The sequence below is a fragment of the Triticum urartu genome, chromosome 7A (assembly GCF_056163025.1).
Source record: "Triticum urartu cultivar PI428250 chromosome 7A, HENAU_Tu73, whole genome shotgun sequence".
Classification (NCBI taxonomy): Eukaryota; Viridiplantae; Streptophyta; class Magnoliopsida; order Poales; family Poaceae; genus Triticum; species Triticum urartu.
In genome coordinates this window covers 173,056,515-173,128,603 of record NC_141879.1, presented here as the reverse complement: position 1 = coordinate 173,128,603, position 72,089 = coordinate 173,056,515, and the positions used below count along the sequence as shown (strand labels likewise).

Genomic DNA, 72,089 nt, shown 5'->3' with positions numbered 1-72,089 from the left:
CCTGCCTCGCCGCCGCCCTCCTCCTGCTCGCGCTCCGGCTGCCGGCCCCCGCCGTCGCCGGCCGCCCCCTCGTCGCCCGCGACCGCAAGCCCGCCCCGTCCGAGGCCGCGGCCACCGCCAGGTGGCTCGCCGCGCAGAACACCTGGGGCGTCCTCAGGTTTCCCCGCCAAATACCACCCCCCTTCTCTCTCTGATCCCTGTTTGGTAACCGGGTTCTTTAGCAGCACGCGGTTTAATCGAATTGGTTATCGCTAGTTCAGAATTGTTCTTGGGTAGCATATCCACTGAACCGCAATTGAAGTACGAGTATTAGTTAGTAATTTGCTCGAAGACTAGTTTGCGAAATTGTTGCGGTACTTTGGAGAATTGGAGTCCTTTGTTTTTCTGCGAGTCCTTTGTACACGTCTGCGATAATGATTTAGCAGTCAGGTATCACACACCCGAGTGCCCAACTAACTCAATTACTTCAGAGTAGAATTTGGCTATATAAAATAATGACTCGGAGTTCACCGAGACTATGCTAAGTTGCAACATACCAGCTAGGTTTCGATGTTTGTTATGCTGAGTTCAGTATATATAACTGTCCATCTCTTGGTTTTTAGTTTTTACAAACAACTAGCTTGAACCACATGCTCTGCTGGGAAGTAATGAAAATAGCTCCAATCATGTGAGAACTCAATCTCCATAGTCCATACTATAAACTGATGGTCATAACTCACAGTGAATCGACTCTGAAATAAGAAAACCACGGACAAATAAGTAGCTAACAAACAGTGCAACTGTAAGTGTAGAATCACATTACATGTTTAGAACAACCCAAAGCTGGAGATCATGGCAAGATAATTCCACTTGCTCATAGGTTATTTTCGGTGGAGGGGAAGGCGGATTGCAACCGGAACATCACCGCCATCTCCAGTATGTGTAGAGGGAAAGAGATCTTAGAACTGGAATTTAGCAGACTTGTTTGGTTCTTGCTATGATTATGATACTTCAATCTCGCATTATTAGTGTCTATTTGACTGGGGCACTCACTAATGCTTTGTCGTTTTCTTTTCAGCACAATATCAAGTGATCTAAGTGGCGCTCCATTTGGGTAATTCCTAATTCTTGCACTTTGGCTAATCACCAATGCTTTGTCTTAGAGTCTTTACTGATTGCTGATTCAGTTCCATGCTTATTCTGCACACAGCAATGTAGTTTCATATAGTGATGGGGTACCAGGTGAGAGCCATGGAATTCCCTACTTTTATCTGACTACTCTGGATCCCACTGCAAGAGATGCATTGGAGGATGAAAGGACGTCCTTTACCCTTAGTGAGTTCCCTCTTGGCACTTGTGGGAAGGTTGATCCTGAAAACCCAACATGTGCAAAACTTACTCTTACTGGAAAGGTAATAACAACATACATCCATCATAAGATGATTGTTCACTTTCTTTATTTCCCTGCTGCATATATTTGCTTAACTTTGGCATGAATTTCAATGCTCTATTTCTGGTTTCTATCTTCAAATCTAGTACTAGGCTTGTTGTAACTATGGAATCATCATTATCCTTGTGCTTTCTCACGTTTACAGTCCCGGGTCCTAATTTTACTCCTCATAAGTATATCCATAGACACTTCTTTGTTGCCACTGCCAGTTAGTGATTCTAATGCTTTTGTATTTTTCTCATGGTTTGGTAGAAAGAAGGGGTATAGTGGGGAACTTGACCATATTTGGAAGTAGCAACCTCAAAGCATCGTAGTGACAACTTGGTGCTGTTAGCCTCCATAGTTGTGACAAACAAAAAATTGTATTGGGTCTATCTGTTCTAATGCCTAAACATTTTTTCTTGAGCCTGGCAAGCTATGCCTCTTAAAATATCTGTCATGATGAGAAAAAAAAAGACAAGTTCATCATGATGTGAGATCAAGCACTGAAGCACAAGAGATGTACAGCTTTCTGTAATCCCTCCTAAAATGCACATCTATAGAATGTGACTGTATGTTTGGGAGACCAGATACCACTATGATGTGCAATTCTTAAAAATAATTGTAATTGCAACCTGAAGTAACATTTACTGTTCTTGCAGTTGAAGGTGGTTGACCATAAGTCACCTGAAGCGGATTTGGCCAAAGCTGCGCTTTTCAGCAAACACCCTGAAATGGAGGGTAAAGATATATTTACCGTTTCCTTGTATATATGGCCAATATAAGTTAGTAAGGTGTTTTTACTATCTAAACATACATGTATTGTTGTTTGGCAGGTTGGCCAAAGAACCACCACTTCGAGATCTTTAAACTGGAAATCGAAAACATATTCTTGATCGACTGGTTTGGGGGTCCTAAACCTATATCTCCTTCACAGTATCTTGATTATGGAAGGTGAGTTACACGAAACCTTTCAAATCTGAGTTTCACGACATATATACACATAGTATGTTGTAGTGCCAATCTATATGTAGATCCCCATTTTGAACAGTTCCTTAACATACATTTGATTTATGCAGGGACCAGGGCTCTGTGATGTTCTTGTGAGTGCGGAATGCTGCTGAAATCCATATCCTTAGCATGTTTGGGTATGCTTTCTGAAAGACGTCAAAACTGTACATACTGTAATGACATACGGGATTAAATAAACACATAATATCGCCTTTGTTGACATTTATGTCCTCACCGCGGAGCCCAAGAACCGCTGTTCTTGCCACAGCCGGCTTATGGTTTGGGCATAGTGGCACAGGATGCCGTACCGTGACCGTTTGAAAGCGTCGTTGTAGTAGGTATTCTCAAGGGTACCAAATGGGACAGGGTTACGGTGCACTGGTGGTATTTTGTTGTGGCACTGCAAAGCAACATTTATTCCGCAATATAGTAAATAGTATTGTCACATGTTGCACCAACCACCAAGAGATGGTGTATGAAATGGAGTTTTGATGAGGTAATCAAGTCCCATTCTTGCTGATGGAAGCATGTATTGCGACGTTAGTTCGTACTCTATTAGATTCTTTTACTAGAATAATAGCGCATCGTTCTATGGAAGAGGTAATTTACACAAAGTCTTCGTTCCGATCCTTCTGGCACGCGCCAACGTGTTGAATTGTTCGAGCTGAGTTGTACTCCCTCCGTCCGAAAATACTTGTCATCAAAATGAACAAAAGGACTTTTTGTTCATTTTGATGACAAGTATTTTCGGACGGAGGGAGTACTACTGAAATAGAATACCTTTAGTTGACCTTGGACCGGTTTCTGTTGTTCTTTCTTGCAACTAGGCGCTGTTTATTGCCAGAACTAAACCAGATTTTTCTCTGCTGTACGACCTGCAACTTGTGTTCAAAAAATGCTTTTCTCAATTCAAAAGGATTTTTTGTTTGCGAGAAAAAACGGTTGCGAGTCCGACTTGAACGCAGCTTGATCGCTGAGCAGCAAATGCGAATTTCGTTACACAGTTTGAAAGTAAAGTGATGGTGTTCTGGATCTTATAACACAAGTGTGTTTGGTCAGCAAAGCATCAGGCGGTAACATGAGCCAAACGCTCAACCAATCTTTGTCCCAGGAAAAGCAGCCGAAATCAGCTCATGGAGAGTGAATTAGGGAGTGATTAAATGTACTTCCTCTGTTCGGAATTACTTGTCGTAAAAATGGATGTATCTAGATGTATTTTAGTTCTAGATATATCCATATTCAAGATAAATAATTTCGAACGGAGGGAGTAGTAAGTACTAATACAGAAGCTAAGATAGGCACCAATGACAGAGAAACACAACCGTAAAGAACGTCGGAGGCTGACGGGAAAAAAATGCCAATGTGACATTTGTGTCACGAACCCACACGACAGTTTGACAAATTGTTTGCATACTAGTTTCTTCTTTAATCACAATTACAATCACAGATGGGATCATCAACGCCTGCGTAGATCCAATCAAATTACACTTCAATTCCACCAAAGAATTCACCGGAGCAGGTAGATACACGAATGGCGAATGCAGTTTGTTCCAAACACTTGAATAAACAAGAGCAGAGAAGTATACTGTAAAAAAAATGAGAGAGAGGAGAGAAGCGTGGGTAGAGCGGAGACTTTTGACTTTGTCAGAACTGGGTCGTGTTCGACCCGGACGGCCCGGCGTAGTTGCTCCGGTGGTGCGGCGGCCGCCGGAGCGACACCATCCCCTCCGACACCACGCTCGCGTCGTCCCACTCCCTCCCGAGTATCCCGGAGGCCGTCAGCGCCACCTCGTCGTCCTCCCCGCGCATCGCCCGGAGCGTGCGCCGCGCCATGTCCCGCCCGACCCCGCCGTCGCTCTCGGCCACCGGCATCAGCGCCGCCTCGACGCCCGCCGCGCGCGCGAGCCCGCGGAACCTCAGGCTGCCCCGGCTCATCCCGTACAATGCCGATATGCAGTACTCCTCCTCCGCGCTGCCCGGCGCGGCCGAGCCGCTGCGCATGATCCCCACGATGGCCGCCACCGCGCCGCCGTCCATCAGGGCGGCCCTCCCTTCCGGGCACCCGGCGAGGTTCGCCAGGATCATCACAGCGAGCTTCCGCAGCGCCGCGGCGTCGGCGTCGGCTTCGTTCCCGCGGTCCCGCGCCTCCGCCGTGGCCAGCAGCGTCCGCACCACCCCCGGCGTGCGCGCGATCTTGGACCGGTTCATCCCGGCGAGCGAGACGTGGTACAGCGCCATGCCGGCCTCGCGGCGCGCGCGGTGGCCGGCCCCGCCGCTCGAGAACAGCTCCAGCAGTGGCGGGATCGCGCCCAGCACGCCGATGGCCGCGCGGTTCTCGTCCTCCACCGCGAGGCTGTAGATCGCGCCGGCGGCGTGGTCGCGCGCCTCCGGGTGGCCGACCCGGAGCACGTCGACGAGCGGCGACACCGCTCCGGACCGCACGATCCGTACCTTGTTCTCCGCCTCGAGCGACAGGTTCACCATGGCCGCGGCCGCGTTGACCTGGATGCCGGCGTCAGCGGACAGCAGCATCGGCCGGAGCGCGGCGAGCAGCCGCGGCGTGCAGAGCTGCGTCCGCATCTCTTTGCTCTCCCGCGTCGCCTGCCGCAGAGAGGCCATCGTCGCCTTCTGCTCCGCGGGGCTGGCGCCGTCCGCGCCGAGCACGGCCATGATCTCCTCCTCCAGCGGCTTCGGCTCCTGTACGAAGTCGTCGCGGGCGCTGTAGTCGACGCTGTAGCGGTTTCTTGTCCGGACGGAGGAGGGCTGTGGCTGCGGGGCCGGCTCGTAGTTCACCTGCGACCTCTGCTCCTGGCGCGGCGGCATGAGGCGGCGGACGATGTCGCCGGCGGTGTCGAGGGAGAGAGGGGAAGGGTGGGGCAGGCCGAGGCGCTCGCACCAGTTGAGGATGGCGGAGCGGAGCGCGACGTTGGGGATGAGCACGAGGGGAGACGACGGGAGGCCGGCGACGGCGGGCGGGTAGAAGGCCAGCGCGGCGCAGGCCTGGATGCAGGCGCGCTCGATGGTCTGGCCCGGCGGCACGATGACGGGGTCCGCCATGAGCGTGCCGGAGATGGGGCAGAGGAACTCCGCCGGCGGGTCCACCGTGGTCGTGAACGATGAGGACGGCGACGAGGACGCGGAGGACGCCGGTGAGGAGGCCGCGAATGGCCTCCACCGCAGCCGGGCGGTGCCCATGGACTCGGCCGTGTTGGTGTTTTTCCTTGTGACGACCAGACGATACGTTGGCTTTTTGCGATGGCTATAGCGACCACTGGAGTTGTCGCCCGCCGTCCTTTCTACCGGAGAGGCGCTATTGGTGGTGACCGGTGATTCTTAAGCCGGAAATTTTATTTACATCTCATATGAGGTTTTCCAAGCAAGGCCTAAAACATTCAACCCACCAAAAAATACCCTAGACTAATTCTTTTTACCTTCCAACAGAAATCCAAAATGCGAACCAACTGTGATTGGTTGGTTAGAGGGACAGTGGTATCGCAGCCCATCAGGCTTAAGTCTTGGTGCTCGCATTATTCCTGGGTTTATTTCAGGATTCCTGGTGATGCGCTTTCAGTGGGAGGAGACGTTTCCGTCGACGACGATGCGGCTACAGTGACTTCGTAAATCTCAAGATGATATGTCGGCTCAGTCTCTCAAAATGTGCTGATAGGGGTAGGATGTGCGTGTGTGCGTTCATATGTATGAGTGTATGTGCGTATGTATGAGCGCTTGCGTCTGTACTGTGTTAAAAAAACAGAAACCCAAAACATTCACTATTACATTCATGAAAAAAATCTTTGGAAAAATATTAAGATATATTTAACCAAATTCCTTGGAAACTATAAAAATGTGACATCCAAGTGCCTGCCTCCTAGGGTCGACCGTCTTCATCCTCCCAGACAGGCTGATGGCGTCCAACCCAGGTCGCCGCCCAAGCCTTGCCGGACCGCCACCGCTCCACACAGATGCACACCCCCAGCTTGTTCACGCCTCCCTTCTTCCTTGGTCTAGCCGCCGCAAGTACCGCCTGCCCCTGCAGATGCCTTTCATGGCGGACACCATGCCCAACAAGTGCTCGGACAAATGTCATAGACAATTTCTTTTTACTTTTTTCTTAGTCTGGAGCAAACATGATGGATTCGAACACAAATTTCTTCTACACCGAGTTTATGGATTTGTCCTCAACAGATGAGGATGATTATGAGGATGAAATAATGATGATGCAATCGTTTATTAAAGATGCGAAACATGCAGAGGAGCATGTTCTCAATTCCAAGAGATCAATCAAGGGACATCAAGTGTTGAATCTGAATAAGACATGAGGGCATATGATGCTGATGGAAGACTACTTTGTTCCCAATGCAGTATTCAACCATATTTCCACCTTCGATTCCGGATGTGCAAAACTATGTTTGATCGGCTCTACAATGTTGTTCGGGCCTTAATGACTATTTCATGTGGAAGAAGTGTGTTGTTGGAATCATTGGATTCTCTAGTTACCAGAATTGCACCGCAATCTTCATCAAGACCATCTCTAAACAAATGGGTGAGAAAAGATCTCACTTTTCCCAATGACAAGAAGGATCTAGAAAGAATGTCGAGAGGGCATTTGAAGAGTTCCAAGCCTGTACTGTGGCTATTCGAGGACCTGCAAAACTATAAGATGCATAGACATTGTGGGAGGTGATGACAGCTTGTGTGGTCTTACACAACATGATTGTGAAGGATGGGGGTGAGAGAGTTTGCCATAGTCTGAAATTTGAGCACACGAGTGATCCTATCTAACTTCCAAAGCAGAATCTGATGAAATTTGAGGATTTTATCCAAATGGCATCAAAAGATTCACCATCGAGGAGATAATCTAGTTGAAATCTGTGGGCATTCCAAGAGGAGAACTAAAAAATGTGTCAAAATAAGTTGAATTCAAATTTGAATTATTTATTGCAAAACTTCTTGTTTGAATTGTAATATTTATATTTGAATTATTGTTGCATTGAAATATTTGTGCAACATGATTATGGATGAAGGATGCTAATTATTTTTAATTACTTTGAGTACTTCGGATATAGAAGAAAAAAAAGGTGTGGCCATTTGGTGCATAGGGTTGGATGGCCGCCCCCTAAACGTTGTCCACGCACACAACCGGACATGTCCGCGAACATTTTGTGTGTCCATTTTGAAGAATCACATTTCTTTATTCCAATAACTGCAATGCGGGCTCATGGGAATTCAGATGTTTAGACTGACCCATGAACTTTTGATGCACGGTGTTGGTGGGTAGTGTCCAGACCACACGATCTGCATGTTTAGGGCCTGTTTGGGACTGCCCCACTCACCAAAATTCAGCTTTGCTATGAAAAAAAATGCAAGCTAAACGGGATAGCTCCACGACGTTTCTCTCCAAAAAAAGAGAATTTGAGGTACAACTTCCTGTTTTCGGTGAAGCTCTTCGCGTGCACGCGCCCGGGGGGGGGGGGGTTGCTTGAAAACTCTGATTTCAATGGGTCCTTGTGGAGTTGCGGTGAGATTACCATAACTTTCACCAGTAAGTGGATACTTATTCGTTTTATTTCCTACCTCACGCAACCAACCAAAAATTCCCCACCAAAATTTTCATTCTTGAAGCTAGAGCTAGCTGAAAGCCAAACATGATAAATTGTTGTTCGATGAAGTTGCAACTCCGTGGTGAAACTGCTTTCAAAATGAATTTGATGGAATGAAGTTGATTTTGGCGGAGTGGATAACCTGCAAAAGCCAGGATTTGAATCCAAGACCTTAGGCCTTGATACCAAGTTAAGTTTCATGCCCTGGCCAACGCAACCAAAAATTCGAACTAATGAAAAAGGCTAGGCAATTCACATATACACTTCAACAGCCCTAACCCCCCTACCCGCCTACTTCCATCAGCTGAAATACAGAATGCAGCAGCTTGGTAGCTAGACAAACATAGTCGACCAAGATGGAAAGTTTACGTGATCCGGCTCCCATTTTTTCCCAGTCACAAGCACTTTGTGCTTTTAATGTCTGGAAAGCGCCGTTATTCCATATACCACTGGCCCAAATCGGCACCAGCTGGTTCCTTCCAGCCGTTGATTGCTCAAGAATAATTGTGAAGCAGGTCCAGAGACAAAGGGCATCCATCCATCCAAGCTGGTTAAATCATTCTCTTCGATTTTATACCAACTTTTCTCATCACTTTGTCCATCTCTTTTTGGCCACGGTGTGTGGTGTGCGCATCTCACTGGAAACGGATAAAAATCTCTCAAACTCTCTTTCTTTTCCCAATGCAAGATGACGGTTGAAAAGTGACAGGCATTTTCCGGGACAGGCCATATATAATCAGATGGCCCGTTGCAAGGCAACGCAATGAGAGAGCAAAGCAAGGCAAGGATTTCAGACAAGCCTAGCGCATGCAATCAGTGGGCCTCATTGAGCTAGCGCATAATTTATGAGTACCCAAAATGTGGGCATCAAAATGCTCAGGTTGTCAAGTGTCAAGGTCCACCACTTATCTTGTTAGTAACTTCCCTTGTAATGGAGGCATGATAGCCAGCGACTCGCCAGCTGCAGCAGGGTGAGTGGCGTAATTTGTGCTGCACGTAGCTGGAGTTATCTGAAGATCCGGAGCTCTGAGAAGCAGCTGTTCTAGAAGTTAGAACAATAATTTGCATCCATGATCTGTTCGATCAGCAGTGAACTCACCGGCGACCGGCTGCTTCTGTCAGCGCGGATCCGGCCACATGCTGGAGGGATCATATATACCACCACACAGAGTCACAGACACACCATTGATCAATCGAGGGGGCGTCACTGAAGAAGAAAATCAGTTGACTTTGTTTGCAGGGGCATCACTTTGCTAGATAATTCAAACTGAATTTCTAATGGCATCCATCATGTACTAGACTATTTTGAAATGAAACCCTAATTGACAAAGATACTGCCGTGCTATTTTCTAAATGGAAAGACAAAGGTACTATTGAAACGGCATAGGATTATTGGTGCTTTGTCTTCTCTCTGTCATCCCATTCTCTTAACCGAAAGCACATATTCTGTTCCTTCTGTCCCGTGCTGGCTGGCTGGATCATGTAGTAAAATATGTGCTCCTCCTGCCTTTGCGAGGAAAAACTATGCCCCCTTCATCGGATCCAGCATCTCATCGTGGCGAGATCTATGTGTGATCGCTTTCTGATGCTGTCTTTTCTTTTTTTTGAACTGCTTTCTGATGCTCTCCTGGCCAGCAGTACACATCTCCAGCATCCTTTCAAGCTACTGTGATCTTTTGAGCCACCGTGATAAGCTCTTTTTGCAGGGATACCATGCAAGGTTTGTGTTGGTTGTGTGCACTACAGTGATGCAGAAGCCGGGGGCTTTAACCTTATTTTCAGAAATAAAAAAAATGCAAGGTTTGTGTTTAAACTTATGTACATTTTCAAGACTAGGGATGTACCAGTTGGTCTAGCCTGAGACGCTCTTGAAAAATCTGCAGCAGCACGGCCAGGTTTGGATTGGCAGCTCTTTGCGGTCGTCATGGTTGCTTGGGTCAACACGTTGGTTTTCCGTTTCTCGTCTAGGTCTAGGAGGTAGTATATTATACCACGAACACTAGGCACGTCGTTGCAACCGAAGCAGAAGCAAATGCTATATTGATTAAGCACCTTGATTGGTTCTGTCAGGTGTGATTCGGTTAATTAACTTGGATGCATGGAGTCATGTTCCAGAAGGTGTCCGAGTCCGACGTGTGGTGCAACTGATCACTTCGTTCTGGTTTACTCTATCTTAATCGGAGAGGAGTTCTTCGCATACACAACTTGGAATAAAGAACTTGTCGGTTGTAATCAATTATTGGATTCTATAGTAGTACATGTACAATGGGCATGAATTGAGCTGCATACAGTATGCATCTGTTGTGGAAAAGGTCACGAATCCAGCTGGTACGGAACAGTAGACACGGATCAAGATCCCTCGTCCGCCTCTGTCTGGCTGAATGATCATCCAGCATTTCCTATAGCTCATCGACAGTGAAACTAGGAATATATAATATTTGTTGAGGGAAAAAGTAGGAATATTTGCAACTTTGCCAATCAAAAAGACCAAAAGTGTGGAAAAGTTCAATTTGCAGATGGATCCCTTTTCTGCTGCGCCAGAGTCTCTTTGGCTGTCAAGATGGGAAAGGAGAAATGGCTCGGCCTGCGTAGTTACGCTCTAGCTGCGTGCTGGGCCGCTGGCTGGCTCCGTGCTTAAAGTTCTCAAGCGCATTGTGGGCTAGCTGCAATGATCCTATCTCTCTTTTTGTCAATCTTCCATAAATTGCTGGAATTTTGTCTATTTTAGGCCTAGTCCAATAGCAATTTCAGAAATTCCTAATAAATCCTAGAGACTCACTTAGCCCATTTGTGCAAGGCAAGGGATACTACTAAAGTTTAGTCCCACATTGCTAGTTTAGTGGGAGTTGGACCTTCTTATAAGGAAGGTTCTTTCCCCACTTGTATGAGTATGAGAACAATAGGGATATCCACGCGCGCTCCTCCTCCACCGCCCGCCTCGCCACGACGCGGGAATGAGCCGAGCCGATATCTAAATTTTTGCCGCGCCCGTCGTTGCCCTCTCGCCTCCTTCTTTTGCGCCTACAAAAGGGAGGTCGCTCCTCCCAGAGAGACGCACCAGAACCTCTTCCTCCTCTCGCCACAAGTTCCTGAGCACTGCGCTGCTGCTACGATCTTCCCCATCCCGGCTTGCGGCGTGCACTACGGGTCGGGACAGTAGGCCTCCGAAACCGCACCTTTTGAGTCCTGTACGGGAGAAGGGTGATAAGGTTTTTGGGGAGCGCTCAGCGCGACTACTGGTTGTTTCATCACGGACGATCCGGTCGTCGACGACTACTTCCCCGACGACGACTTCTTCCCTGACGTCCATGATCTCCTCGACGACATGGCAGGCAAGGACACCGACCCCAAGTCCAGCACTTCCACTGCTGCTGTCCCGTACGTGTTCTTGCTCTTTCTGTTAGATGTCATGACACAGTTCTTTGCTCTACTTTCCGTCCTACATGTGTTAGGTTCTACTTCATATATGCAACTTCATCTAGTGTCTATTCTACATGTGTTTAGTTCAAGTTCATATATGCAGATGCTCTTTACCTTCTCTCTGTCCGAACGCATGACTTGTTTTATCTCTACTATATTAGTCATGCTTTATCTAGTATTTCTGTTAATAAAATCATTCGGTAAATTGCTCATATTTCCAACAATCCAAAAACCTTATTATAGGCAATTTACCCCGAGTGGTTTTGTTGCTTCCATGAGACCTCCTATGTTTGAGGGTATCCACTATAAGAGGTGACGCGTGAGAGCAGTCTTATGGTTTCAAACCATGAGTTGCTATGATGCCACTCTCGGCAAACCTGAAGGAGAGCTTGATGCTCAACAGGCACAAGCTTTTTAGAAAATGGATACTCTGTTTAAGGCTGCTCTCTTGAGTGTTCTTGGTGAGAACATAGTTGATGCTTATGCGTCAATTGATAATGAAAAAGATATGTGGGATGCACTCGAGGCCAAGTTTGGGGTCTCGGATGCTGACACTGAGCTATACATCATGAAGCAATTCTATGATTACAGGATGACTGAAGAGCGCTCCGTGGTTGAGCAAGCTCATGAGATACAGTCATTTGCTAGAGAACTTGAGCACTTCAGTTGTATGCTACCCGACAAGTTTGTTGCCGGAGGTATCATCACTAAGCTTCCTCCTTCATGGAGGAACTTTGCTACCTTGCTGAAGCATAAGAGGCAGGAGTTTTCCGTCCCGGATCTCATTGGCACTCTTGATGTGGAAGAAAAGGCGAGAGCAAAGAACACACGTGCTCGAGGTATTGAGGGAGGATCTAGTGCCAATGTGGTACAGAAGCAGAACTTCCAGCCCCACAAGTTCAAGAACAAGGGCAAGTTTGATGGAAAAGCAAAGTTTGATGAGAAGAACAAGGCTGTGCAACACACGAACTTCAAGAAGAAGAATGGCAAGAAGAAAGGTGCTTGTCATGTGTGTGGGGATCCTGATCGTTGGGCTCCTAGTTGCCCTAATCGCTATGACAAGCGTCATCCTGGGAAAGGCGGCAAGACCGCTAATGTTGTCATTGGAGACACTGACATGAAGGATGCTGGGTATGGTATATTTCCCACTATTCTTTTAGTATGTCATTCTCCTGACTGGTTGATTGACACGGGTGCTAATGTGCATGTATGCGGTGATATTTCCATGTTTTCATCTTATCAGACCGCGGGGACTTCAACCGTGCTGATGGACAACGGTTCAAGTGCTTCTGTTCGTGGTGTTGGCACGATCGATCTGAAGTTTACTTCGGGGAAGATCGTGCGGCTGAAGAACGTGCATTATGTCCCCTCCGTCAATAAAAATCTTGTTAGTAGATCTCTTCTGTGTAGAGATGGCTACAAGCTTGTCTTTGAGTCGAATAAATTTGTAATATCCAAGTATGGAACCTTTGTTGGTAAAGGCTATGAGTCAAGAGGCTTGTTTCGTTTATCCTTATCAGACGTTTGCAATAAAGTTGTTAATCATATTTGCAACAATAGTGAATCCAATGTGTGGCATTCACGTCTTTGTCATGTTAATTTTGGTTGCATGTCGCGACTAGCAAAGTTGAACTTAATCCCTAGTTTCACCACCGTCAAGGGATCTAAGTGTCAAGTGTGTGTGCAAGCTAAGCAACCTCGTAAGTCTCACACGACTGCGGAAATAAGAAATCTTGCACCACTAGAGCTCATACATTCAGATCTATGTGAAATGAATGGTGTGTTGACAAAAGATGGAAGAAATATTTCATGACGTTAATTGATGACTCCACTAGATACTGCCATGTGTATCTTCTGAAATCTAAGGATGAGGCTTTGAACTTTTTCAAGATCTATAAAGTTGAAGTGGAAAACCAACTTGATCGAAAAATCAAGAGGCTTAGGTCCGACCGTGGTGGAAAGTATTTTTCCAATGAATTTGATGCTTTTTGTGCGGAACATGATATAATCCATGAGAGGACGCCTCCCTACTCACCTCAGTCAAATGGGGTGGCCGAAAGAAAAAACCATACTCTAACTGATTTGGTTAACGCCATGTTAGACACATCGGGTCTCTCCAAGGCATGGTGGGGGAGGCGATATTGACAGCATGTCATGTCCTGAACCGAGTCCCCACAAAGAACAAAGAGATAACTCCATTCGAGGAATGGGAGAAGAAATGGTTAAAACTCTCTTATCTACGAACATGGGGTTGTTTGGCGAAAGTCAATGCTCCAATTCCAAAGAAGTGGAAGTTTGGACCAAAGACTGTGGATTGTGTTTTCCTGGGATATGCTTTTCATAGCATTGGCTATAGATTCTTGGTTGTAAAATCTAAGGTACCTGACATGCATGTCGGTACGATCATGGAGTCGAATGATGCGACTTTCTTTGAAGATATCTTTCCCATGAAGGATATGGCTACCTCATCTAATCAGGAGATGCCTAGTTCATCGAATCAGGAACCAGTTACAATTACCAAACCTGCCATTTCGATAGAACACTTTGAAAGTCCTGTGGATGAGAATAATGAAGTTCCTACTAGGAGCAAGAGACAGAGGACTGCAAAGTCTTTTGGTGATGATTTTCTTATGTATCTCATAGATGACACTTCTAGTTCTATTTCAGAGGTCTATGCATCTGAAGATGCTGACTACTGGAAGGAAGCGGTTCGTAGCGAGATGGATTCCATCTTGGTGAATGAAACCTGGGAGATAACTGATCGTCCTTATGGGTGCAAACCTATAGGATGCAAATGGGTGTTCAATAAGAAGCTTAGGCCTGATGGTACTATTGAAAAGTATAAGGCTCGGCTCGTGGCTAAGGGTTATACCCAAAAGGAAGGTGAAGACTTCTTTGATACTTACTCACCTGTGGCTCGACTGACCACTATTCGAGTTCTACTTTCACTAGCTGCCTCGCATGGTCTTCTCGTTCATCAAATGGATGTTAATACTGCTTTCCTAAATGGAGAGTTGGACGAGGAAATTTATATGGAACAACCAGATAGGTTTGTACTAGATGGTCAGGAAGGGAAAGTGTGCAAGTTGCTGAAGTCTTTGTACGGACTTAAACAAGCACCCAAACCGTGGCATGAGAAGTTTGAAAGAACTTTAACAGCTGCAGGCTTTGTTGTGAACAAAGCTGACAAATGTGTGTACTATCACCATGGTGGGGGCGAGGGAGTTATCCCGTGCTTGTATGTTGATGACATACTGATTTTCGAAACAAATCTGAATGTTATTAAGGAGGTCAAGGATTTCCTATCTCGTTGTTTTGAGATGAAGGATTTAGGAGTGGCTGATGTCATTCTAAACATCAAGTTGTTGAGAGACGATGATGGTGGGATTACATTGCTTCAATCTCACTATGTGGAAAAGATCTTGAGTCGCTTTGGCTATAGTGACTGCAAGTCCTCTCCAACACCATATGATGCGAGTGTGTTACTTCGAAAGAATCGAAGAATTGCTACAGATCAATTGAAATATTCTCAGATTATTGGCTCACTTATGTACTTAGCAAGTGCTACAAGACCTGACATCTTTTTTGCTATTAGCAAACTGAGTCGGTTTGTCTCAAAACCAAGAGATGTGCATTGGAAAGCTCTAGAGAGAGTTTTGCATTATTTGAAAGGCACTGCAAATTATGGAATTCACTACACCGGGCATCCAAAGGTGCTTGAAGGATATAGTGACTCAAACTGGATCTCAGATGCTGATGAGATAAAGGCCACAAGCGGTTATGTATTCACTCATGGAGGTGGTGCTGTTTCTTGGAAGTCTTGCAAGCAGACCATCTTAATGAGGTCAACAATGGAACCAGAACTCACAGCACTAGATATAGCTACAGTTGAAGCAGATTGGCTTCGCCGGCTCTTGAATGACTTGCCGGTTGTTGAGAAACCTGTACCGGGTGTCCTTATGAACTGCGACAATCAAACTGTGATCACGAAAGTGAGCAGCTCAAAGGATAACATAAAGTCATCAAGACACGTTCAGAGAAGGTTAAAGTCTGTCAGGAAAATGAAAAACTCCGGAGCTATTGCATTGGATTATATCCAAACATCTCAAAATCTGGCCGATCCTTTTACTAAGGGTCTATCACATAATGTGATAAATAATGCATCGAGGGAGATGGGTATGAGACCCACAATATGAGTTGTTCACAGTGGTAACCTATTCTTTGTGATTGGAGATCCCGTGAATTAGATGTGGAAGACAAGTTGTTGGTCAACTGAGAGGAGAGTATCCTTACTATTCACAATACCACTCCATGAAGATGCAATACTCTCCTAATCTGCATGGCAGGTTAATATATATCTTAATGTGTTCTAAGTGGCTCATTAAAGCAGAGATGTGATCCTGCAGAACATCTTTTAAAGAACACACCTATATGAGTCTGATTGTCAAACGTCGCAATCTATGAGAGTAGGGTTCTCTTTAGTAAACTTATGAAGGTCACGGAGTATGACGTATAAGCTCCACCCGCGGGGAAGACCCACGGTAGCCACATATCGATCAAGGCTTTATGTGAAGTTAGATTCGCAGAAAACTTGCAGTTCAAGGCCCAGTCCACTGTTCAAGTTGCTTACTAGTGTAACATAGAGTTCTAGGTGAAAGTTCAACTTAAGAGTCTCCACTGCAGTACCGGTATATAAAACAGTGTTTGGGAACCAAAGGCAATTTCTGTGTGCCTCTGGGATCTGGTGGGAGATTGCTGGAATTTTGTCTATTTTGGGCCTAGCCCAATAGCAGTTTCAGAAATTCCTAATAAATCCTAGAGGCCCACTTAGCCCATTTGTGCAAGGCAAGGGATACTACTAAAGTTTAGTCCCACATTGCTAGTTTAGTGGGAGTTGGACCTCCTTATAACGGAGGTTCTTTCCCCACTTGTACGAGCATGAGAACAAGAGGGATATCCACGCGCGCTCCTCCTCCGCCGCCCGCCTCGCCACGCCTCGCCTCGTCACGACGCGCAGCGCCACGGGTTACAGGAATGAGCTGAGCCGATATCTAAATTTTTGCCACGCACTACGGGTATACGAAAGGTCACACGGAAGCTGAAAAGATTTTTGCGAAAGTGGAGTTCGAATGCGAACGGTGCAGCCCTTCGGCTGCTGGCTGTTCGCTTCATCTCTGTCTCTTCGTTTCGCCTCCCGTCGTTGCCCTCTCGCCTCCTTCTCTTGCGCCTACAAAAGGGAGGTCGCTCCTCCCAGAGAGACGCACCAGAACCTCTTCCTCCTCTCGCCACAAGTTCCTGAGCACTGCGCTGCTGCTACGATCTTCCCCATCCCGGCTTGCGGCGTGCACTGCAGGTTGGGACAGTAGGCCTCCGAAACCGCACCTTTTGAGTCCTGTACGGGAGAAGGGCGATAAGGTTTTTGGGGAGCGCTCAGCGCGACTACTGGCTGCTTCATCATGGACGATCAGGTCGCCGACGACTACTTCCCCGACGACGACTTCTTCCCCGACGTCCACGATCTCCTCGACGACATGGCAGGCGAGGACACCGACCCCAAGTCCAAAACTTCCACTGCTGCTGTCCCGTACATGTTCTCGCTCTTTCTGTTAGATGTCATGACACAGTTCTTTGCTCTACTTTTCGTCCTACATGTGTTAGGTTCTACTTCATATATGCAACTTAATAGTGTCTGTTCTACATGTGTTTATTTCAAGTTCATATATGCAGATGCTCTTTACCTTCTCTCTGTCCGAACGCATGACTTGTTTTATCTCTACTATATTAGTCATGCTTTATCTAGTATTTCTATTAATAAAATCATTCGGTAAATTGCTCATATTTCCAACATAAACCATGTGGGCACTGGGCACCCACGAATTGTTACTGTTAACAGTTAGCTAGTCTCTCCCTCTCACCTCTCTCCACCGTGTGCACGTACTGCATGCGATCGCCCACGATCCATGCACGTAGCCACGACCTGGCGCTCTGCGCCTCTATTGTAACCTAACCCATATATACGAGTGTATAGATCGGAGAGCACCCAAGGTGCAATCTCCTCTCCTCATAGCATTCTACATGGTATCAGGCGCAGGGCTCGTTCCTCGTCCCTGAAACCGCTTCCGCTCCCCTCTGCACCTCGCGATCACGGATGCTCCTCCACCTCCCCCTCCCCCTCCACCACCGCGGCCCAACTTTGTCGCCGACGGCGGCTCACCCGCCACACCGCCCTCCACCCAGAGCTACCACCAGACCATTCTCACCCACTCTGCCTTTGTGCGCGGGGCGCTCTTCGCGCCGGACCCGACGGCCTCCTCCTCCGCGCACAACCCGCTCGTCTCTCCTCTCGCCGGCGTCTTCATCAACCAGCATGTTCCCATCGTGCTCACGCTCAACCCCCCAACTTCTCCCACTGGCGCACTCTCTTCGAGGTCACTTTCGCCAAGCATGCCGTCACCGACCACATCGCCGGCCCGGCGCGCCCCCGTCATCCGGCCTAGGCACAGGACGACGCCCATGTCCTTTCCTGACCGTACAACCGTGTCAGCGCGGAGGTCTTCGGTCTCATTCACCAGCGCGGCGCTACTGCCGCCGCCGTCTGGGAGTCCATCTATACTCTCTTCCTCGAGAACGCGGAACATCAGGTGGTGTTTCTCTCCACCGAATTTCGCCGCATCGAGTAGGTTTCCTCGTCCATCCTCTCCTTCTTTGCACAGCTCAAGGACTGCGCCGACCGCCTCGCCGAGCTCGGCACGCCCGTCACCGACCGCGATCAGGTGCTCAACATGTTCCGTGGGCTTCACCCACGTTTTCGCTATGTCGCGCCCATCCTGACGAAGCAGACCCCATTTCCGACCCTGCTGCGCTGCCGTGCTTTTCCGCTGTTGGAGGAGTCGTCTCTCTGCCGACGGCACCACTGAGACTACCCTGCACGCCGCCCAGGTCCCGGCCAACAACAACAACAACACCCCGGGCGGCGGCGGGGGCGGCGGTCCGGGCAACGGCCCTCCTCGCGGTGGAGGTGGCCGCTACAAGGGCAAAGGAAAGGCCAACAACTCCGGCGGGGGCCAGTCATCCCACTCCGGCGGGGGTGGGCATGCCCAACGCCCTCCTGCTCCTGCAGCTGCACCGTGGACCGGCATGGTTCACGCCTGGCCGATGTCGTGGCGCGCCCACGCCCCGGGCGCGGGCATCCTCGGCCCTCGTCCTGGCGCGAGCATGTCGTTCGCTGGCACTGCCTCGCACCACGCTGCTGGTCCGAGTGCTCCGGGCATCCTTGCGACGGCACCTCCCATGGTCTGGCAGCACGGTGTTGTGCCTGCACACCCGCTCTACGGTGCCCCCAACACCGGTCTCTACAACCCGACCGCTCCTACTTGGGACCAGGGCACGCTCATCCACGCCCTCAACTCCATGACGATGCAACAGCAGCAGCAGTCGCCGCCGACCGCGGACTGGTACCTCGACACGGGGGCGACGTCGCACATGGACTCCTCGTCCGGTATGCTCTCCTCCTCCTTTCCCCATACTTCATCTCGCATTGTTGTCGGCGACGGGACCATGCTTGCGACCACGCACACCGGCCACACCACCATTCCAACCTCCGGCTCGCCTATCTCTCTCAAAAATGTTCTTGTCTCCCCACACCTAATTCGCAACCTAATCTCTGTTAAAGCTTTAGCTCGCGATAACCCATTAAATGTTGAATTTGACGATCTCGGTTTCTCTGTCAAGGATCGAAGAACGAAGAGGGTGATCCTCCGCTGTAACTCGGACGATGACGAGCTCTACCCCATGTCGTCTGCTCCCGCATCTCGTGATCACCACACGCTCACCACCACCCGCCGCGATTTGTGGCACCAGCGCCTCGGCCATCTAGGTGGAGACGCCCTCGGCCGCACTCTTCATCACACGGGCGTCGACTGCGACCACTCTGCCTCCGGTGTCTGTCATGCGTGTCAACTAGGGAAAAGCACTAGGCTCCCGTTCGGCTCATCTGGGCATGTATCTTTCTTTCCGTTTCAGTTAGTGCACTGTGATGTATGGACCTCTCCCGTGCAGAGCAACTCCGGTTGCCACTACTATCTACTTATTCTCGATGACTATAGTCACTTTGCATGGACTTTCCCGTTGCACACAAGTCCGATGTTCTTCCCACGATCCGCACGTTCTTCGCCTTCGCACGCACTCAATTCAACCTTCCCATCCTCACTGTCCAAACGGACAATGGCAAGGAGTTTGAGAACGCAGCCTCACGCGCTCTCTTCTCCTCGCTCGGCGCCCAGCTACGCATGTCATGCCCTTACACCTCACCGCAGAATGGGCGGGCGGAGCGCGCTCTTCGCACCCTCAACGACATCACGCGACCGCTCCTCGTCCACGCCCACATGCCATACTCCTACTAGGCCGAAGCACTTCAAACTGCCACTTTTCTCCTCAACAGACGGCCATGCCGTCCTCGCCACGATCACTCGCCATTTTTCCTACTCTACGGAGCGCACCTTGAGTACACCTTGCTGCGTGTGTTTGGTTGTTTGTGCTACCCAAATCTCACAACCACAACTCCGCACAAACTAGCCCCACGCTCCGCGCCATGCGTCTTCCTTGGGTACTCGCACGAGCACAAGGGCTACCGGTGTCTCAACCGTGCCACCGGGCGCGTGGTGACCTCGCTGCATGTCGTCTTCGATGAGGGCACGTTCCCTTTTCGCATCACCGCAAGCATCCACACCCGGCCAGATACATCTCTCCTTGACGACATGGTTCCCCAACAACCCCATACCGTTCGTCCATCTCACTCATCCACTCCCACCACCGTGGACGCGCTCACACCAGCACCGACGCCCGCTGCCATGGCAGTCCCCGCGTCGACCCCTCCCACACCCGAACCTGTGTCAGCCCTTTCCGCGCCCATGACACCCAAACCTGTGTCTCTCCCCCCCCACTCACACCACATCCAATCACGTGGAGTCGACCACAACTCCTGTTGCCGACCCCTCCACTGCCTCACCATCATCCTCACCACCGCCTCGCTGCCGTGCCTTCCCACTCCCAACACACCCCATGCAGACGCGCGCGCAAGCCGGCAAGTTTCTCCCTAATCCTAAATATCACCAGAACCTCACAACCTCCACTACACCTGACATATCTCCGATCCCAAAAACCGTGCGTGCCGCCTTGCGCGATCCTTCTTGGTTGGTTGCGATGCAGGTGGAGTACGGGGCCCTCATGGAGAACAAGACCTGGAGGCTCGTACCGCGGCCGCGCGGTGCCAATATCGTCACCGGCAAGTGGCTGTTCCGGCACAAGCTCAAGGCCGACAGCACGCTCGAACGCTACAAGGCCAGATGGGTGGTTCGCGGCTTCTCCCAACGCCCCGGCGTCGACTTTGACGAGACCTTCTCACCGGTCGTCAAGGCGGCCACGATCCGTGTCGTCCTCACCGTGGCAGCATCTCATCGGTGGCCAGTGCATCAAATGGATGTCAACAATGCCTTCTTGCACGACCACTTGACGGAGCAGGTGTACTGCCAGCAACTGGCTGGCTTCGTCGACGAGGTCACCCCGACCACGTCTGTCTGCTCGATCGCTCCCTCTACGGCCTGAAGCAAGCACCACGCGCCTGGTTCGCGCGCTTCGCCGCGTTCGCCCACAGCATCGGCTTCGTCACCTCTCGGGCGGACCCGTCTCTGTTCGTGCTCCACAACAACGACGGTGCGACCTACCTCCTCCTCTACGTCAACGACATAATTCTTGCTGCTCCATCGACTGCGCTACTTCACCAACTCCAGCACCAGCTCTCGACGGAGTTCTCGATGAAAGATCTCGGTCCACTCCACTACTTCCTCGGCATCGCCGTCACACGCATGGCCGACGGGTTCTTCCTCTCTCAACGGAAGTACGCCGACGAGCTACTCCAGCGCGCCAACATGCAAGCCTGCAAGCCGATCTTGACTCCCGTCGACACCCGCTCGAAGCTCTCTACGATAGATGGCGCGCCGGTGCCCGACGTCGCGGAGTATCGCAGCCTCGTTGGCGCTCTCCAGTACATGACTATGACGCGCCCCGACATTGCCTATGCAGTCCAGCAATGCTGCCTGGTGATGCATGATCCGTGTCTCCCACACATGGCACTGGCGAAGCGGATCCTGCGCTATCTTCGGGGCACCACAAGCCATGGACTGTACCTACAACCAGCTGCTTCCCTCGACCTTGTTGCCTACTCCGACGCCGACTGGGCCGGGTGTCCGGACACGCGACGCTCCACCTCCGGCTACGCCGTCTACCTCGGTGATGCTCTGGTGTCCTGGTCCTCCAAACGCCAGGCCACCGTGTCCAGGTCGAGTGCGGAAGCCGAGTATCGCGCCGTCGCCAACGCCGTCGCCGAGAGCTGCTGGATACGACAACTCCTCGCAGAGCTCGCGACTCCTCTTCGCAAGGCCAGCATTGTCTTCTGCGACAACATATCCTCCGTCTACATGGTTGCCAACCCTGTGCATAATCGCCGGACCAAGCACATCGAGCTTGACATCCACTTCGTCCGGGAGAAAGTGGCCCTCGGCGAGCTGCGCGTCCTTCATGTGCCAACGAGCCAACGGTTCGCTGATGTTCTCACCAAAGGGCTGCCCACGCCGGCGTTCGAGGAATTTCGGTCCAGTTTGTGCATCAGGCCACCCGACCCTCAAACTGCGGTGGGGTGTTAACAGTTAGCTAGTCTCTCCCTCTCACCTCTCTCCACCGTGCGCACGTACTGCATGCGATCGCCCACGATCCATGCACGTAGCCACGACCTGGCGCTCTGCGCCTCTATTGTAACCTAACCCATATATACGAGTATATAGATCGGAGAGCACCCAAGGTGCAATCTCCTCTCCCCATAGCATTCTACAGTTACCATCTCTTATACTCTTCTTTCGAGAAATAAAATAGTCTTTTTAAGCATAGGAGATCTTACATGGATGGTGGTTACATATATATCAATTACAAACCAAGAGGGTAGAAGAAGCCTTCCTGCATCCATGTGAAAAAAACGTAGCCACCGCACAAGCCTCGTCCTCGCCGACTGATTATTGTCAGTCTCCCTCGCCTCTTGCGTTTGGTTTCGGTGCCGAGAGACGAGGAAGACTATGGATCTTCGTGCTCACGGTGAGTCTTTATCGAGTTTGTTAGGTTTTCATGTCCTCCTATCGCTCGTTCAGGTGGTGGAGGTGACAACACGGTGAAATAAGTACCTCTGGCTTCGTCCCTACCGTTGAGTCCTTGTGAGGCGCGTGAGGGTTGATTTTCCTAGATCTAATATGTCGGATTGTGGGGAGGAGTCGTCAACCACGATACTTTCTATCTCGGTTTGTCCTGGTGTTGATGGTCTTGCCAATAAGAAACTTTGATGGCGCTTTTTTGCATCAACGTGGGATTGAATCTTCTGGTTCAACCTCTGCCGTCTTCTTGAGGTTGTTGTTGGTGTTTTCTAGCAACGTCTAGTGACTTTCCATTCATGACTACAACTGATACCGACGAAGTCGTCATAAATGTCTTGCAGTCGACATGAACGTCTTCTCCTGCTGAAGTACCATCGTCGAAAAATGCCAAAATAAATTTTGGAAAATGTGAGCGCTCATGCCTTAAGTATAGGACTTCAACCTGGGCAGACTAGTTTCACCACAAGAAACATGCCATTTGATATCGGCTCACTTTCAATCCGTTGGAAAAACCGTTGATATGATATTGATGAAATTGTTCAGATTTTTAATGGAAAATCACATCAATCTGCATGTCACTTAGTGCGACAAAATATCGGGCATTCGCACGGACCTGGTGACTTGCGCCGGCCAAATTAGCATCACATTGCCTTTCAAAACCATGGTCTGGCTTTAGGAAGCTCCTAGAAGGTTTCAGTCTATTTTTTGTTTTTTTCACTTTCCTATTTTTTATCTACCATTTTTTTCTCTTTCTTTCCTTTTATAGTTTTTATTTTCACTCAAAAAAGTTCCAGGAATTTAACAAATGTTTATGTTTTAAAATAAATGCTCACATTTTTTAAAAATGTATACGAATTTTGAAAAGCTGTAAATGTTTTTTTAAAAAGGTTCATGTTTTTTGAAATGTCCCATTTTAAAATAAACAAAATTTCGTGTTTCTTAAATAACAAAATAAAACAACTGATAGAAAACTAATAAAACAGAAGAGAAGAATAGACAAAAACCAGACGATCGCTCACTACAGTGCTGAGAAAGGTCGTCATCTTGTTTTTTTTTCTGATTGGAACATCTTGTCGCAGATTAGTGAAAAATACGAAGTGGCTGGTACACTCATATCGATCGGATCAGTGTACTAATTACCATCGAGGTCCACTAGTTATTTCATTTTATTTTTGCGAGCTCTTCACACTGCTTTGGATTGAAAAAAGTTTGTGTTGAGGCCACCATCCTTTAACAAATCAATTCTAGACATTTGCATCCACAAATTTTTCTCCCTATAGAGTAGTGCATGTTGGAATAGTTGAATAGAGGAAGGACTCTACTTTCTTATGTTTAAACTTGTAGTCTTTTTCTATCCTTTCTTCTGTCCAACTTCTTCCCGTTCTGTAGCGTCGTTCTGTAAACGATCTCTTCGATCGACCATCTTGTAAGCCACGGCATTATCTTCTATATCTAAATAGCTAGCCCCCACTAAGATATTTTTCTCAATATGCAAGCATGCCACCTCATCATTCAAAATGCATAAGAAAAGGCCCGCCTCAACATGCAACTATGCATATTAAAAATCCACTACAACATGCATGCGTGTAAAATTCCATTTTATTATGCTATTTACATTTAATTCTTATATACTTTCAGAAACTATTGTTTCAAGAATTCATGTTCCATATAATCAGAATCTCATTGAAATATTGCAAACATTCCCGCAACAACGTGCGGGGCATCGTCTAGTTGATATAAATACAAGTGCAGCCCGAGCAAAGGGTTCTACGCTTCCCCAACAATCTTACATGGTAATCAGAGCATCTTCTTCCTATCGATCAAAAGAGGATCGCATCTAGACTAGCCCTACCACAACCTTTCGCCATGACTACTGCCTCCACCCAAAACAACACCATGAGTGCCCTCTCCACGTCCCTGTCTTCATCATCCACCTTCGCACCTTCCTCCTCCTCAAATTCATCCTTCGCCATGTCCATTGGACCACCACCTCAGGAGAAGCTTACGAGGAACAACTACCTCATGTGGAAGGCCATCGTGCTGCCCCAAATCAAGGGCGCACAAATGGGCCACCACCTCGATCCGGAGAGCCAAGCGCCGCCGGAGACTCTCACCATCACCAAGGATGGAAAAGAGGAGTAGATCGCCAATTTCGCCCGTGTTCTCTGGTATGCACAGCAGCAACAAGTCCAGGGTTTTCTGATGGGTTCTCTGTCTCGTGAGATACTTGCACAGGTTGTTACCCTTCAGACACCGGCGGAGGTATGGGCGGCGATCCATGCCATGTTCACTGCCCAATCCGAAGCTCAAGCCATCAATACCCGGATAGAGCTCACAAACCTGAAGAAGGGGAATATGTCTATGACTGAATACCTAGCCAAGATCAAGACCCTCTCTGATGAGATCGCCTGCACTGGAGCTGCGCTGACAAGGGGTGAGATCGTGTCTCAAGTTTTGGCCGGACTCGATCTTGACTACAATCCAGTGGTGTCCGCCCTTGCTGCACGGGTAGAGCCCGTCACCGTCTAGGAGTTGTATACACAGCTGTTGAGCTTCGACTCTCGTCTCAATCTTCTTCAGGGGATGAACATCCGGCAATCTTTAGCAAATTCCGCGTCACGTGGCCGCGGAGGTGGTCATGGGCTTGATCAGCAGCAGCGAAATCGGAGCAGCAGCAACAACGAGCGCGGCCGCGGCAGCAGCCAAGGCGGACGGCCAAGCGGTGGTGGCTACAACAACAACAACACCTTTTGCAAGGTCTGGAGGGGGCAGCTACAACAACAATAACGCCTCCTCTGGATCATCTTCTTCCAACAGCCGTGTTCGGTGTCAGCTATGCAAGAAACCAGGCCATGAGGTAATGTATTGTTGGCACCGTTTCGACGAAGACTATGTTCCTGATGCTCGCCATGTCGCTGCTGCAATAAGGGAGCAAGGAGGCGATGGCACTATCTGGTACGCCGATTCAGGGGCTACTGACCACGTCACCAATGAGCTTGAGAAACTTGCCATGAGGGAGAAGTACTATGACAGCGATCAAATTCACACCACAAGCGGTGGAGGTATGGATATTTTTCATATTGGTCAAGCATCTATTAATTCCCCTACTCTTAAACGTGATCTAGTTCTAAAAGATGTCCTTCATGTTCCACAAGCTGACAAGAATCTTGCATCTATGTCTTGTTTAACCGCCGATAACAATGTCTTTTTTGAAACTCATCCTACTTATTTTTTCATAAAGGATCGGGAAACGAGGGAGCTCATTCACCATGGTAGATGCATTGGAGGCTTGTATCCCATCACATCCGGAGCACTTAGTCGAAATCATCGTCATCAAGTTTACTCCGTCGTCAAGCCTTCCTTGGCAAGATGGCATCAAAGATTAGGACATCCTTCTTTGATCATAGTTAAGCAAGTAGTGAATAAAGGCAATCTTCCATTGTCATCTAGTCAAAGTATTGAGTCTGTTTGTGATGCTTGTCAATGTGCAAAGAGTCACCAACTCCCTTATCCTAGATCAAATAGTGTGTCTCATGCTCCGTTGGAACTTATTTTTAGTGATGTTTGGGGTCATGCAAGAGATTCTTTTGGAAGAAAAAAAATATTATGTTAGCTTCATCGATGATTTTAGCAAGTTCACTTGGATCTATTTGCTTAAGTTTAAATCTAAAGTTCTCTCCATCTTTCAAGAATTTCAGAAACTTGTTGAATGTCACTTTGACAGAAAAATTATTGCGGTTCAAAGTGACTGGGGAGGTGAGTATGAGAAACTCAACTCCTTCTTTCGTGACATCGGCATTGCTCATCATGTCTCTTGCCCTCATGCTCATCAACAGAATGGCTCCTCCGAACGTAAGCACCGTCATATCGTTGAAGTAGGCTTATCCCTTCTAGCTCATGCATCAATGCCTCTAAAATATTGGGATGAAGCTTTTATTGCTGCCACTTATCTTATCAATCGTCTTCCTAGCAAAGTTATTGGAAACATTACTCCCTTGGAAAAATTGTTTCATCAAAAACCAGACTATAATTCCCTAAGAATTTTTGGGTGTGCTTGTTATCCCAACCTTCGTCCATATAATCGACACAAACTCGAGTTTCGCTCCACTCAATGTGTCTTCCTTGGTTATAGTAGTCTTCACAAGGGGTACAAGTGTCTTGAGATCTCCACTGGACGCATTTATATTTCTCATGATGTTATATTTGATGAAACAATATTTCCCTTTGCAAAGCTTCATCCAAATGCCGGAGCCCTACTTCGTGCAGAAATTGCTCTTCTTCCTGATTATATCCCTAGTCTAGATCACGGGGGCGAGTTAAATAGTGCTGATCATATGACTAGTACCAAAGAAAGTTTAATTTTTGATGATAAGTGTGCAACTTCAGGTTGTGATTTTATGCAAGCAGAAGCAGCCAAACATGTCACAAAATCCCAGGTTGATTCAGCAAGCAGCAGCAGCGAGCGATCCGAGGGAGATCTCGGCGCGCGATCCCAAGAGGACCTCGGTGCGCAGCGAGCGCCAGGCCGTCTGGTGGCCGACAGCCCCGGCGGTCTGGGCCTCCCCTGCCCAACCAGCGCGGGCCGGCGCGAGTCACCGAGCGCCACGCGTGCATCAGAAAGGCACACGGCCGACCAAGCGACAGACGCGGGGCCCAGCATCGATGCCTCGCCCCACTTGACTGAGCGTGCGGACACCGAAGGCGCCACATGGCGTACTCCTGCTGGCGCTGGGGTTACGAGGGAGATTCCTGACTCCCTGGTTGTCTCGGATCGGGAGCGATCCGGTGCAGTGGATCCAGATCCAGTAGGATCTTCTGTGGACGGGAATTCTACTGCTGATTCAGCAATGCCACGGTCTTCTGTATCAAAAGCGAGTGCACCTAAGCTTCCTCGCTGCCATACAAGATCTCGGTTTGGTGTTGTCAAGGAGAAAGAATACACTCATGGTACTATAAGGTATGATAGAATTAAACATGCTTTCCTTACCAGTATGGGTGAACCAACTCATTTGCATGATGCACTTGCTAGCAAAGAATGGAAAGAAGCTATGGATATAGAATATAGTGCACTCATGAAAAATAAAACATGGCGTTTAGTACCACCAGAAAAAGGCAAGAATGTCATTGATTGTAAGTGGGTGTACAAAATTAAAAGAAAATCTGATGGAAGCATAGACAGGTATAAGGCAAGATTAGTTGCAAAAGGTTTCAAGCAGAGATTTGGTATTGACTATGAAGATACTTTTAGTCCTGTTGTTAAAGCAGCTACTATTCGACTTGTGCTATCTATTGCTGTTTCCAGAGGTTGGAGTTTGAGGCAGCTAGTGAAGGAAATATGCCCTAGAGGCAATAATAAAGTTATTATTTATTTCCTTATTTCATGATAAATGTTTATTATTCATGCTAGAATTGTATTAAGCGGAAACATAATACATGTGTGAATACATAGACAAACAGAGTGTCACTAGTATGCCTCTACTTGACTAGCTCGTTGATCAAAGATGGTTATGTTTCCTAACCATAGACAAAGAGTTGTTATTTGATTAACGAGGTCACATCATTAGTTGAATGATCTGATTGACATGACCCATTCCATTAGCTTAGCACCCGATCGTTTAGTATGTTGCTATTGCTTTCTTCATGACTTATACATGTTCCTATGACTATGAGATTATGCAACTCCCGTTTGCCGGAGGAACACTTCGGGTGCTACCAAACGTCACAACGTAATTGGGTGATTATAAAGGAGCATTACAAGTGTCTCCAAAGGTAGATGTTGGGTTGGCGTATTTCGAGATTAGGATTTGTCACTCCGATTGTCGGAGAGGTATCTCTGGGCCCTCTCGGTAATACACATCACATAAGCCTTGCAAGCATTACAACTAATATGTTAGTTGTGAGATGATGTATTATGGAATGAGTAAAGAGACTTGCCGGTAACGAGATTGAACTAGGTATTGGATACCGACGATCGAATCTCGGGAAAGTAACATACCGATGACAAAGGGAACAACGTATGTTGTTATCCGGTCTGACCGATAAAGATCTTCGTAGAATATGTAGGAGCCAATATGGGCATCCAGGTCCCGCTATTGGTTATTGACCGGAGACGTGTCTCGGTCATGTCTACATTGTTCTCGAACCCGTAGGGTCCGCACGCTTAAGGTTACGATGACAGTTATATTATGAGTTTATGCATTTTGATGTACCGAAGGTTGTTCGGAGTCCCAGATGTGATCACGGACATGACGAGGATTCTCGAAATGGTCGAGACGTAAAGATTGATATATTGTAAGCCTATATTTGGATATCGGAAGTGTTCCGGGTGAAATCGGGATTTTACCGGGTTACCGGGAGGTTACCGGAACCCCCCGGGAGCCATATGGGCCTTCATGGGCCTTAGTGGAAAGGAGGAAGGGGCAGCCCAAGGTGGCAGCGCACCTCCCCCCTCCCCTAGTCCTATTAGGACTAGGAGAAGGTGGCCGGCCCCCCTCTCTCTCTTTCCCCCCTTGGGAATCCTAGTTGGAATAGGATTGGGGGGGAGTCCTACTCCCGGAAGGAGTAGGACTCCTCCTGCGCCCTCCTCCTGGCCGGCGCCCCCCCTCCCCCTTGGCTCCTTTATATACTGAGGCAGAGGCACCCCAGAAACACACAAGTTGATCCACGTGATCTATTCCTTAGCCGTGTGCGGTGCCCCCTGCCACCATATTCCTCGATAATACTGTAGCGGAGTTTAGGCGAAGCCCTGCTGCTGTAGTTCATCAAGATCGTCACCACGCCGTCGTGCTGACGGAACTCTTCCCCGACACTTTGCTGGATCGGAGTCCGGGGATCGTCATCGAGCTGAACGTGTGCTCGAACTCGGAGGTGCCGTAGTTTCGGTGCTTGATCGGTTGGATCGTGAAGACGTACGACTACTTCCTCTACGTCGTGTCAGCGCTTCCGCAGTCGGTCTGTGTTGGGTACGTAGACAACACTCTCCCCTCTCGTTGCTATGCATCACATGATCTTGCGTGTGCGTAGGAAATTTTTTGAAATTACTACGAAACCCAACAGTGGCATCTGAGCCTAGGTTATTTATGTTGATGTTATATGCACGAGTAGAACACAAGTGAGTTGTGGACGATACAAGTCATACTGCCTACCAGCATGTCATACTTTGGTTCGGCGGTATTGTTGGACGAGACGACCCGAACCAACCTTACGCGTACGCTTACGCGAGACCGGTTCCCTCGACGTGCTTTGCACATAGATGGCTTGCGGGCGACTATCTCTCCAACTTTAGTTGAACCAAGTATAGCTACACCCGGTCCTTGCGAAGGTTAAAACGGAGTCTATTTGACAAACTATCATTGTGGTTTTGATGCGTAGGTGAGATTGGGTCTTACTTAAGCCCGTAGCAGCCACGTAAAACTTGCAACAACAAAGTAGAGGACGTCTAACTTGTTTTTGCAGGGCATGTTGTGATGTGATATGGTCAAGGCATGATGCTGAATTTTATTGTATGAGATGATCATGTTTTGTAACCGAGTTATCGGCAACTGGCAGGAGCCATATGGTTGTCGCTTTATTGTATGCAATGCAATCGCGATGTAATGCTTTACTTTATTATTAAACGGTAGTGATAGTCGTGGAAGCATAAGATTGGCGAGACGACAACGATGCTACGATGGAGATCAAGGTGTCGCGCCGGTGACGATGGTGATCATGACGGTGCTTCGTAGATGGAGATCACAAGCACAAGATGATGATGGCCATATCATATCACTTAAATTGATTGCATGTGATGTTTATCCTTTTATGCATCTTATCTTGCTTTGATTGACGGTAGCATTATAAGATGATCTCTCACTAAAATTATCAAGAAGTGTTCTCCCTGAGTATGCACCATTGCCAAAGTTCGTCGTGCCCAGACACCACGTGATGATCGGGTGTGATAAGCTCTACGTCCATCTACAACGGGTGCAAGCCAGTTTTGCACACGCAGAATACTCAGGTTAAACTTGACGAGCCTAGCATATGCAGATATGGCTTCGGAACACGGAGACCGAAAGGTCGAGCGTGAATCATATAGTAGATATGATCAACATAACGATGTTCACCATTGAAAACTACTCCATCTCACGTGATGATCGGTCATGGTTTAGTTGATTTGGATCACGTGATCACTTAGAGGATTAGAGGGATGTCTATCTAAGTGGGAGTTCTTAAGTAATCTGATTAGTTGAACTTAAATTTATCATGAACTTAGTCCTGGTAGTATTTTGCAAATTATGTTGTAGATCAATAGCTTGCGTTGTTGCTTTCATATGTTTACTTTGATATGTTCCTAGAGAAAAATTGTGTTGAAAGATGTTAGTAGCAATGATGCGGATTGGATCCGTGATCTGAGGTTTATCCTCATTGCTGCACAGAAGAATTATGTCCTTGATGCACCGCTAGGTGACAGACCTATTGCAGGAGCAGATACAGACGTTATGAACGTTTGGCTAGCTCAAAATGATGACTACTTGATGGTTTAGTGCACCAGGCTTAACGGCTTAGAATCGGGACTTCAAAGACGTTTTGAACGTCATGGACCATATGAGATGTTCCAGGAATTGAAGTTAATATTTCAAGCAAATACCCAAGTTGAGAGATATGAAGTCTCCAACAAGTTCTATAGCTAAAAAATGGAGGAGAATCTTTCAACTAGTGAGCATGTGCTCAGATTGTCTGGGTACTACAATCGCTTGAATCAAGTGGGAGTTAATCTTCCAGATAAGATAGTGATTGACAGAATTCTCTAATCACCATCACCAAGTTAGTAGAACTTCGTGATGAACTATAATATGCAAGGGATAACGGAAACAACTCCCAAGCTCTTCGTGATGATGAAATCAATGAAGGTAGAAATCAAGAAAAACATCAAGTGTTGATGGTTGACAAGATCACTAGTTTCAAGAAAAGGGCAGAGGGAAGAAGGGGAACTTCAAGAAGAACAGCAAGCAAGTTGCTGCTCAAGTGAAGAAGCCCAAGTCTGGTCCTAAGCCTGAGACTAAGTGCTTCTACTGCAAAGGGACTGGTCACTGGAAGCAGATCTACCCCAAGTGATTGGCGGATAAGAAGGATGGCAAAGTGAACATAAGTATATTTGATATACATGTTATTGATGTGTACTTTACTAGTGTTTATAGCAAACCCTCAGTATTTGATACTAGTTCAGTTGCTAAGATTAGTAACTCGAAACGGGAGTTGCAAAATAAACAGAGACTAGTTAAGGGTGAAGTGACGATGTGTGTTGGAAGTGGTTCCAAGATTGATATGATCATCATCGCACACTTCCCTATACTTTCGGGATTAGTGTTGAACCTAAATAAGTGTTATTTGGTGTTTGCGTTGAGCATGAATATGATTTGATCATGTTTATTGTAATACGGTTATTCATTTAAGTAAGAGAATAAATTGTTGTTCTGTTTACATGAATAAAACCTTATATGGTTACACACCCAATGAAAATAGTTTGTTGGATCTCGATCGTGGTGATACACATAATCATAATATTGAAACCAAAAGATGCAAAGTTAATAATGATAGTGCAACTTATTTGTAGCACTGCCGTTTAGGTCATATTGGTGTAAAGCGCATGAAGAAACTCCATGCTGATGGGATTTTGGAATCACTTGATTATGAATCACTTGATGCTTGCGAACCATGCCTTTTGGGCAAGATGACTAAAACGCCGTTCTCCGGAACAATGAAGCAAGCAACAGATTTGTTGGAGATCATACATACTGATGTATGTGGTCCGATGAATATTAAGGCTTGCAGCAGGTATCATTATTTTCTGACTTTCACAGATGATTTGAGCAGATATGGGGATATCTACTTGATGAAACATAAGTCTGAAATATTTGAACAGTTCAAAGAATTTCAGAGTGAAGTGGAAAATCATCGTGACAAGAAAATAAAAGTTTCTACGATATGATCGCAGAGGTAAAATATTTGAGTTACGTGTTTGGTCTTCAATTAAAACAATGTGGAATAGTTTCACAAACTCATGCCACATGGAACACCATAGCATAATGGTGTGTCCGAACGTCATAACCGTACTTTATTGGATATAGTGCGATCTATGATGTCTCTTACCGATCTACCACTATCGTTTTGGAGTTATGCATTAGAGACAGTTGCATTCACGTTAAATAGGGCACCATCTAAATCCGTTGAGACGACACCATATGAACTATGGTTTGGCAAGAAACCTAAGCTGTCGTTTCTTAAAGTTTGGGACTGCGATGCTTATGTGAAAAAGTTTCAACATGATAAGCTCAAACCCAAATCGGAGAAATATGTCTTCATAGGATACCCAAAGGAGACTGTTGGGTACACCTTCTATCACAAATCCGAAGGCAAGAATTTTGTTGCTAAATTCGGAGTTTTTCTAGAGAAGGAGTTTCTCTCGAAAGGAGTGAGTGGGAGGAAAGTAGAACTTGACGAGGTAACTGTACCTGCTCCCTTATTGGAAAGTAGTACATCACAGAAAACTGTTTCTGTGACATCTACACCAGTTAGTGAGGAAGCTAATGATGATGATCATGAAACTTCAGAACAAGATACTACTGAACCTCGTAGATCAACCAGAGTAAGATCCGCGCCAGAGTGGTACGGTAATCCTTTTCCGGAAGTCATGCTACTAGATCATGATGAACCTATGAACTATGAGGAAGCGATGATGAGCCCAGATTCCGCGAAATGGTTTGAGGCCATGAAATCTGAGATATGATCCATGTATGAGAACAAAGTATGGACTTTGATGGATTTTCCCGATGATCGGCAAGCCATAGAGAATAAATGGATCTTCAAGAGGAAGACGGACGCTGATAGTAGTGTTACTATCTACAAAGCTAGAATTGTCGCAAAAGGTTTTCGACAAGTTCAAGGTGTTGACTACGATGAGAGTTTCTCACTCATATCTATGCTTAAGTCTATCCGAATCATGTTAGCAATTGCCGCGTTTTATGAAATCTGGCAAATGAATAAACAAAACTGCATTCCTTAATGGATTTACTAAAGAAGAGTTGTATACGATGCAACTAGAAGGTTTTGTCGATCCTAAAGGTGTTAACTAAATATGCAAGCTCCAGCGATCCATCTATGGACTGGTGCAAGAATCTCCGAGTTGGAATATACGCTTTGATAAGTTGATCAAAGCATATAGTTTTATACAGACTTGCGGTGAAGCCTGTATTTACAAGAAAGTGAGTGGGAGCACTACAGCATTTCTGATAATTATATGTGAATGACATATTGTTGATCGGAAATAATGTAGAATTATTCTGCAAAGCATAAATGAGTGTTTTAAAGGAGTTTTTCAAAGAAAGACTTTGGTGAAGCTGCTTACATATTGAGCTTCAAGATCTATAGAGATAGATCAAGACGCTTGATAAGTTTTTTCAATGAGTACATACCTTGACAAGATTTTGAAGTAGTTCAAAATGGAGCAGTCAAAGAAAGAGGTCTTGCCTGTATTACAAGGTGTGAAGTTGAGTAAGACTCAAAGCCCGACCACGGCAGAAAATAGAAAGAGAATGAAAGTCATTCCCTATGCCTCAGTCATAGGTTCTATAAAGTATGCCATGCTGTATACCAGATCTATTGTATGCCCTACCACTGAGTTTGGCAAGGGAGTACAATAGTGATCTAGGAGTAGATCACTGGACAGCGGTCAAAATTGTCCTTAGTGGAATAAGGATATGTTTCTCGATTATGGAAGTGAAAAAAGGTTCGTCGTAAAGGGTTACGCTGATGCAAGTTTGACACTAATCTAGATGACTCTAAGTCTCGGTCTAGATACATATTGAAAGTGGGAGCAATTAGCTAGAGTAGCTCCATGCAGAGCATTGTTGACATAGAAATTTGCAAAATACATGCGGATCTGAATGTGGCAGACCCGTTGACTAAGATTCTCTCACAAGCAAAACATGATCACACCTTAGTACTCCTTGGGTGTTAATCACATAGCGATGTGAACTAGATTACTGAATCTAGTAAACCCTTTGAGTGTTGGTCACATGGCGATGTGAACTATGGGTGTTAATCACATGATGATGTGAACTATCGATGTTAATCACATGGTGATGTGATCTAGATTATTGACTCTAGTGCAAGTGGGAGACTGAAGGAAATATGCCCTAGAGGCAATAATAAAGTTATTATTTATTTCCTTATTTCATGATAAATGTTTATTATTCATGCTAGAATTGTATTAACCGGAAACATAATACATGTGTGAATACATAGACAAACAGAGTGTCACTAGTATGCCTCTACTTGACTAGCTCGTTAATCAAAGATGGTTATGTTTCCTAACCATAGACAAAGAGTTGTTATTTGATTAACGAGGTCACATAATTAGTTGAATGATCTGATTGACATGACCCATTCCATTAGCTTAGCACCCGATCGTTTAGTATGTTGCTATTGCTTTCTTCATGACTTATACATGTTCCTATGACTATGAGATTATGCAACTCCCGTTTGCCGGAGGAACACTTTGGGTGCTACCAAACGTCACAACGTAACTGGGTGATTATAAAGGAGCATTACAGGTGTCTCCAAAGGTAGATGTTGGGTTGGCGTATTTCGAGATTAGGATTTGTCACTCCGATTGTCGGAGAGGTATCTCTGGGCCTTCTCGGTAATACACATCACATAAGCCTTGCAAGCATTACAACTAATATGTTAGTTGTGAGATGATGTATTACGGAACGAGTAAAGAGACTTGCCGGTAACGAGATTGAACTAGGTATTGGATACCGACGATCGAATCTCGGGAAAGTAACATACCGATGACAAAGGGAACAACGTATGTTGTTATGCGGTCTGACCGATAAAGATCTTCGTAGAATATGTAGGAGCCAATATGGGCATCCAGGTCCCGCTATTGGTTATTGACCGGAGACGTGTCTCGGTCATGTCTACATTGTTCTCGAACCCGTAGGGTCCGCACGCTTAAGGTTACAATGACAGTTATATTATGAGTTTATGCATTTTGATGTACCGAAGGTTGTTCGGAGTCCCGGATGTGATCACGGACATGACGAGGAGTCTCGAAATGGTCAAGACGTAAAGATTGATATATTGGAAGCCTATATTTAGATATCGGAAATGTTCCGGGTGAAATCGGGATTTTACCGGGTTACCGGGAGGTTACCGGAACCCCCCGGGAGCCATATGGGCCTTCATGGGCCTTAGTGGAAAGGAGAAAGGGGCAGCCCAAGGTGGCAGCGCACCTCCCCCCTCCCCTAGTCCTATTAGGACTAGGAGAAGGTGGCCGGCCCCCTTCTCTCTCTTTCCCCCCTTGGGAATCCTAGTTGGAATAGGATTGGGGGGGGGGAGTCCTACTCCTGGAAGGAGTAGGACTCCTCCTGCGCCCTCCTCCTGGCCGGCGCCCCCTCCCCCTTGGCTCCTTTATATACTGAGGCAGAGGCACCCCAGAAACACACAAGTTGATCCACGTGATCTATTCCTTAGCCGTGTGCGGTGCCCCCTGCCACCATATTCCTCGATAATACTGTAGCGGAGTTTAGGCGAAGCCCTGCTGCTGTAGTTCATCAAGATCGTCACCACGCCGTCGTGCTGACGGAACTCTTCCCCGACACTTTGCTGGATCGGAGTCCGGGGATCGTCATCGAGCTGAACGTGTGCTCGAACTCGGAGGTGCCGTAGTTTCGGTGCTTGATCGGTTGGATCGTGAAGACGTACGACTACTTCCTCTACGTCGTGTCAGCGCTTCCGCAGTCGGTCTGCGTTGGGTACGTAGACAACACTCTCCCCTCTCGTTGCTATGCATCACATGATCTTGCGTGTGCGTAGGAAATTTTTTGAAATTACTACGAAACCCAACAGCTAGATGTTCAGAACGCGTTTCTTCATGGTGTTCTGGAAGAAGAGGTTTTTATGCGGCAACCACCAGGTTTTGAGAATATAAGCACACCTCATCATGTTTGTAAGCTAGACAAAGCACTGTATAGTTTGAAACAGGCCCCAAGAGCTTGGTACTCAAGGTTGAGCACACAGTTACAGAAACTTGGGTTTACACCATCCAAGGCAGATACCTCATTGTTCTTCTATAAAAAAGGTAGTGTCACTATATATATTCTAGTATATGTTGATGATATTATTGTTGCTAGTTCAAGTCCAGATGCCACCACTTGTTTGCTCAAGGATTTAAAGATGGAGTTTGCTCTTAAAGATTTGGGAGATCTTCATTATTTTCTTGGTATCGAGGTCAAACAGACAAAAGATGGTATAATTCTTTCACAGGAGAAATATGCACATGACATACTCAAGAGAGTAGGATTGGAGAACTGCAAACTTGTAAGTACACCAATCTCAACTTCAGAAAAACTTACTATTGAAAGTGGATAAGCACTTGGACCAGAAGATGCAACAAACTATAGAAGTATTGTAGGTGCTTTAGAATATTTGACTCTCACACGTCCAGATATTTCTTACTCTGTGAACAAAGTTTGTCAGTATTTGCATGCACCTACTACAACTCATTGGACAACAGTTAAAAGAATTGTGAGGTATCTAAAATTCTCAGAAGGACTTGGACTTAAAATTGTCAAGTCACCATCTATGCTTGTGACTGCCTACTCAGATGCATACTTGGCAGGGTGTGCTGATGACAGGAGATCCACAGGTGGTTTTGCTGTGTTCCTGGGGACAAATCTTGTGTCATGGAGTGCAAGGAAACATGCTACAGTCTCAAGATCAAGTATCGAGGCTGAGTATAAGGCTCTAGCAAACGCCACAGATGAAGTCATGTGGATTCAGACCTTGCTTTATGAGCTTGGAGTGAAAACTCCTCAAGCTGCAAGATTGTGGTGTGATAATATTGGTGCAACCTATCTTTCAGCTAATCATGTTTTTCATGCACGAACTAAACATATTGAGGTTGATTTCCACTTCGTCAGAGAAAGAGTAGCTCGCAAGTTACTTGACATAAGGTTCATACCCATTGGAGATCAACTGGTTGATGGCTTTACTAAACCCCTTACTATGAGAAGGCTGGATGAGTTCAAGTACAATCTCAACCTTGCAATCACTTAGGTTTAGATTGAGGGAGAGTGTTGGAATAGTTGAATAGATGAAGGACTCTACTTTCTCATGTTTAAACTTGTAGTCTTTCTCTATCCTTTCTTCTGTCCAACTTCTTCCTGTTCTGTAGCGTCGTTCTGTAAACGATCTCTTTGATCGATCATCTTGTAAGCCACGGCATTATTGATATAAATACAAGTGCGGCCCGAGCAAAGGGTTCTACGCTTCCCAAACAATCTTACAATGCATTCAATCTATCATGTTCCCGTCGAAGCTCCATCATATATGCATTCATATTCATAAGCTCCTCAAGACGAGACCAAGATTTATCAGTTTTTCTAGTAACATTACCAAACTTTTTCTTCTCCATTTATGCATGTTATACATAACCTTTTTCAGAGTCCTCTCATTTTGAACTGCATAACTTGAGGAGCAAAGCAAATATAATTTCTACAGAAAGCATATTCCCTTGGAAACGTTTCTTGAAAAAAAAAACATTCGCATGGAAATCCTTCGATCGGCAGAAAAGCAGAACGCGGCACCTTCTTTCAGTCGACAAACATAGACCAAGATGCAAAGTTAACGTGATCTGATTCTGGTTTCATTCGCAGCCATTTTGTGCTTTTGATATCTGGAAAGCAGCGTTATATTAATTCCACATACCACTGGGCCCAGTTGATTCCCTTCCAGTCGTTGATTGCTTAACTACATTAACTACAGTTGTCACGCATGTCCATCGTAGCACCGCGATGGAATTTGCTGGTGGTTGCAGTTGTGGGTATCTCAGGGAATGCAAGGCACTTCCAGAGAGAAAACCCCTCTCTTTTCTTAATGCAAGTAAGGTCAAATTGTTCTCTTCGATTTTATACCTACTTTCTCGATCCATCTCTTTTTGGCCACACGGTGTGTATCACTGGAAACAGATCAAAACACCATTCTTTTCTTAATGCAAGGCGACGGTTGGAAAGTGTACAGACGTTTTGTCAATCTTTCTTGACAGGATATATGTATGATCAGATGGTCCGTTGCCAAAGCGATGCAATAATAGAGCAGAGCAGGACGGGTGTTTCAGACAAGCCCCCTTATATTAGTGCATCCAATAGTTTGCTTTCAAGCAATGTGGGCATCTTTAACCGAGCTCTGATCACCAGGTGGGCTGTGACAAACATGTCTCGGGTTGTCGAATGTCTAGATCCACCACAATTATCTTGTTAACTTCGCTTTGTAATGGAGGCATAATATGTATCGCCAGGCCGCCACCGGCCCGGCCGGACCCCAATGGGTCCGGACAGTCAGCTGCCGGAGCCATCACCATCGCAGCCACGGCCGCCTAGCCTCACCACCAGGAAGCAACACCGTCGCTCCCTGACCCACAGGCCCGCCCAGCCCAGATGGGACCCGAAAGGGCCCAGATCTGGGTCGAGCGGGCGCCACCGGCCAGCCCCCACCGTGTCGCCCCGCAGCCAACGGCCACGCCGCCGCGTCGAGGGCACCCGAGACCCGCAGAGCACCGCCGTCGGGCCCCATCGTCGCCGGCCGAGCAGCATCGCCCTCGGGTAGGAGGGAGCCCCGACTCCCCCTCCAGGCGCGCGGGGAAGGGACATCCGCCGCCGCCGGCGCCACCCTGGCATGCCGGAGGCCGCTACCGACGGCGGCGAAGGGAGAAGGAGAGGAGGGGGTCGAGACGGGGAGGAGGGCAGGGGCGCTCCGCCGCCGAGGGGAGGGGGGGGGGGGGGGGGGCGACGGGAGCGCAGGGGGAGGGGGAGGAGGAGGGGAGAGGGAGGCGGGCCGGGGTACGCGTGCGATGACGGGCGATGCCGGCAGAAGGGGGTGAGGGAGGCTGGCGGCGGCGGGGAGGAACCCTAGCTCGGGGATGGGAGCTCCGCCGCTTTCTGCACTGAGATATATTCAGTCCCACATCGCCCGGCATGATATGTATCTAGCGACTCGTCAACGGTAGCATGAGAGATTGAAGACGCGAGGGAAGAGTGGCATAGTTTGTGCAACACAGTGATATAAAGATCCGGAGCTCAGAGCAACTGATGTTAAACTTACTAGAAACTAGTAGAAGAATAACTTAGTACAAAGAGTAAATAGCATAAAAGTACTACTTTACAGGCTACGGTTTTAAAAAACTACCGGTTTTTATTTTTTTTCAGATAACTACCAAATGGGTGGTTGGCTGTTTCAGAAAAACCCAAAACATCCAGTGCTTTACAATTGATCCTGATTGTGACAGTTGGGACCCGCATGTAAGAAAACTGATTGTTTAACCGTCTGTTTGGTTGTTAACTGACATGTGGGGTCCACATGTCAGCTCTCTTCCTCCTCCTCACTCCTCCTGCCTCTCTTCTTCCCCAGGAGGTCGATGGAGCGTCGGCCGCCGCTCCTTCCACCAGTGTCGGTTGCCCCTCCTTCCACCTCGTCGGCGTCGGCCAGCCGCTCCACCGCCTCCACCATTGCCCTCGGGGCGCGGTCACTGCCCGGATTCCGGGAGAGCACACGGGGCTTGCGTGTGCTTCGCTCCTGCAGGAGGCGCAACACGGTTGCCGCCGTGCGGAGAGTAGACGAAGGTGGGGGCTGTCCTACTGCCGGCGGGGCGGTGCCGGGCCGAGCTTAGACGAGGCATCAATGGCCGTGGCCGAGCTTCGAGGCAGGAGAAGAAAGGGGACATGCGGCGGGTGGCGGCTGGAGTGCGACGGTCGGCGATGACCTCGTCGGCGATGGTAGAGGGCTGCTGGCCGGCGCCCCTCATGACGGCTGCTGGCGCACGACCACCGGAGGGATCCGATTGTTTTTTTCAAAAGTTTGCAGGGACCCGATGACGTTTTGAAAAGTTTATAGGGACCCGATGGCATTTTTGAAAAGTTTGCAGACACTGACATGTGGGACCCACATGTCAATTAACGCTCAAACAAACAGTCAAATAGACGGATCGTTTAGGTGTGGGCCCGACCTACCATAAACCTGTTTAATTTTTTAACAACGAAGATTTTGGGTTTTTTGAAACAGCCAACCACCCATTTGGTAGTTATTTGAGAAAATTTAAAAATCAATAGTTTTTTGAAATCTTAGTCTGTAAAATAGTAGTTTTATGCTATTTACTCTAGTACATAAGGTAGTAGAACAATAATTTGGAGGGGCAAAGGCATCACGTACGTACTTCAGTAGATATGTATATTTAAATTAAATTCGTAATGACGGACGGACAATCATGTACTATATTTATTTGAAACCCTAGTTAACAGAGATACTCCCGTGCTATTTAAAAGAAGACAATTGCATTAGAAATGACTTTTCGAGAGTACGCAAAATGCGTACCTTAGCTTTATAGAAGATAGAAGAAATAATTACAAGAGGTTATGATCCGGTGCCCAGCCACAGGCGGCTGTCATCACTTCATCCACTCCACACACACCACGCGACTACTCTATGATATTGAGATCTCCTCTTCCTCGCGCTGCTGCCCATAGAAGAAATTCCTTGTGGATTGCCTCAGCTACATCCGCTTCCGAGGCCGTGGTGTTGTTGCGAAACACTCTGTCATTCCTTTGTTTCCAAATGTTCCAGCATGCCGACGTGCATAGGGTATCGAAATCTTTGCGATTCCTCTTGTTGATGCACTTCCTGGAGGCCATCCACCAATCACCCAGTGTATGGTCCCTAGTAGGCGTGAGCTCAGTGTCGATGCCAAGTCTCCTGAAGCTGAGAAACCATACTTGCCTGGCATACACACATTGCACGAGGAGGTGCTCGACCGTGTCCTCCTCCTGCTCACACAGGAAGCAGGGTGAACTATGCTCTTGCAATCCATGCCTTTGCCTACGGTCAGATGTCCAAATCATGTGCTGAAGAGCTAGCCACATGAAGATCTTACACGTTAGCGTAGCCCAACAACGCCAAACTGCCGAAGCACATTGAAACCGAACGCCTCCATGGCACATCATCTTGTAGGCAGAATTTGCAGAATAAGTGCCACTAGCCTCCCACTGCCAGATCGGGACGTCCTCCATGTTTGGCCTTAGCTCCATTTGTAGAATTATCTCCCACAATCTTATGAACTGGAGCGGCTCCTCCGTGTTCATGTCACCCCTGATATCCTCGGTCCAAGCATGTAGTAGAAGCGCTTCATTGACCTTCCTCCTGTTAACCACTTGCTTGCTAACCTTTCGAATGAGGAGTGGCGCGATCTTGCTGATGTTAGAACCATTGATCCAGCGATCTCTCCAAAAAAACACTTGTGAACCCTTGCCAACATTCCATTTTACCAAGCTATCGAATGCCTTAGTCACATCCTTTCCCGAGCTGAGGTTCAAACCTTGCCAAGGTCGATCATTATCTGTCCGCTTCAACCACTCTCATCTTAACCTAAGCGCCAGTCCCTGTTTGTAAAGATCCATGACTCCAAGACCTCCCAACTCTTTGGGGCGGCACACCCTTTTCCAAGCAACCGCGCACTTGCCTCCCTGGATCTCCTCAGTCCCAGCCCAAAAGAACGCGTGGCAGCCCTTATCAATCTTCTCCAGCGCCCACTTGGGGGCCTCAGACACGATCAGATGGTGCGTGGGCCGCGCGCGCACCACCTGATTAACAAGGATCAGGCACCCCGGCCTAGTCACCATGCCACGTTGCCATCCTGGCATTAGCTTCAGCACGCTGTCCACAATGGGCTTCCAGTCCGATCTCGTGAGTTGCTTGATCCCCAACTTGAGCCCTAGATATTTGATGGGAAACTTCTCCATCCGCCAAGGTAGCGCCTGACGAACCAGCTCCTCATCCTCATTGTCAGATCGGATCAACACAGCCGAGGACTTAGAGAAGTTGACCCTGAGCCCCGTTGCTTCCCCAAAAATCGAGAGCACATCCTTGACGAACCAAAGGTCCAATCTCCAAGGCCAAATAAACATGATCACATCATCCGCGTACAGTGAGAGTCTTTGCATTGGCGTGCAGCCTGGCATCTTGCTAGACACATTCAATTCATGTGCCTTGATCACTAGGTACATGAGGACATCCACCGCAATGACAAACAATAGCGGGGAAATGGAGTCCCCCTGCCTTAAACCACAAGCATACATGAACTTCCTGCCTGCGCATCCATTGACCACCACTCGCGAGCTGGCAGTCCTGAGGAGAATTGATATCCAGGATCTCCAAGTACTCGAGAAGCCCTTTGCCCTTAGCACCTCGAAAAGAAAAGGCCATGACAAGGAATCAAACGCGTGCGAGATATCCAACTTGAGCATTACTCCCTTCGTCCTCCTTTTGTGAAGTTTCCTTGCTAGCTGTCTCACAAGCAAGAAGTTGTCGTGAATATTCCTTCGCTTGATGAAGGCCGATTGGTTCACCTGGACCAACTCACTCATACGCGGCCGTAACCGCGTTGCCAACAGCTTCGAGGCCATCTTCAGGATGCTATGCAACAAACAAATTGGCCTAAATTCATTGATCTGGCAAGCATCTGTATTTTTGGAATTAGAGTAATCAGCGCCTGGTTGAGCCTCCCAAATCCACGCCCATTGTCGATAAAGATCTTGTGCATAGCAGTAATCACATCCCGCTTGACAATCGTCCATGCTTTCTGGAAGAAAATCCCAATAAAACCATCCGGCCCCGACGCACGATCCGAGGGAATGTCCTTCACCACATTCCAAATTTCCTCCTCTTGAAAAAACATGTCTTGGTCAGCCAAATCTACTTGCTCGATGCCCAAGAACTCCAAATCCAGCGTGTGCTCGCGAGGCGCACAGGTGCCAAGTAACTCGCTATAAGCTTCGAAGAACGCCTCCTCTTTGCCAGCCTGATCTGTTATAGTGCGCCCATCCACTGAGATCGCGGGTATGAAGTTTTTGGCCTTCCCCCCATTCGCCACCAAGTGGAATAACTTAGTATTGGCGTCGCCCTCCTGCAACCATCGTAGACGGGATCGTTGCCTTGCTATAGTTCTTTCCAGAGAGGCCAGTCCCAACACCAAAAGCTTTAGAGTTCGACGCAACCATCGTTCACCATCCGACAGCAAACGTCTCTCTTGAGCGCAATCCAGGCATAAGATTACCATATTCGCGAGCGCAATCTGGATCTTAATGTTCCCGACTTTCCGCTGCCCCCAAGCCGTTAGATGCTTCGCACAATTCCTAAGCAGCACATCCAACCTAACAAATGGGTCCGTGATGCTCTCCTCACAAGACCATCCATCGTGCACCGCATCTAAAAATCCGTCCAGCTTCACCCAAAACATCTCAAATCTGAATCTTTTCCGTGGTTGTAGCTGGTCTTCCATCGATCGAAACAGGGGACAGTGATCAGACGTGTTGGTGGAGAGGGCCTGCAACAAACACTCTGGGTACGCGAGCTCCTAGTCCACCGTCACCAGGGCCCGGTCGATCTTGGTCAAGGTGGGGTTTTCTCTCTCATTGCTCCATGTGAACCACCTGCCATGTAGGAACAGCTCCTTGAGAGCATTGTCATAGACAAACCTCTTGAAATGACCCATCATTCTCCTGTCTAAGAGAGAGAGTTGTTTTTGTCCAAAGCATTCAGAATCATGTTGAAATCTCCCACTGCCATCCACGGCCCTGGGCAGAGACCTCGTCTAGCTGTCAGCTCCTCCATCATGGCAATCTTTTGCGCATCCTCTTGCGGTCCGCACACCACCGACAGCCACCAAGGTTGTCCCTCCCTAGGGGAAACGTAGCACGTGATGAAGTTAGTATCCAGCACCGTGTTGGATATGGACACCATCGAGGAGTCCCACGCAATAAAAATGCCCCCACGCGTATCAGACGAAGGAAGATACGCAAAACCATCATAAGCCGGCCCTAAGCACCGCATGATAATGTATGTGTCTACATGCACGAGCTTAGTCTCTAAAATACACCAAATAGCTACTTTCATCGAGTCAGCGAGCTCCCTAAGCGCATCCTTCTTTGCTGGGTTGTTGAGCCCTCTCACATTCCAGCAAACCATCTCCAGAGTTGTGTACGACATTTGGAAGCCGGGTTGCTCCAATGTCCGTACCCTCCTGGCCACTCTGCGTGACCATCACACTCTCCATAGTACCGGTGAGGTTAACCGGCACCGTTTTCCTGAAGATGGCGCTATCGCCTTGAGCTGAGGCTCGCGTAGCGGTGAGTCGAAGATGACCCGTAGCTGCTCCAACGCTCCATCCGAAACGGCAAGATCGTCCTCCGCGATGCCAAGAGCTTTGAGCAGAACAGTTTCTGCCACCGAAGCCCTAGACTTGGTACGCTTGCCTGTACCCGCGGACCGTGTGTTGCGCCGTGGTGTGAACAGGTCTTGTCCCGCACGCACACCTCTCATGGACTCGATTTCCTTAAGAAGTGGTGGTGCCAATTTTTTTAGCAGGCCGGAGCAAAAGGTTTTGATATTACCCAAGGCAACTTGCTCTTTGTTCGAAAGGCCCGCCTCCTCCCTTTGCATGGCACCTGGCGTGGTCATGTCAAGCGCCCCCACCAGCTGCATGCAGTCTGGGTCCCACCCTGGAGATGCCAAAACAATCTCCTAACCGGTCGCCATGGGCCCCGCCTGCTCGGCATCCGAGGATGATACGGGCACCAACGCCGACCCCACCAGGGCCGCAGGCCGGGAATCAGAGGCAATCACATCCAACACCGGGTCCCATGTAACACCCACGATGCGGCTATATCTCCCACGTGTCGGAGCACGACTTAGAGGCATAACCGCATTGTAGGCATGTCGCAAGAGGGGTAATCTTTACACATCCCATGTACTGAATAAGAAAGAGATACAGAGTTGGCTTATAATCGCCACTTCACTCAATACATAAATATAGCATTACATCATCCAGAATACAATCAAGTCTGACTACGGAACCAAAATAAAGACAACCCCAAATGCATAAGATCCCCGATCGCCCCAACCGGGCTCCACTACTGATCGTCTGGAAAAGAAACATAGTAACGTCCTGAATCCTCGTCGAACTCCCACTTGAGTTCGGTTGCATCTCCTGGACTGGCATCATCGGCACCTGCATCTGGTTTTGGAAGTAATTTGTGAGTCATGGGGACTCAGAAATCTCACACCCTCGCGATCAAGACTATTTAAGCTTAAGGTAGGAAAAGGGGGGTAGTGAGGTGGAGCTGCAGCAAGCACTAGCATATATGGTGGCTATCTTACGCAAATGAGAGCGAGAAAAGAAGCAAGGCACGGTCGATAAGCTATCATGATCAAGAAGTGATCCTGAACTACTTACGTCCAAGCATAACACGAGACCGTGTTCTCTTCCCGGACTCTGCCGAAAAGAGACCATCACGGCTACACACGTTGTTGATTCATTTTAGTTAAGTTAAGTGTCAGGTTTTCTACAACCGGATATTAACAAATTCCCATCTGCCCATAACCGCGGGGACGGCTTTCGAAAGTTCAAAACCCTGCAGGGGTGTCCCAACTTAGCCCATCACAAGCTCTCACGGTCAACGAAGGATATTCCTTCTCCCAGGACGACCCGATCAGACTCGGAATCCCGGTTACAAGACATTTCTACAATGGTAAAACAAGACCAGCAAAGCCGGCCGATGTGCCGAAAAATCTCGATAGGAGTCGCACGTATCTCGTTCTCAGGGCACACCAGATAGGTCAAGCTACGAGTAAAACCAACCCTCGAGTTGCCCCGAGGTGGCCCCGCAGGCTGCCCGTTTTGGACCAACACTTAGAGGAGCACTGGCCCGGGGGGGGGGGGGGTTAAAATAAAGATGACCCTCGGGCTCGCGAAAAACCAAGGGAAGGTTATAGGTTGTTAGGCAAATGTAAAACCAAGGTTGGGCCTTGCTGGAGGAGTTTTATTCAAGGCGAACTGTCAAGGGGTTCCCATTATAACCCAACCGCGTAAGGAACGCAAAAATCAAGGAACATAACACCGGTATTACGGAAACTAGGGCGGCAAGAGTGGAACAAAACACCAGACATAAGGCCGAGCCTTCCACCCTTTACCAAGTATATAGGTGCATTAAAGTAAACACGATATAATAATGATATCCCAACAATAATCATGTTCCAATAAGGAACAAACTCCAATCTTCACCTGCAGCTAGCAACGCTATAAGAGGGGCTGAGCAAAGCGATAACATAGCCAAACAACGGTTTGCTAGGACAAGGTGGGTTAGAGGTTTGACATGGCAATATGGGAGGCATGATAAAGCAAGTGGTAGGTATCGCGGCATAGGCATAGCAATAGAGCGAGCAACTAGCAAGCAAAGATAGAAGTGATTTCGAGGGTATGGTCATCTTGCGTGCAAAGTTCTTCGAGTTGACGTAAGCTTGATCCTCATAAGCGCACTCAACGGGTTCCTCGATCACGTACTCGTCTCCCGGCTCTACCCAAAGCAAGAACACAAGTAAAGGAAAACACAATCAACCATGGTGCAATGCGCAAGCAACATGATGCAAAACATGGTATGATATGCGGGATGTAATATGCAATGCAAATGCGTGCTCCGAAAGGAAAAGATTGAACTGTTGGGGAACGTAGCAGAAATTCAAAATTTTCTACGCATCACCAAGATCAATCTATGGAGTAATCTAGCAACGAGGGGAAGGAGAGTGCATCTACATACCCTTGTAGATCGCTAAGCAGAAGCGTTCAAGTGAACGGGGTTGATGGAGTCGTACTCGTCATGATCCAAATCACCGATGATCCTAGTGCGAACGGACGACACCTCCGTGTTCAACACACGTACAACCCGGTGACGTCTCCTACGCCTTGATCCAGCAAGAGGAGAAGGAGAGGTTGGGGAAGACTCCATCCAGCAGCAGCACGACGGCGTGGTGGTGGTGGAGGAGCGTGGTACTCCAGCAGGGCTTCGCCAAGCACCGCAAGAGACGAGGAGGGAGAGGGGTAGGGCTGCGCCAAGAAGGAGATGTTCTCATGTGTATGACAGCCCAAAACCCCCACTATATATAGGGGAAAGGGAGGGGCTGCGCCCCCACCTAGGTTTCCACCCCTAGGGGTGGCGGCCAGCCCTAGATCCCATCTAGGGGGCGGCCAAGGGGGGAGAGGGGGGGGGGGGCGCACCACTAGGTTGGCCTTAGGCCCATCTGAGCCTAGGGTTTCCCCCTTTTCCCTTCTCTATTCGCCTTGGGCCCTGGTGGGGGGGGCGCACAGCCCACCTGGGGCTGGTCCCCTCCCACACTTGGCCCATGCAGCCCTCCGGGGCTGGTGGCCCCACTTGGTGGACCACCGGGACCCTCCCGGTGGTCCCGGTACATTACCGATAAAACCCGAAACCTTTCCGGCGATCAAAACAGGACTTCTCATATATAAATATTTACCTCCGGACCATTCCGGAACTCCTCGTGATGTCCGGGATCTCATCCGGGACTCCGAACAACATTCGGTAACCACGTATATCTATTCCCTATAACCCTAGCGTCATCGAACCTTAAGTGTGTAGACCCTACGGGTTCGGGAACCATGCAGACATGACCAAGACAACTCTCCGGTCAATAACCAACAGCGGGATCTGGATACCCATGTTGGCTCCCACATGTTCCACGATGATCTCATCGGATGAACCACGATGTCAAGGATTCAATCAACCCCGTATACAATTCCCTTTGTCTAGCGGTACGATACTTGCCCGAGATTCGATCGTCGGTATCCCGATACCTTGTTCAATCTCGTTACCGGCAAGTCTCTTTACTCGTTCTGTAACACATCATCCCGTGATCAACTCCTTGATCACATTGTGCACATTATGATGATGTCCTACCGAGTGGGCCCAGAGATACCTCTCCGTTTACACGGAGTGACAAATCCCAGTCTCGATTCGTGCCAACCCAACAGACACTTTCGGAGATACCTATAGTGTACCTTTATAGCCACCCAGTTACGTTGTGACGTTTGGCACACCCAAAGCACTCCTACGGTATCCGGGAGTTGCACAATCTCATGGTCTAAGGAAATGACACTTGACATTAGAAAAGCTTTAGCATACGAACTACACGATCTTTGTGCTAGGCTTAGGATTGGGTCTTGTCCATCACATCATTCTCCTAATGATGTGATCCCGTTATCAACGACATCCAATGTCCATGGTCAGGAAACCGTAACCATCTATTGATCAACGAGCTAGTCAACTATAGGCTTACTAGGGACATGGTGTTGTCTATGTATCCACACATGTATCTGAGTTTCCTATCAATACAATTCTAGCATGGATAATAAACGATTATCATGAACAATGAAATATAATAATAACTAATTTATTATTGCCTCTAGGGCATATTTCCAACAGTCTCCCACTTGCACTAGAGTCAATAATCTAGTTCACATCGCCATGTGATTAACACTCACAGGTCACATCGCCATGTGACATACATCCAAGAGTCTACTAGAATCAATGATCTAGTTCACATCACTATGTGATAAACACTCAAAGAGTTCTGGGTTTGATCATGTTATGCTTGTCAGAGAGGTTGTAGTCAACGGGTCTTGCCATATTCAGATCCCTATGTACTTCGCAAAACTTTATGTCATATCGTAGATGCTGCTACCACGTTCCACTTGGATCTATTCCAAATTGTTGCTCCATTATACGTATCCGGTATCTCTACTCAGAGCTATCCGAATAGGTGTTAAGCTTGCATCGACGTAACTCTTTACGTCGAACTCTTTATCACCTCCATAACCGAGAAACATTTCCTTATTCCTCTATGGATAATTTTGACCGCTATCTGGTGATCTATTCCTAGATCACCTTTGTACCCTCTTGCCAGACATGTGGCAAGGCACACATCAGGTGCGGTACTCAGCATGGCATACCGTATAGAGCCTATGACAAGAGCATAGGAGACGACCTTCGTCCTTCCTCTTTCTTCTGCCGTGGTCAAGCTTTGAGTCTTACTCAACTTCACACCTTACAACTCAGGTAAGAACCCCTTCTTTGACTGATCTATTTTGAACTCCTTCAAAAACATGTCAAGGTGTGCGTTCTTTGAAAGTATCATCAGGCGTTTTGATCTATCTCTATAGATCTTGATGCCCAATATGTAAGCAGCTTTATCTAGGTCTTCCTTTGAAAATCACTCTTCAAACAACTATTTATGCTTTTCAGAAATTCTACATCATTTTGAATCAACAATATGTCATCCACATATACTTATCAGAAATGTTGTAGTGCTCCCACTCACTTTCTTGTAAATACAAGTTTCTAGCAAAGATTGTATAAACCTAAAAGCTTTGATCACTCCATCAAAGCATATATTCTGATTCCGAGATGCTTGCTCTAGTCCATAGAAGGATCGCTGGAGCCAGCATACCTTTTAGCATCCTTAGGATCGACAAAACCCTTTATTGTATCACATACAACTTTTCTTACGAAAAACTGGTAAGAAAACTTGTTTTGACATCCATTTGTAAGATTTCATAATCGAAAAATACAGCTAATGCTATCATGATTCCGACGGACTTAAGCATCGCTACGGGTGAGAAATTCTCATCGTAGTCAACTCCTTGAACTTGTGAAAAGACTCTTTCCCACAAGTCGAGCTTCATAGACGGTAACATTACCGCTCACATCTGTCTTCTTCTTAAAGATCCATTTATCTCAATGGCTTGCCGATCATCGGGCAAGTCCACCAAAGTCCATACTTTGTTCTGATATATGGATCCTATCTCGGATTTCATGGCTTCTAACCATTTGTCAAAATATGGGCCCACCATCGCTTCTCCATAGTTCGTAGGTTCATTGTTGTCCAACAACATGACATCTAAGACAGGATCACCGTACCACTCAGGAGTAGTACATATCCTTGTCGACCTATGAGGTTCGCTAGCAACTTGATCCGAAGCTTCATGATCACTATCATTAACTTCCTATTCAACAGACGTAGGTGCCACAGAAAACATCTTTCTGTGTTGCATCACTCTCTGGTTGAAGTAAAGGTTCGACAACCTCATCAAGTTCTATCTTCCACTCAATTCTTTCGAGAGAAACTCCTTCTCGAGAAAGGACCCGTTCTTAGCGACAAACAATTTTCCCTCGGATCTGAGATAGAAGGTATACCCAACTGTCACCTTTGGGTATCCTATGAAGATGTGTTTGTCCGGTTTGGGTTCGAGCTTCTCCGGCTGAAGCCTTAAGCATCGCAGCCCCAAACATTAAGAAACGACAACTTTGGTTTCTTGCCAAACCAATGTTCATACGACGCCGTCTCGATGGACTTAGATGGTGTCCTATCTAAAGTGAATGCAGCTGTCTCTAACGCATAACCTCAAAATGAAAACAGTAGATTGGTAAGAGACATCATAGATCGCACCATATCTCATAGGGTTCGATTACGACGTCCGGACACACCATTACAACTGTGGTGTTCCAGGTGGCTTCAACTGTGAAACAATTCCACAATGTCTTAAGTGATTTGCCAAACTCATAACTCAGAAAAATCCCCTTTTGATCAGATCATAGGAACATGATCTTATTGTTATGATGATTCTTAACTTCACTCTGAAATCGCTTGAACTTTTCAAACGTTTCAGACTTGTGCTTCATTAAGTAAACATACCTATATCTACTCAAATCGTCAGTGAAGATGAGAAAATAGCGATATCCACCGCACGCTTCAATTCTCATTGGATCACACGCATCAGCATGTATGATTTCCAACAAGTCACTTGCCCGTTTCATTGTACCTGAAAGTGGGGTCTTAGTCATCCTGCCCATGAGGCATGGCTCGCATGTGTCAAGCGATTCAAAATCAAGTGACTCCAAACATCCATCGACATGGAGTTTCTTCATGCATCTTACGCCAATATGACCTAAGCGGCAGTGCCACGAGAAAGTGGTACTATCATTATTAACTCTACATCTTTTGGCGTGAACATGTGTATTACCACGACCGAGATTCAATGAACCATTCACGTAGGGTGCATGACCATGAAAGGTATCATTCATGTAAACAGAATAACCATTATTCTCTAACTTAAATGAATGACCGTATTGCAATGAACATGATCTAATCATATTCATGCTCAACGTAGACACCTGATAACATTTATCTAGGTTCAATACTAATCCCGAAGGCAGATGGAGCGTGCGATGGTGATCTCATCAACTTTGGAAACACTTCCAACACACATCATCACTTCGCCCTTAGCCAGTCTCCGTTTAGTCCGTAGCTTTTGCTTCAAGTCACCAGTAATAGCAACTGAACCGGTATCCAATACCCAGGTGCTACCAGGAGTACTAGCGAGGTACACATTAATAACACGTATATACTTTGTTGAAGTTGCCAGCCTTCTTATCTACCATGCATTTGGGGTAATTCCGCTACCAGTGATCATTCCCCTTACAATAGAAGCACTTAGTCTCGGGTTTGGGTTTAACCTTGGGTTCCTTTACTAGAGCGGCAACTGGTTTGCCATCCATGAAGTTTCCCTTCTAGCCCTTGCCCGTCTTGAAACCAGTGGTCTTGTTAAACCATCAACACTTGATGCTCCTTCTTGATTTCTACCTTTTGCGGTCTTAAGCACCGCGAACAGCTCCGGGATCAACTCCATCCCTTGCATGTCATAGTTCATCACGAAGATCTAGTAGCTTAGTGATAGTGTCTAGAGAACTCTATCAATCACTATCTTATCCGGAAGTTTAACTCCCACTTGATTTAAGTGATTGTTGCACCCAGACATTCTGAGCACATGCTCACTAGCTGAGCTATTCTCCTCCAACTTGTTGGCAAAAGAACTTGTCAGAGGTCTCATACCTCTCAACACGGGCATGAGCCTGAAATCCCAATTTCATCTCTTTGAACATCTCATATGTCTTATGGCGTTCAAAATGTCATTCGAATCCCGATTCTAAGCCGTAAAGTATGGTGCACTAAACTATCAAGTAGTCATCAGGACGTGTCTGTCAGGTGTTCACAACATCCACAGACGACATTGTAGGGGTTTGCACATCGAGTGGTGCATCAAAGACGTAAGCCTTCTGTGTAGCAGTGAGGACACTCCTCGGACTACGGATCTAGTCCGCATCATTGCTTACAATATCTTTCAACTTAATCTTTCTCTAGGAACGTATTGAAACAGGGAGCTACAACGTGAGCTATTTCTCTACAACATATTTGCAAAGACAATTTAGACTATGTTCATGATAATTGAGTTCATCTAATGAACTCCCACTCAGATAGACATCCCTCTAGTCATCTAAGTGAAACATGATCCAAGTCAACTAGGCCGTGTCCGATCATCACGTGAGACGGACTAGTCAACATCGGTGAACATCTTCATGTTGATCGTATCTTCTATACGACTCATGCTCGACCTTTCGGTCTTCCGTGTTCCGAGGCCATGTCTGTACATGCTAGGCTCGTCAAGTCAACCTAAGTGTTTTTGCTATGTAAATCTGGCTTACACCCGTTGTATTCGAACGTTAGAATCTATCACACCCGATCATCACGTGGTGCTTCGAAACAACGAACCTTCGCAACGGTGCACAGTTAGGGGGAACACCTTTCTTGAAATTTTAGTGAGGGATCATCTTATTTAAGCTACCGTCGTTCTAAGCAAATAAGATGTAAAACATGATAAACATCACATGCAATCAAATAGTGACATGATATGGCCAATATCATTTTGCTCCTTATGATCTCCATCTTCGGGGCTCCATGATCATCGTTGTCACCGGCATGACACCATGATCTCCATCATCATGATCTCCATCATCGTGTCTTCTTGAAGTTGTCTCGTCATCTATTACTTCTACTACTATGGCTAATGCTTTAGCAATAAAGTAAAGTAATTACATGACGTTTATGTTGACACGCAGGTCATAAATAAATTAAGACAACTCCTATGGCTCCTGCCGGTTGTCATACTCATCGACATGCAAGTCGTGATTCCTATTACAAGAACATGATCAATCTCATACATCACATATATCATTCATCACATCCTTTTGGCCATATCACATCACAAGGCATATGCTGCAAAAACAAGTTAGACGTCCTCTAATTGTTGTTGCAAGTTTTTTACGTGGCTGCTATAGGTTTCTAGCAAGAACGTTTCTTACCTACGCCAAAACCACAACATGATATGCCAATTTCTATTTACCCTTCATAAGGACCCTTTTCATCGAATCCGATCCGACTAAAGTGGGAGAGACAGACACCCGCTAGCCACCTTATGCAACTAGTGCATGTCAGTCGGTGGAACCAGTCTCACGTAAGCGTACGTGTAAGGTTGGTTCGGGCCACTTCATCCCACGATGTCGCCGAATCAAGATAAGATTAGTAACGGCAAGCAAATTGACAATGTCGACGCCCACAACTACTTTGTGTTCTACTCGTGCATAGAAACTACGCATAGACCTAGCTCATGATGCCACTGTTGGGGAACGTAGCAGAAATTCAAAATTTTCTACGCATCACCAAGATCAATCTATGGAGTAATCTAGCAATGAGGGGAAGGAAAGTGCATCTACATACCCTTGTAGATCGCTAAGCAGAAGCATTCAAGTGAACGGGGTTGATGGAGTCGTACTCGTCGTGATCCAAATCACCGATGATCCTAGTGCCGAACGGACGACACCTCCGTGTTCAACACACGTACAGCCCAGTGACGTCTCCTACGCCTTGATCCAGCAAGGGGAGAAGGAGAGGTTGGGGAAGACTCCATCCAGCAGCAGCACGACGGCGTGGTGGTGGTGGAGGAGCGTGGTACTCCAGCAGGGCTTCGCCAAGCACCGCAAGAGACGAGGAGGGAGAGGGGTAGGGCTGCGCCAAGAAGGAGATGTTCTCGTGTGTATGGCAGCCCAAAACCCCCACTATATATAGGGGAAAGGGAGGGGCTGCGCCCCCACCTAGGTTTCCACCCCTAGGGGTGGCGGCCAGCCCTAGATCCCATCTAGGGGCGGCCAAGGGGGGAGAGAGGGGGGCGCACCACTAGGTGCGCCTTAGGCCCATCTGAGCCTAGGGTTTCCCCCTTTTCCCTTCTCTCTTCGCCTTGGGCCCTGGTGGGGGGGTGCACCAGCCCACCTGGGGCTGGTCCCCTCCCACACTTGGCCCATGCAGCCCTCCGGGGCTGGTGGCCCCACTTGGTGGACCACCGGGACCCTCCCGGTGGTCCCGGTACATTACCGATAAAACCCGAAACCTTTCCGGCGACCAAAACAGGACTTCCCATATATAAATCTTTACCTCCGGACCATTCCGGAACGTGACGTCCGAGATCTCATCCGGGACTCCGAACAACATTCGGTAACCACGTATATCTATTCCCTATAACCCAAGCGTCATCGAACCTTAAGTGTGTAGACCCTATGGGTTCGGGAACCATGCAGACATGACCGAGACAACTCTCCGGTCAATAACCAACAGCGGGATCTGGATACCCATGTTGGCTCCCACATGTTACACGATGATCTCATCGGATGAACCACGATGTCAAGGATTCAATCAATCCCGTATACAATTCCCTTTGTCTAGCGGTACGATACTTGCCCGAGATTCGATCGTCGGTATCCCGATACCTTGTTCAATCTCGTTACCGGCAAGTCTCTTTACTCGTTCTGTAACACATCATCCCGTGATCAACTCCTTGATCACATTGTGCACATTATGATGATGTCCTACCGAGTGGGCCCAGAGATACCTCTCCGTTTACACGGAGTGACAAATCCCAGTCTCGATTCGTGCCAACCCAACAGACACTTTCGGAGATACCTATAGTGTACCTTTATAGCCACCCAGTTACGTTGTGACGTTTGGCACACCCAAAGCACTCCTACGGTATCCGGGAGTTGCACAATCTCATGGTCTAAGGAAATGACACTTGACATTAGAAAAGCTTTAGCATACGAACTACACGATCTTTGTGCTAGGCTTAGGATTGGGTCTTGTCCATCACATCATTCTCCTAATGATGTGATCCCGTTATCAACGACATCCAATGTCCATGGTCAGGAAACCATAACCATCTATTGATCAATGAGCTAGTCAACTAGAGGCTTACTAGGGACATGGTGTTGTCTATGTATCCACACATGTATCTGAGTTTCCTATCAATACAATTCTAGCATGGATAATAAACGATTATCATGAACAATGAAATATAATAATAACTAATTTATTATTGCCTCTAGGGCATATTTCCAACATGAAATAGGCCTCAACTTGGCAAACCAAGTGCGCCGCTGGAAAGATGAGTTAATTTCGGTCGAAATCGATATAAAGATCACCGGAATCGGATGCACGGTTTGCAAATGGCAAGCAAAACAAGAATGGCACGATTCTGTGATAAACAGCACGATGCCATCTAAAATGCAACAAGAAACTAAGCTACTGCACTCTAACATAGCAACAGAGCACATGGCAGTGATCTACTCAACATGCTTGACAAAAGATGAACACTGAGTTACGGCTAAATCACACAATAGCAGGTTCAAACAAGCATGGCAAAAGTGCAAAAGATATCAGCTTCACAGACTTAATGAAAATAACAACATGCCAGGAATTAACATCAGGAAGCAATGTTTAGAGCAAGATAATAATATGCTACATGATCAGAACATAGCAAAGCAAGGCATGACATGAATCTACTCAAAGCATATAACAAAAGTCCCTTACTGACCATAAGCCAAAAAGGATCAGAAAATATGATGGCACCCATGTAAACATAACAAGTTTCGTTAACAGATTCAGACTTAGCAGAAAAACTAGACATGGCAAAAACAGAGTTACGTAGGCATGTTTGCGAGCTCGATGCACTCAACACAAGGCATTTCATGACAAACTAAGCATACACCCAGCAAGAAGACATGATCAAGAAGCTAAACATGGCAAGAACAATCTCATAGCATGCATGGATCAACTACAACAACCTTGGCAAAATTGATTAACACGTACACAATCTGCCAGGAACATTTTATAGTAAAAGTAGAGTAAGATTGATTCATGCTAGGGTACTCCATAAATGCAAACAAGGACATGGATTGATAGAGCATAACCATATGTCAAAATCATCCTTACTGAACATACTCAAAAGAAGCATGGATCACTCTGTAGCAACATGAATATATGGCATAAAAATAACATCAGGGAAATGACTTGGTGAATTTCTAAGTCCCTGAAATCAGCAACATCACGAGAGCTACTTTGCATGCTTGTGCTAGTCACCACATTGATCAAAAAAATACATGGCATACACCCCTGTAAAGATGGCATGGCATAGCCCAAAACACATGTAGGGCTCAAGTTCATATGCAGCACACAATAATCATGGCAAAAATGACAAATGTTCATAATCTGTTAAGAAACAGAAACTAACATTTTATAGAACTCTTGCAACAGACATTAGGGCATCAAGATGGACTCAAACAAGCATGGTGCAATGGAACAAAATGAAGAGGACATCCTAACGAACAGTTTGATATATCACACACCCAAAACAGAGCTACAATGACAGAGATATGGCATGATGAATAGTGCTACAGGATGCAAAACAAAAGACTTGGAGGGAAAAACAGGGGTCAACCCTAGTGGATCTGGATCTGGGCACGGATTCTAAGGATCGCTGGAGTGGGCTCGCAGGAGCTGCGGGAGGAGGTAGCTAGAGCTGGAGGAAGATGGGGCGCCGGCAAGGAGGGACGGGGAGGCCGGAGCTCGCCGGATCCGGTGGAGGCAACGCGGCGGCCTTAGGCGGCGCGCGCGCGGTACGGTCATCGACGGCGGTGGGGCCGGCTGGTGCTGGGCGAGGCGTTGCGGCGCGGTGGGGAGCTCGCGGGCGGCGCGTGGCTCCCGGGTGGCGGCGCGGGCGGAGGGAAGCGGGCGCTGGCGGCGGCGGCTCACGCGGGCCTGCTCCGGGCCCCGCGGGCTGCGGTGGAGGGAGGCGGCGGAGGCGACAGGTGGCGGCGCGTGAGTGGATGGGGCGCGGCGGCAGACGCGTCTGGCGCGGAGGAAGAGGGAGGACTAGTGTTTCACCCGCGAATTTCGGAGGGGGAGGCCTCTATAGATTCTGGGAGTTAGGAGAGTCCAAATGAGGTGAGGTTTTCGGCCATGTGGTCGTGATCGAACGACTGAGAGGATGGAGGGGTTTTGGATGGGTTTTGGGCCACTTTGAAGGGGTGTTGGGCTGCAACACACACGAGGCCTTTACGGTTCCTCGGTTAACCGTTGGAGTATCAAACGAACTCCAAATTGCACGAAACTTGATAGGCGGTCTACCGGTGGTGTACCAAGGCCACTTGGAAAATCTCGGTCCAATCCAAGAATGTTTAACACCCGCTCACGAAAAGAGGCAAAAGGGGGCGCCGGAGGACATAGGAGTGCCGGAATGCAAAACGGACAACGGGGAAAATGCTCGGATGCATGAGACGAACACGTATGCAAATGCGATGCACATGATGACATGATATGAAATGCATGACATGAACAAAAAGAAAAACGAAGACAATACCCAACCATGAGGGAATAACATAACTTAGAGCCGAAAAAGGCAAGAGTTGGAATACAAATATGGCAAGTTACATATGGGGCGTTACATCCCAGCCATCTGCCCGCGTGCCGCCCTCGGAGTCCCCAGCCTGCGCAGCCTGATCAGCCTCCTGCCGGATCAAATGCGCCCTGGAATCTCCCAACACCACCTCCGTCTCTCTGCCCGAGCACTGCGGTGACCGCACCGGATCCCGTCCCTCTCCTGAGTCGATCTACGCCAACTGTTCCAACTCCTGTGGCTCTGCACCCATGGCCCTGTTTGGATCTCTAAGTTAGAGTTAGTTTTAGTTAGTTGGGGCTCAAATAACCCAAAAGTATCCAAACATGATGGGTTAGTTTGGGTTAGTTGGATCTAACCCACCTCAAAAAACTAGCCCACATTAGAGGAGCTTATTTGGGTTAGTTCTCCTGGGACCACTAAAAAAATAGTAAAAAAAGTTACCTCTCTCATCCAAATAGGGTTCAAAGTTGTCAAATTATTGAGAAAGAATATTTATTGTCAATCTAACCCTACCATCCAAACAGCTCTTTGGTTAGAGTTAGTTTAGGGTTAGTTCAGGGTTAGAATATAACTCTAACCTCTAACTTAGTTAGAGTATCCAAATAGGGCCCATATCCTGATCACCAACCAGCACTTTGTCTGCCTCAGGGCCCGCACCACGACCCTGTGCTAGCTGGGAGAGCACATGATCCGAAGCCTCCACCTGCGGGGTTTGTCTCCTCTCACCCGTGGTAATCCCAAGACTCGGTGTGACCAGCTCAACTGCTGGCACCACCCCATTGGCCACCTGTGGGGCCGGTCCCCCCCAGCGTAGCCCCCGGAATTGGTGCGTTGTTTGAATTTCTTGGTCCTGGTCGCGCCACCGGTCTACTCACCACATCATTGCATGGGATAAGCTGCCCCACTGGCACCTCCGACGTCATGGCCGGAATCCTCCACTCAGAGGGACCCAGCCTACCTACCAGCGCCTGCCTGTATGAACCGTGGCCTGCGCCGCCGCCCGCCGGCCCCTGGACTCTCCGGCCAGCACCGCGGTCATCGCAGACACCGCGTGACCACGGCTGCACCGTCCACTCGCCGCCCGAGAATGAACCGTCCGCACTGTCCGGCAGCCCGCTCTGCCTGCTGTCTCCATCCGATCCTGCTCTCCTCCAGTTGTCCGGCAAGTTGAAATCCCGCAGCCTGCCAATATGGATGAACACAGGATACTCAGAAGCTGCTGATGCCTGGAACGACGCGCCGCGGGGTCCATGACCAGCTCTGGCGGCTCCGGCACCCACAAGCGCCGAAAAACAGGCACCTCGTCGGGATCAATGCACCAGGCACACAGTTTGAACAATGAGAGATCCTCCCTGCTCTCCGTTTCTAGCGCAAGCTCGTCGATGCGACAAGAACTGCCGAGAAGCTCTGCCGCCGTGTCCCAAGACCAGGCATGCGAGGGGATCCCTTCAATCATGAGGTCCGCTTGGACGCGCATGAGCCTGGAAGTTGCCTGTGCCTGCCGAAGCCATGGCCTGATGAAAATCTTGACACCCTGATGCTCCACGAACGGCACCGCCAGCGCCCTGTTCCTGAACTCGTGCGCCGCGAACACCACCAGAAAGTCCTCCGGGTGAAATTTGTGGACGGAAAACTTGTGTCTTGGAATGCCCAACTGTGCCGAAATCGCTTCCGCCACCACCGTGCAGGATGTGGCCGGCCTAGAGCCACCCACGTACGCCACCACCACCAACTTGAGCCTCCGCTCCAGATCATCCATGCCCACCGAGCGCTGCACGATGCACACCTCCGCTGGCGCCTCCAAGAAGGCAGCACCGGCTACCTCAGGGAGAAAGCTGGGCGCGACTGGCGAGATGCGCGCCAGTGGCGCGCTCTGCCTAGGCTCCAACAGCCTCTCCCCCAAAGGTGGCTACCGCCTTGGTGTCGGCTCCCGCCTGGCAACCTTGGCAATCACCGCTCGTCAGAGCTCCTCCTCTGACATAGGGCTGCGCGGCAGGGTGCACTGCGAGGAGACGTGCCCGGCGTAGCCGCAGCGGATGCAGAGGGGGTCGTTGTTGTAGTCTTGTCTCCTGTGCCCATCTTGGAAGCATCTGAAACAGAGCCTGTAGAGGTCCGGCGGGATCTGTCTTCTCTCCGATGAAGTGGGAGAGTCCGCACGGATCTGGCCGCCAGCACCTTGCTGGCGACGCAAAGCCCGGCGACGCCGCCACATGGCCTTGCGGGACGGCCCCGGCCTGTTCCAGCCTTGCTCCAGGGCCGCCACCACAACCGCACCGCCGTGCCCGCAGACGACGAGCGCGCCGAACCGGCCGAGGCCGAGATCCCCAACCCCCACACCATCGGCCTCTCCCTCGGGAAGGTGGAGGATACCGACGGCGGGCTGCGCGAACCGTCAGCCATGGGGACATGAGGGCGCCGAAGCCGGAGCGCCGGCGAGGACGAAGGGAGAGTGTACGCTGGGGCCGGAGTGGCCACCGGCGGGGGCTAGGGGGTGGACGTCGGGGCCGGAGCGGCCGCCGGCGAGGGGGGGGGGGTGGAGAGGCTAGGGGAGCGGAGAGGCTAGGGTAGGCAATGAGCCCGGTTGAGTGCGGTTGCATTAGAAATGACATAGGATCATTGGTGCTTTGTCTTCTCCCCGTTTTTCTTATCTTAACTGAAAGCAAGCAGATATTCTATTCGCTCTGTCTCGTGCTGGCTTTATTTACCTTACCAGTAATAGCTACATAGTGTTCCAACAATTGTATATAACATATTATATGTATGGACCTTAAGTTTAAATTCATGAATACGCAAAGATAGTGTTGCGGCGTTTGGTTGAAATTCTCTGAAAAGATATATGGACTGTAAGAAATGGTTCATCAGAAGTCTTTCACCATGAGTAAAAATTCACAAATAATCTCATAAATGGATACACTTTTATTCAAGCGAGAACTCTAATTGAGCAAGAGCATACATGGGAGATTCTACTAAATCACAAATGGATACACTTTTATTCAAGAGAGAAACTCTAATGAAGCAAGATCATGCATGGAAGGTTCTAAAATAAATGAGAAGTGTGTAAAGATAGTATATGTGACAAGTGCAAAGGGTGTACTGAGTTTTTAACTATTGGAAACTTCTAGATAGTACACATGGCAAACTCTAATGTAATTGATAGAAAATCGAATGGTCACCAACGCTCAGATTTGCCACCTCTTGACCGTCGGATTGAGTTCATTCAACTATTCATATTCAAACTTATTCACATACGGTATAGAGGTATAGATATGTAGTAGAGCATATACAGTCTTATTACTATGGTTGTTTATTTCTTATTATTCTAAACAGATGTAACTCATGAGGTTTGCTACTCCCTCTGATCTGAATTAATTGATGCAGCCACCGTATAAATTATATAGAGGCTTGTATAGAGTCCGCGTAAATTAATTCTGATCGAAGGTACTACATTAATTTGATTTAATTGCATTCATATTACAATGAGATTTGACTTGCAGCTTGCACGCGATCATGCATGTATGCTTCCTTCATCACACAATGAACATGTCTTGAAGGCATTGCACACCTGCTACAACATTGGAATCATAGAACATGTTGGTAGTGGAACTTCCGGAGCATTCAACGGCGCAACGAAGCGCGTAGAGTCCTTCTAGTATTCCTAAATGGTTAATAAGCAAATTGACATGCAAATTTCTCACCACATTAAGCAATTGTAATCTGATCGTCTTGAACCTATCTTCTATTCTTTCGACGAGGCTCGCTAATGGACGAGGATCCAAAACAGATAGGATGTTATTCTCGGCATTGCACACCACACACGCACGCTTTATACAGGAAAAGACAATGTCATAAACATATTCTACACATTTTCTTTACTGACATGCGTACTTTATTTGTATAATTCCAAGCTATAATGATTTGCTTATGAATTAAACCATTTAGCAAAACCAATCTTGAATTTAACCTAGGTCGATGCTGATCCATACCACCGGGGGGGGGGGGGGGTCGATAATTAAGTTTGACCAAGCCTATATAAAATATATTAACATCTGCAACACCAAATTTGTTTCAGTAGATTCATTATGAAAATATTTTAACATTATATTTATAAATGTGAGCGTAGCATATTTATCTATAGATTTAGTCAAACTTGAAAATGTTAGACTTAGGACAACGCCAGGGATATATCTCGCTTATAGCGAGATGTATGCCCGGTTCACTGAAGATTTTCCCCTGCTCGCTACAGTACATGGACATCCCGTTCATTTGCTCGCACGGTGCGCTCACAGTGTTGATCCGTTCCGTTTGCTAGTTCACTTCGGTTTTTTCCTTTTTGGTTTTTTGTCTTTCGGGTTTGTCTATTTCTTCAATAGTTTTATCTGGTTTTCTGTTTTTCCTTTGTTTTTCCCGGGTTTTATTGTTTTCACTGGTTTCTTCACTTATTTATCGGTTTTCACTTGCTTTTAGATTTTTCCCTTCATATTTCTTTGGTTTTCATCGTTTTCTTCTTTGGTTTTTCTTTTTACTTAGTTATAAATTTGATTTTCTTTTGTTTTTCACTGGGTTTCTTCCGTTTTCTATCATTCTTCGTTATATTTTTGTTTTCTTTGCTTATTTCTTCGTTTCTCTTGTTTTTCTCTGCCTTTTATTTTTGCTAATTCTTTTTGTCGATTTTCATCCGTTTTCTTTTTTGTTCAACACATGTTAACTTTATTGTAGTACATATTAAAAAAATCATAGATAGCCAAAACATTTTTTACACACGTTAAACATATCTAAAATACTTGATAAACATCTGTGAAAACATATTTTTTGATGTCTGAATTTTTCATACACATTGTGCATTTTTTGGTATATATCTATTATACATTTAACATTTTTTGAATACAAGATTAACATTTTTTGAATACATGGTCAACTTTTTTTTCTACACATTTTGACATTTTTTAAATTCTTGATTGACATTTTTGGAATACAAGATTAACAGTTTTTTAATGAATGGTCAAAAAATTTCTAGAAACATTTAACATGTTCAAATGCTTTATTTATATTTTTTCAAATACAAGATTAACATTTTTTAATACAAGGTCAATATTTTTTCTATAAAAACTTAACATTTTTCAAATACAAGATTAACATGTTTTGAATACATGGTCAACATTTAATTAATACATCATCAACATTTTTAAATGTACATTTAACATTTTTCAAATGCTGAATTTTTTCAAATACACAATTAAACATTTTTTCAAATGCTTTATTAACATTTTTTAAATACATGATCCACTTTTTCCATACACATTTGTATTTTTTTGTATCCAAGAGAAAATTTTTCTCTATACACATTTAACATTTTTAAAATGCTTGGTTAACATATTTTTTATTTAGAATATTTGGAAGTATAAACAAAAGTAAAAAAAAATAAACTAAAAAAGAGAGGCTGTGGCCTCCCGCGCGCCTGGGCCGGCACATCTTGGGCCTCGCTTCAGGCGAGGCTTGCCTGGATCTCGCTAGAAGCCCACAACTGGCTCACCCACTTGCCCTTCCCCACCGCCCGCATCGCCGGCGACCGCCGCCTCTACGACGCAGCCGGTAAGATGACCCGGAAGCCCAAGCGGAAGCTGCCGGCCCCGCCGTCGAGGCGCGACTCTCCGCTGGAGCCCTACCATGGCCACGCCGCCCCCTCCCCCGCTCAATGCCTGGCCGTCCGCGACGCCCTCCTCGCCTTCCATGGCTTCCCCGACGAGTTCGCGCCCTTCCGCCTCCTCCGCCTCGGCCTCTCGCCGGAGGACGAGAGCGACCAGCCGGCTCCGCGTCCGACCGTCCTCGACGGGCTCGTCACCACCCTCCTCTCCCAGAACACCACCGACGCCATCTCCCGCCGCGCATTCGCCTCCCTCAAGGCCGCCTTCCCCTCCTGGGACCAGGTAGGTACTGTAGCAGCGAGTCCTCGATGGCTAACTAGGCCCCTTCCTGAAGCTTCTAGAACCCCTCGCCCATAACAGTATCTTCATTGTTCCGTTCTGAAGGTGGTCGACGAGGAGGGGATGGGGCTGGAGGATGCCATCCGGTGCGGGGGGCTGGCGGCGACGAAGGCAGCGAGGATCCGGGCGATGCTTAGGGGCGTGAGGGAGAAGAGGGGCGCCATTTGCCTTGAGTACCTGCGGGATCTGTCCGTGGATGAGGTCAAGAGGGAGCTCTCGCAGTTCAAAGGGATTGGGCCAAAGACGGTGAGTTACTACATCTCTCTCGTTGTTTCACTGCAATGAGCTTTCTGTTCTGGTTGATGGAGGTATGTGAAGTTCAGTGCAATTCATGGTAAAGTAAGAAGGCTGCGCCTCATGAGAGTCAAGAAATACTGATCAGAAGTCAGCGGATTATTCGTAGCTTTATTTGATATTCTGTACTTAATCACCAGAACTATAGCCTTTGAACAAAACACTACAAATATGTGGTGTGCTTAAGCGGATTAACTTTCATGTTATGATGTCACTTCCGTTTGTAAATGCATATGACCTCATAACGATCGCACAGTCAAACTTCTATAACTTTGATTAGTAACTTATCAACAATATTTAGATTGGTAAGATGAAAATAGTATCATTATGTTTATCATGAAAAATACTTTGACAATAAAAAACTTCATAACTTTATTATCATATATACCCACAAAAAGTAATGGTCGGAGATGCATGTTAGAGACCATCTCAGTGTCCAAAATGTCACCAATTTACGGATGGAGTATGCAAAACTCAAAATCTTATACTGTTATACATCTTCTTGTGGTATGCTGGAGGTATTAGAACAAATGTGTTAAGGCTTGTCGCCTTGATGGATTTGTGTTTCTTTGTGCTTAACTGATGCTGTGGCACTACCGACTACAATTTTAGCCTTCCAAATAGAGGTTCTTTAAAGTTTTCACATATTGAGCACAATGGTTGCTAAACCTCATCAATATTTAAGCCTTTTATAGTTTGTGTGGCACAACAGAACTCAAACAGACTTGTTCAGAACCAAGGTTCTCAAAATCATGATTCTGAATCGGATCGGAGCTCTGATGGTAGGATAGCAAATTGTAGAATCTTAACTATCAGGATCGTAGAAACTTAGATTCTATGAACCAGAATCGTAGAATCGAAGGGTTTAGTTTGGATCGTAAAGTCGTAGAATCGTATAACAGAATCGTGATTCTGACATCCTTGTTCAGAACAAATGAAGAAGGGTTTGTAATAGCAAATGTTTATGTAACTTTCTGCATGCTGTTTAATTAGTTGTTTTATCCTATTATTTTGGTTCTTTGATTTTTGGATAATGTGAGGCTGCTGGAGTAATCAAGCATCTGACTGATGGCATTCATATAATTATGCATGTAATGACAGGTGGCATGTGTCCTGATGTTCTATCTTCAAAAGGATGACTTTCCAGTAGATACTCATGTACGTGAATCTTTATTGGTCAACTGTTATCTCTGGGCATTATTTTAACGTGCATTACATATGCGTGGTAACTGGTAACACATATTTCTGCAATAGGTACTCCGCATTACAAAGGCTATTGGTTGGGTTCCTCCAACAGCTACTAGGGAGAAAGCATACATTCATCTGAATAATAAGATTCCTGATGATCTGAAGTTTGACTTGAATTGTCTATTTGTTACTCATGGGAAGCTTTGTCAATTGTGTACGATAAAGTTAGGAGTCGAGAAACCCAAGGATGTCAAGGCTGTTTGTCCCTTAGCAAGCTACTGTTTTATCAAAGAAGAAATTCAGGAATAGCCAAGGTAAGCTATTTTCTCTTGTTTCAAAGCAATATTATAAATGTTGTATACCAAATATAATGTGCACCACACAATTGTTTTTTAAGGAGAACTTTGATGGATGACACTGCTTGATAAATCTATATTAAAATAAACTGTACAGAATGCCCACAAGACTGAAAATAAACTCAATAAGGGCCAAGTCCTAAAGTAAGAAAAATGTATAACTGAAACATGCTACGCGAGGAAGCAAATCCTGGATTTTGGCAGAGTGGAAGATTAAACTTCTCAAGCTACTGCCCTGTTGCAGGAACTCAGGCAAGCTAGTGTCAGTGAAATAGGACAGTCTTATAAGACAGCACTCAAACAAGATAAAGCCATACTCATCCTTCAAAGATAGAAGAGTGGTACAATACCAGTGATGCGACCGTCGAAAGAAAAACGACGGTGCTAATAACTTCCCCAATCTTTCACGGTACAGTGTCACCTGAAACGGTGTAGCGCTCACGATCTTGTAGATGCAATCGCCACAAAAACAACACGCACACCCGAGAGAAGAAGTACGTGGACGATCTTCGGCAGATCAGCAGAAACTGAAACTCTAGAATCAATCTCTGACCAAAATCACAAAGCCTCAATAGCTATCAACAAATATTCAGCGGCGGCTTGGAGATACCCCAGTTGCCGATCTATCCATCGATGGAAATAACCTAGCCAAAGAAAAACTGCCCCGTACACGGGCCGATGGCCCTATATATAGTGCTCGCAGGCACTTGATTCTGTTACAATTGTATGACTAGGACTCGTATCCTAATTGGACTCTAAAAGCTGACCGGACTATTATTAGTACTACTATTTCAGACTTTGACTTTTGTAACTAGCAACACACGCACATACTAGTACTAACTAAAAGACACTTGACATTAGATCACACGAACCTGTACTATACTGCTGAACCAAGAAATAAAAATAACACAGTACTTGTATGTTGAAACTGAGCTCAATTCAACTTTAGTTGAATTTTGCCCACTGTTAAAAACTGGCATGGAGTCCTGAACGTGGGTCTCACTTCATTCGCTGGTACGATCTGAATTGTATCAGCTGTGCTGGTGTCATTTTGAATAGTTGCGTGCATATCTTTCGTCTGGCGTCTAACCGGAACCACATACTTTGGAACATCATCCACGCCCATCATGATCACATCAACCAGAGTAGGTGAAAGGTGTGTGGTGCTAATTAAATGCCATTTGAAAAGACCTGACACCAACTATCATTAAACATCAAGAAGAAATGACCCGTTGCCAACTAGCAGCAAAAGGAGATCACTAAAAGAACTCGTGCTTAATGTTGGCATGTTAATAGCTGATGATTGAGTCCTTCAACAGAAAAGCAAAATGTATCAAAATGTAGGTATCTTGAATGACTTCTAAAACGATAGCTTTCCCGAACAGAAGGATCACTAGTTTCAGAGTAACAAACTTTGCATTCAAAGTTATTGAGTGTTCCAGAGTGTTATTTTATCTAAAGGTTGTGATAATTCTACCAGTCATTGCTGACATGCTACTTTTCTGTGTAGGAAATGGTGTTTCCAGAAGAGGTCGTAACCTCCCAACAACCCAACAGCACTAATGGCAGGAAGATTTATGTGCAGTGGTGTCTTGCCCTGCATACATGTAATGGCAATTTCAGGTTCCCGTCTTGTATTGTTGTTAGGGGGCCTTCCAGCTGTATGATTTCAGGCTAGATACCATATTCGTGAACTCATTCTACCTACTGGCAGTAAGGAAGTTTTTAGGGGAAGCTGAAGGATGCGATCTATGACTTGCTGAAAGTGTCATTTGTTAGAAGTGGTTAGAAGAATGCCGATTGCCAAACGACCTGCTACCTAGTGTGCCATATCGGCAAATTGTGCCGTTCAGATGGCAACCATCCAGTTGTGTATAATGGTACCCTCGACTTTCCAATGCACACGACCTGTTGTGCCTGTTGAGGTGGCTTGTGATTTTCAGAGCAAGCGCTTTGCTCACGACGCGGAAAAGATTCATCTAACGCAACCTGGATGAGTTGCTCCACCCCACCAGCCTGAAAGGGATGTGGACTCGGCCACTCTGCCGTCGGCACTTGATCTTTACACTTGACTGGACATTTGGATGCTTGCCCCCGTGATGTGGGCAGTTTGCTTCTTGCTTGAACTTTATGGACTAGATCATCATCACTTTTTAGTCTTTGATGAGGTTGTAGTGCACTCTTGTGGGCTGATCTGGGAGCCTTGCTTTGGTGGGAACATCTGATGTGAAAGTTGAGTGCTTTGGTCACTTTGGAGGACATCTTTGGCTGCCGCATGAATAGAGTGTGATCTTTGCTTCAAGTGTTGAGCATGGCATCGACTGAAGGAAGTGTGGTCACATCACAGATTTATCTGAAACTGGACTGAGCAGTAAAGTGCTTGCTGATGTTTGTTTCTTACGAATCTTTTGATAAGGACTGCAATATCTGGCGTTCGATCCCCATTGGTTCGATGGCTGGTGGATCGACCAGCGAACAGGGCCGCGATCGACCGAACCAGCCCATAGAGGCCCCTTTAGCTTCCCCTTAGGTTTCCAGTCCTACAGGCCCAATTGCACTTTTCCTATATACACAAAAAGAAGAGATTTTTTACTCAAAAAAGAGATTTTAAAAACATACTTTTTTTATAAACAAGAAAACAAAATTATAAAATGCCATGATCTGACAAAAATGAAAATTTTCATGCTAACTTGTGGTTGGATGGTTAGAGGGATTGTGGTATCCCCAGCCCACCAGGGTTTAAATCCTGGATTTATTTCCATGCTCACATTTATTCCTGAATTTATTTCAGAATTTCTGGCAATGCACATTCAGTGGGAGAAGACGTTCCCGTCGACGACAAGATGCCTACGGTGACTTCGTAAATTTCAAGATGATATGCCGGCTCAGTCTCTCAAAGGTGCTCATAGGGGTATGGTGTATGTGTGTGCGTTCATAGGGGTGAGTGTATGCACGTGTATATGAGCGTTTGCGTCTGTACTGTGTTAAAAACAAATATAGAGAACATTTTTTGCCATAGACCAAAAAACGAAAAATGCCATCGGTTAAAATGCCATCATAAACAATGCCATCTCTTAATAATAAAATGCCATCTTTAATAATAAATGTCATCTCTTAATAATAATAAAATGCCATATTTAATATAAAAATATCATCTATTAATATAAAAATACCATCTCTTAAATAAATAAAAAATGCCATCTCTTAATAAAAAATGGCATCTCGACATTTCTTATAATAAATAGAGTTCACTTATAGCGAACTAGTTAGGGGATCCGACGTGGCTAGAAACCCGCGGTTAGGGGATCCGACGTGGCTAGAAACCCGCGCTGGGATCCGTGCAAACGAATCCGACAAGAGATAGAAGGGTCGCTCTAGTTGACGGTCGACAGTTAACGTTTCTGCTTAGGCTAGCCATAGTGGGGATAACTTAGGTAGTAACTTAATACATCCCAAGACAATTTTGCTTATGTGACAAGTATTTAATGAGAAAAGAGGTATTTGTGGTAACATAATATGTTACTGTAATATAGTGTTTTTCGAGGTAAAATGAGTCTATAAGCTAATAAATGAAGCAATCTATGACACTACTACTATATTATTTTGCACTATGAAGATAATAATTTAGACTAGTATCATATGCATGACACCAGTCTACGTTACTCCCCATTATGACCAGCCTTATAGAGGGCTTTTGCAAGTTGAAACCTCTGTGCACACAACACTACATGCCCGATCCCTGCTCAATAAATGATCATGTAGCTGTTCTGATTTGGTTTTGGGTATTAAGCTCCAACCCCAGGGTCGGTCACCCAGGTCCTTACCATTGATTGGTGGCCCAACTATTGGGGTCTCTCCACACGTAATACTACAAGTAATCCCACTGATTTTCTTGGTCTCTACTTTCAAACTATAGAAAGAAAAATCGTGCAAAAGACGTCCAGGGCAACAATAGCTAGAACCATCAAATTAGTAATAGGTGGAGGGGCGTGGTGGCCAGCCCTCCAAGCCCTAGGGCTGGCGCACCAAGGGGCAGGAGTTGGACTGGAGTTGAGTCCAACTCCCTCCTTTGACTTCCCACTTTTCCCAGCCACATGGACCTTGAGGGGACTTGTGTGTCTGGTGTTGGTGTCAAAACCGGCGGATCTCAGATAGAGGGTTTCGAACTATGCGTCTAAAGCTGATGGTAACATGAGGCGGGGACACAATATTTACCTAGGTTCGGGCTCTTTCGATGGAGGTAATACCCTACTTCCTGCTTGATTGATCTTGATGATATAAGTATTACAAGAGTTGATCTACCACGAGATCGGAGAGGCCAAACCCTAGAAGCCTGCCTATGGTATGATTGTTCTTGTCCTACGGACTAAAACCCTCCGGTTTATATAGACACCGGAGGGGCTAGGGTTACACAGAGTCGATTACAAGGGAGGAGATCTACATATCCGAATCGCCAAGCTTGCCTTCCACGCAAAGGAGAGTCCCATCCGGACACGGGACGAAGTCTTCAATCTTGTATCTTCATAGTCCAACAGTCCGGCCAAAGGATATAGTCCGGCTGTCCGAGGACCCCCTAATTCAGGACTCCCTCAGTAGCCCCTGAACCAGGCTTCAATGAGGATGAGTCCGGCGCGCAGATTGTCTTCGGCATTGCAAGGCGGGTTCCTCCTTCGAATACTCCATAGAAGATTTTGAATACAAGGATAGTGTCCGGCTCTGCAAAACAAATTCTACACACCACCGTAGAGAGTATAATATTTCCACAAATCAAATGTGCTGACAACTTTTCATAACGTGACATCACGCCATGGCCCCGATTATTATTCGAACCGTTTTTCTCAACCAGCTACTGCACAAATTGCGAGGCGGTTTTCTTAGCATGTCTTATCGAAACAGAGATCGTGTCCTCTTATCCCGGGATCCTCATCAATACGGGCATGGGTAACCCCACCGCGCCATCAACCACGACGCTTGGGGAATAAGCGAGTTTTACCAGGCAAGTGGGGAGGCACGCAGTTTCTACCGCCCTTATAAAGGGATAATGACTCCTCTTTTTTTTACCCACGCCTTCTTCTCCCCTGCCCATCCATTCTCGCGCACTCGAGCTCCAGCGCCCAAGTTCGCATATTCTCCGCAAAAACACTCCGAACATGTCCGAAGCGGGAGGCAAGTGGATGGCCTCCTCCGTTACGGAGGAGAACATCACGAAGCTCCGGGAAGCCGGATACCTGGTCGCAGATATTGCGCACAGGCTCCCAGGCGCGGGGCAGATCGTTCCTACCCCCGAGCCCCACGAAAGGGTTGTATTCCTTACCCATTTCGTCCGCGGCCTGGGATTGCCCCTCCACCCATTTGTTCGCGGGCTCATGTTCTACTACGGGCTGGACTTTCATGATCTGGCCCCCAATTTCATCCTCAACATCTCGGCGTTTATCGTCGTGTGCGAGGCCTTCCTCCGCATCAAGCCCCACTTCGGCCTGTGGCTGAAGAACTTCAATGTTAAACCGAAGGTGGTGGTCGGCCAGCAAGCGGAGTGCCGAGGCGCCATGGTGGGCAAAATGCCCAACGTTACCTGGCTCGAAGGCTCCTATGTGGAGACCATAAAGGGGTGGCAATCGGGGTGGTTCTACATCACCGAGCCGCGCAACACCAACTGGGCGGCGACCCCCGTATTCCGATCCGGCATCCCCATGCGGCTCACCTCCTGGAAAGAGAAGGGATTATCTTGGGGTTCATCGGTGGAGCTGACCGGACTCCAGAACTGTGTTAAAAACATGATAAGCAAGAAAATCAAGCTTGTCAGCGTGGTCTAGGTCATGCTCTTCCACCGGATCCTCCCATGTCAAAGACGGGCATTCAATATGTGGGAGTTCGACTCGGCAAGGCACCAGACGCTGCGAGAGCTCTTTGACACGACGCACTAGGACATCTGGAGGGTGCTATTCAAGTCCGCCGAGGTACCTCCTTCTCTTACCGAGGACCGCGGACTCAGCGCAAGTGCCCTGCTAATTCGGTAAGCTCCTTATATCTCATAAGGCATTTCTTTCCCTAGTATAATTATGTGAGGGATTTGAACCTCCAC

General features: G+C 47.1%; 3 protein-coding genes and 3 pseudogenes across 3 annotated transcripts in view; 3 read left to right on the top strand and 3 right to left on the bottom strand.

Annotated features, from left to right (window-relative positions):
• Positions 1 to 2,864, top strand: part of LOC147958831 (Pyridoxamine 5'-phosphate oxidase family protein) — a 2,972-nt gene extending 108 nt beyond the window's left edge. Inside the window, exons 1-6 of the mRNA XM_087533154.1 lie at positions 1 to 157; positions 1,058 to 1,093; positions 1,190 to 1,391; positions 2,071 to 2,149; positions 2,245 to 2,362; positions 2,488 to 2,864. The exon at positions 1 to 157 is cut by the window's left edge and continues 108 nt beyond it. Of these exons, the coding sequence (XP_087389280.1) occupies positions 1 to 157; positions 1,058 to 1,093; positions 1,190 to 1,391; positions 2,071 to 2,149; positions 2,245 to 2,362; positions 2,488 to 2,515 (620 nt within the window). The 3' untranslated portion in view covers positions 2,516 to 2,864. The remainder of the gene's footprint in view (positions 158 to 1,057; positions 1,094 to 1,189; positions 1,392 to 2,070; positions 2,150 to 2,244; positions 2,363 to 2,487) is intronic.
• A 948-nt stretch (positions 2,865 to 3,812) lies between these two features.
• On the bottom strand, positions 3,813 to 5,726 carry PUB39 (PLANT U-BOX 39). The gene has a single exon (XM_087533153.1). The coding sequence runs from the start codon at positions 5,612 to 5,614 to the stop codon at positions 4,064 to 4,066; it is 1,551 nt and encodes a 516-aa protein (XP_087389279.1). The 5' UTR covers positions 5,615 to 5,726; the 3' UTR covers positions 3,813 to 4,063.
• A 19,328-nt stretch (positions 5,727 to 25,054) lies between these two features.
• Positions 25,055 to 25,194, top strand: LOC147958829 (small nucleolar RNA Z247; annotated as a pseudogene).
• A 17,934-nt stretch (positions 25,195 to 43,128) lies between these two features.
• Positions 43,129 to 44,708, bottom strand: LOC147958828 (uncharacterized; annotated as a pseudogene).
• A 12,549-nt stretch (positions 44,709 to 57,257) lies between these two features.
• Positions 57,258 to 60,588, bottom strand: LOC147958827 (uncharacterized; annotated as a pseudogene).
• A 3,119-nt stretch (positions 60,589 to 63,707) lies between these two features.
• Positions 63,708 to 67,747, top strand: LOC125524680 (DNA glycosylase superfamily protein). Its single transcript, XM_048689713.2, has 5 exons — positions 63,708 to 64,112; positions 64,215 to 64,415; positions 65,565 to 65,621; positions 65,718 to 65,965; positions 67,518 to 67,747. The coding sequence occupies exons 1-4, from the start codon at positions 63,783 to 63,785 to the stop codon at positions 65,958 to 65,960; spliced, it is 831 nt and encodes a 276-aa protein (XP_048545670.1). The 5' UTR covers positions 63,708 to 63,782; the 3' UTR covers positions 65,961 to 65,965; positions 67,518 to 67,747.
• The last annotated feature ends 4,342 nt before the right edge of the window (positions 67,748 to 72,089 follow it).

Coding starts and splice junctions, on each gene's coding strand:
- PUB39 (XM_087533153.1), bottom strand. CDS start 5,614: ATGGGCACCGCCCGGCTGCGGTGGAGGCCATTCGCGGCCTCCTCACCG.
- LOC125524680 (XM_048689713.2), top strand. CDS start 63,783: ATGACCCGGAAGCCCAAGCGGAAGCTGCCGGCCCCGCCGTCGAGGCGC. Junction 64,113..64,214: donor CCTTCCCCTCCTGGGACCAG/GTAGGTACTGTA, acceptor TCCGTTCTGAAG/GTGGTCGACGAGGAGGGGAT. Junction 65,622..65,717: donor ACTTTCCAGTAGATACTCAT/GTACGTGAATCT, acceptor TTTCTGCAATAG/GTACTCCGCATTACAAAGGC.